We start from the raw sequence: 72,089 nt of genomic DNA on the forward strand, positions 1-72,089 counted from the left end.
AGTGTTGCCAATCAAAGGCAGAGTTGGGCGATCTTGCAAAGCAGCAAGCTGAATAAACTGAAGGGTCATCTACATGCCTCGGCGTGGCGCTGGTCTCAGTCATGTTACAAATCCTCAGTTTTATTTTCCTTACTTTCATCCAGTCCTCCTCAGAAAAAAGCCACCGCACTTTTGAGAGCTTTTCCCGGGAAGAAGAGCTTGTAACTTTCGTAGATGCTACCACGACACTCAGTCAATGCGTTAAGTTTACTATTGAAAAGACTCAGCTACGGCCCAACACTGCATATGAACAGGACATAGTGAGTTCGTAGGCACTTATTTCGAGCCACACCATGATGTTTTTTTCTAAACTTGACCAGGGGGTTTTGTTGCCTAGACCTGTGGAAATAAATCTAAAATCTAAATCCACTGAGAAAGTGGTGGTATTTGATGAGTTGGGATGAGAACGTGTTGGAGCGCACACACTGTCGTTTATTTCGACTCAACACCAAGATTTACATCTTCAGTAGGGACCATGGGGTTGGAGTTGAGAGACACAAAATCAGACAGTATTAAGAGACGAACTCATATGTGGTTGGTTTACAACTTTTTCTAAAGGAATTAGTTTGATGGATAACTGGAGAACAACAACATTTGACATGTCTCAGACATGTGGAAACCATCCTGAAAGAACAACGTCATGCAGAGGCGTCTTGGGGGCCGTGCACATGCCGCATCTTTAACCGCCTGTAAAACGCAAGGTCGTGTGCTACTCTTGTGCCTACTGAGTGCTGAGCTGATCTTCTTCCAGGTGCTGTTTATAAGTGTGTATTTGGCCGAAAATATTGTCCGTGGGACGCAGCCCTGCACTAAAATGATCAACTTACAGACTGATATTTATGGAAGAAGGGAAAGATATCTGCCAGCTGTTGTGACATACGGTGCGTGCTGCTGCATTCCAGAAGTTGAACTCTGTTTATCTTAGGGCGCAGCCGTCGCGCCGTGAAAAATGGGTGCACGGGAATGTGTGTGTGCTGCTCCGGCATTTGAGTGCACCTGCTGTGTGTGTACATTTAAAACAATGAATTTGAGGGTGCAAAGAACGTGGCATGTGTACGGCCCCAAAAGATTAAGTACAACTAGAGGCCTGTAGATATTGGCAACATAATGCTTTCTACAGCGCAAAAAAAGTGCCAATGTCAAAAGACAATATCTTTCTCATAAGTTAATTTCATGTCATTTTTTTCCATGGAAGCTCAAAAGAAGTGCAGACAGAAACACCCGGCCATGATAGCTTTAAATTCTGTGTCTTCAACAGGGGGGGTCGGGACTGTGGAGAAGTCAGAGGTTGCTGAAGGCCCAAGAGTAGCATCTCTGCTAACGGATCAACAGGACCAAGGTGAGGGAGTCACACCCAAGCAGGAAGACTACCAGGAGCTGCTGGAAACCATCTGTCCACATTGTGATGCAAAACTCTGATTCCCAGGTTCGTCATCTGACAAGGGCGTCAGTGGCAGGACCTCATTAGCAAAAGACTGACGCCCCAAAGATCGACTTTGTCAAGAAAACAGAGGGGCTGCCAAAGACATCCCGAAAATGCGTGAAAAGAAAGTGGAGAGATGGTGTTTGGAGTGAGAAGCTGTCGAGCTGAAATCACTCTGACCTCTCTGCAGACTACGCAGAGAGACAAAAGAGGTTTCGGCTGCTGGAGAGATACGGAGAGATTTATTACAGGAGGAACGACCCTGATGATTAAGGACGAACATGCACACTGGACTCGGATTAGAAATCTACTGTAATGTCTCATGGCCTTGCATGACCTGACAATGAACAAACAGCTTCTCGTATAGTCTGACTGCAGCGGCCAGGCAAACACTCGGCTCAGGCCAACTGTGGGACTGTTGCTGACAGTTCATGTGATGATAGTAGGCTGTTTGTGTTGTCATGCTGCTCCTGGGTAATGAAAAGATAGTTATATGTCCATGCTGGGCTGAGTTTGCCACAGTGGAGGCACTACAGTTCAGCCAGAGATGGGAAAATAGAGTTTATGTTGCTCAATTTAAAGCACTGCTTGTCTGCTTGTTATGTGATTCAGTGCAGTGATTTTGACAAAAGTATGAAGGTATTTATTTTCTACTTAACGGTTAAGCTGCACTTATCAACAAAGTAAATAAGGGACGGCTGTGGCTCAGGACGTAGAGCAGATCATCCACTAACGCAGAAGATCAGCCATTTGATATCCAGTTCCTCCAGTCTGCATGAGGAAGTATCCTTGTGGCTTTTGAGGCATGAAAGTCCCAGGTGAGTGGAGTTGTCTTGATGAGGGGGGCATGGCTGACGTAAGCCCTATTTGGACGGGATTAGTTTAACATGGAGATGTGGGGTAAAGTAATTATTACCAGGGATTTTAGTCCTGTCCGAACGCGTCATGTCTGTAATCATTACGGATAATGTCAGTAAAAATTCCGGCGACTTTTACCTTCCGTAAAACGGTCCAGAGAAAATACCTCGGGTAATATTAATCCCGTGCAAACGCAATCCTCTGCAAAAACGTATGTAAATATTTCATCACCATTTTTCGTTTTTTCGATGATGGAGGCGCTTGAAGAAGCATTCAATCCTGATAGTGGACATTCTTCTAATGATCGCATCGCCCTACGTGGGAGACCAATCAAACAGGTCCAGAATGAAGCACTTTTGCGAGCCGTGAGACTTGTGGTTGTGTTAGGTAGGCCTAATACAAATCCATATTGCTAATCGTTGTGTACACATACAAGAAACAATGTAGCACGCACATGCTGACAGGGAGGTGACGCCAGGGCACAAACCGAGTTACCGCTCCCATCTCTGGTAGAATTATGGAGATTTCTTGTCCCACGCGAATCGGACATTTACATTACAGACATCCTGTGGTAAACTGACATTAGTCTACCCTGGAAATCCAGAGTTCTTGCAAGAGCACAGTTTGAATTTGCTCAGCGAGTCACTCTGGCAATCAGTAACGATGCTCATTACCTACGCCCATGAAACTGAGCTGCACCAAGCTAAACAGATGACGACAGCGCTGCGATGACGAAGTCTGGAATCAGTCAGTAAACATTGCAAGATGGCTACGGATGAACACCAGTTGTTTGAAACGGCTTTGGCCGCTACAGTGAACAAGTTAGACTTGGCTTTTTCTCTAAAAGAGGAACAGAAGACGGCGCTCGAGTCTTTCCTTTGCAAGAAGGACGTTTTTGCTGTTTTGCCGACCGCATACGGCAAGAGTCTAATCTACCAGTTAGCTCCGCTGGTAGCTAAGCTCTGGATACGTCACCCTGTGTATTGTTCTGATTAGTCGTAGTGTTATCCAATTGCGTGCGGTGATATTTATAAATGCATGCTTGGTGCCGTCCCTCGAGTTGGGCCATTTGCATTACTCATGGCCAGACCCTAAATCTTTCTAGACTTGGGTCTGGATTAGCACTAAAGACTGTGATAAATTCTACTTGAGCCACAATGCCACAACCGAGTGGTAGATTCTGGGGCGGCTGTGGGCCGTACCTGGCACAGACAGTTAACTCTTGAAAAGATGTTCAGGGGTAATCTGAAAGACGCTTATTTTAGTCAATTGATGTCCGTTAGTGACTCTGTGCCTGTTGGGAATTATAGACTCTGATTGTTGATGACGTTGAAAGGCCTAAAACGTGACGCAAGAATTTTAAAAAACTTTAATCACTACCACTTTAAAATAAAAACTGTGGAATAATCCTTGTTTCAAACCCTCTAATTACAGCAGAGACATTGCTGCCTTTCTTGCTGGGATTGGGCCCCCTATATGTGGTGGGTGATTCATGCACATGATTCATTAACCAAGTGCCTAAAAAAGTCTGCGTTCAGTTGTAAGACCCTCTGTGGAGATACTGAGCTTGGTCTCCTTCTGCACCTGCACTCGCACTCAGCCGAGAGAAACTGACTAGAAAAGATGAACCAACTCTTCACTCAATAATCATTTCACGCTCTACAAATTGAGACGGACAACACAAGTCCAGACAACACAAGTCTCTTCCTCCTCTCAGGTAAAACACAAAAAATTACAGAGGACACAAAAATCGATCCAGGTAGTGCATCATAAAAAATATGGCATGCTCAGCGGGAGGCAGATGGGACAGCAGGTCTCTGAGTGTTGGGAGTTAAGCGGATGCATCTTTGAAACAGAAACACATGGATGCCTTGTGAGCAGTGCAGCAGAGAAGTCTGGGTGAGCATATGCAGAGGCGATCACAGGGACCAACGCCAGACAGACACATGGAGAGCAAAAGGAACAGGAAGAAGAGAAACACACCCCAACAACTCAGTAACACCTGCTTCAGGAAGGAAACTCCACACATACAGTTATGTCATAATTATGTAGCACATAACATGGTATTGCAATCACAAAGGAGTGATGGCATAGTTGTGTACTACTTTTGAAATGTTTCAAAATGTTAAAATTCAGGGCAAATAAATTACAGCTACCTGGCAAAATTAAACTTAGGTTACAGTTAGCACTGTGGCTGCCTAGCTAGCTGTAACTTAGCTACACTGCATTGATCTGGTGTTGGATGCTTTGTAATGTCAGCTGATAAAATAGGCTAATTTGCAACTAGCCCCAGGGGTCTGGGTGAATTAGTGCAGTGGTTCGCAACTGGTTGGGCTAGCAAGTTGGATTCCAGTACTTGTTAGCATCTGTCTCGAGGCTAGCAAATTGGATTCTTGTACTTGTTAGTATCTGTCTTGGGGCTAGCAAGTTGGACTCTAGTACTTGTTAGCATCTGTCTTGGGGCTAGCATGTTGGATTCTGGTACTTGTTAGCATCTATCTTGAGGCTAGCAAGTTGGATTCTGGTACTTGTTAGCATTTGTCTTGAGGCTAGCAAGTTGGATTCTGGTACTTGTTAGCATCTGTCTTGGGGCTAGCAAGTTGGATTCTAGTACTTGTTAGCATCTGTCTTGAGGCTAGTAAGTTGGATTCTAGTTCTTGTTAGCATCTGTCTTGAGGCTAGTAAGTTGGATTCTAGTTCTTGTTAGCATCTGTCTTGGGGATAGCAAGTTGGATTCTGGTACTTGTTAGCATCTGTCTTGAGGCTAGCAAGTTGGATTCTGGTACTTGTTAGCATCTGTCTTGGGGCTAGCAAGTTGGATTCTAGTTCTTATTAGCATCTGTTTTAGGGCTACAAAGTTGGATTCCAGTACTTGTTAGCATCTGTCTTGGGGCTAGCAAGTTGGATTCTGGTACTTGTTAGCATCTGTTTTGGGGCTAGCAAGTTGGATTCTAGTTCTTATTAGCATCTGTTTTAGGGCTACAAAGTTGGATTCCAGTACTTGTTAGCATCTGTCTTGGGGCTAGCAAGTTGGATTCTAGTACTTGTTAGCATCTGTTTTAGGGCTACAAAGTTGGATTCTAGTTCTTGTTAGCATCTGTCTTGAGGCTAGTAAGTTGGATTCTAGTTCTTGTTAGCATCTGTCTTGGGGATAGCAAGTTGGATTCTGGTACTTGTTAGCATCTGTTTTAGGGCTACAAAGTTGGATTCTGGTACTTGTTAGCATCTGTTTTGGGGCTAGCAAGTTGGATTCTGGTACTTGTTAGCATCTGTCTTGGGGCTAGCAAGTTGGATTCTGGTACTTGTTAGCATCTGTCTTGGGGCTAGCAAGTTGGATTCTAGTAGGCCTCAATGCAGACTGGTGTAAGCAGGCCAGGGTGCAGCCTGGGTGCAACTGAGCTGCAGGCTAGCTGATTGGGAAGTAGGCTGAAAACAGGGGTATTGTCCAGGGGCTGAAAGGCTGGGAAATAGGCTGGAGGCTAGCTGACTGGGAAGCAGGCTGGGTATCAGGGGAGACAGGAGTAGCAGGCCCAGGAGAAACAGGCAGAGAAGTTAAACACACACAAACAAATTGCAGTAATGTCTGGTGGTGAGGGGAGAGCAGATTAGATCACTGTGCATCTCTGTACAGCACACCGCAGAGTCTGAGGTAACCAGATTTCCATGATAACATGTTAGCAATGTGTCTGGACACTTTCTATGAGTTATTCATGATTCATAAAGGAAAAGAGGGGGATTGGCGGGGACATGAATTTCTTTCCCCGGACCAGTAAATATAAAAACGCACTCCCTAGCAGTGTGGTAGCTTGTCTCTGTGACATGCCTGCTGAATTAAGCCAGCTGATACTCTGCACACTATCTAACAGGGCCACAGATATGCAGTTTTGTAAAGAAGACACATTATCCGTCAGGAATTAGAATGATTCATTGACTTGTGGCGGGCCAACTGAGCTAGGCAGCAGTGTTTGGATGTGTTTCTGGCTAGCGGGATGATGAATCTCTGAATTTCTCTCTCTCTCGCTTGTCTTACAGCCATCAGCCTGTGTTTAATGTTTTCTTACCCCTGTGCCAAGAAGACGTCTCCAACAGCGCTGAATCCCACATTGTGCTCGACAGCAAAGTGTCCGCTGAGCACCAGGGCACCCGCACAACACTTGGTATGCGTGTCAAGGGGTAACGAGGTTAAGTGGGCTTAATGTGCAAACAAGCATGGCCGAACAGCTAAGTTGCATCTGGGGGGGGGGGGGGGGGCTAAAATGAAAATCCATCAGTGAAGTGATTTCCAGGGATAACAGAGCTGGGAAAGAAATGCCAGGCGCACATTCAAAACACATGGGAGGTATTTGAGGGAAGCCTGAATGATTGAGCTCCTACTGGTGCCTTGAAAATGGGCTTTCTCCAGAGGTTTGGTTTGATGTGAGAGAGAAAGTTGGGAGGAGAGAGACAGTGAGACTAGACTGTCTGTGAAATGGAGTGTGTGTGTGTATGTGTGTGTGTGTGTGTGTGTGTGCGCCCTCGTCTCCAGAGGACTTAAGGACGGGGAAGAGAAACGCTCAATCACATCCAGCTGTTGTGCTGATGGATGGGAAGCACCGGGCATGTGAGTCCGTTTACTGAGAGAGGAGTTCCAGTGTGATGTGCACACAAAGAGACAAGCAGCACATAAACACAAGCTCGCCCTCCTATTTTTTTTTTTTTTTTTTTTTACAATTTGGCAAAACCCAACCTGTCATATTAAAAATACTGAGTGGAAATGGAAAAATACAAAATCCAAGCCTTTGAAAAAGTTTCTGCGTTCACTCAAACAAAAAAAGTTTTGTCAGTTCAGATGATACGCCAAATGTAGGGGTGTTGAGTCATGCTTACCAAGATTTGATAAAGTAATGCCTCTCAGACATTTGATTTAAAGACCCATAAAGCAAAAGTGTTGACGTTAACCTTTTAATGTCAACTTTTATTTCCTTGTGGAATTTTTTTTCTAAATGACCCCTTGCATTTCTAAATGTGGGCCAAATTTGTCGAAGTTCCATCAAGGCGTTTGTGAGATATCGCTTTCAAGAGAATAAGACAGGTGCAGGTCACATTGCCCTTGACCTCTGACCTATGACCACCAAAATCTAATCAGTTCAAGGAGAGTCCAAGGGCATGTCTGTGCCAAATTTGAAAAAAATCCTCTAAAGCTGTTCTTTGGATATCTTGTTCGTAAGAATGGGACGAAGTGATGGACAACCCGAAAACATAATACGAAAAATACCAAGGCACAACGCTTTGCTAAAAAAAAGCATTTCATAAATGGGCCTAGTGTTTACGTGTATCCAAGGGCATAGCTTTCACTCACCTGTTTCTCTCCACCACACCTACCTGCCAGCCTATCACCTGTCCACACAGCTCCCACTCCTGCTAATCCACTATGCCCACCTCATCTAGGCAACTCAGTTCACCTGTTTCTGATTATACATGGCACATACACACCTTTCTGTGTGCGCTATGGAGTTTACTCACCTTCATCGCTGGTTCCTCGACTCCTCTGCTCGCTCAACGTCATCCCCTGCCTCCTCCCTCGTGGTACAGCTGCACACAGTTGAATCTGGTATCTGGTGTGAGCGCATCCAGCAGACGCCAGAGATCCTCCTGTTCCCGGCTTTGGTGTGGCTCAACGAAGCTGCTGGACTGGACCTGTGCCTCGGTTCTGCCACCTGTTGCATACCGTCAGGGACTGGTTCTTACTGTCCATATGCAAACCTACACCCTTGTGATTATCAACATTGATCTCTATTTATTTTTTTACTGTTTAAAATGGGTACATCAGATCATAAAGGTGTGGGCAGCACATTCAGTCACAATGATTGACCACAGGGTGTCAGAGACCATGGCCAGGCAGGTGCAATGAACTCCTCTCAGATCAAAGTGAACAGCTTTGTTCCAACACCTACTACCCTCTAATTACAGCAGATGAAGATAGATCCAGTATCCCCCCACACTGACAACCTCCTCACAGCAAACCCATCAACATCTCTACAACCTACTCAGCAACACCAGCCTCCTGGAAACTGACTTTAAACTTCCTGATTAATGTTTGACAAACTCAACACAGGTTGCAGCTGAAATTTAGTTGAAAATTGTGTATCTAAGACAACAGTTAGAAAATACAAACAAAATTCTGACTTAATTCTGAGTCCTCTTTTTCACTCAACAATATTGTTTTGACTTGGCCTTAATGTTCTTACATAGAAGAGAGTTTGTCTGTGGTTGGTGATAAATGTGCCTGCAGAGCTCCAGTCTTGCGACCCCTCAGCAGGACAGATACAAAGGTGAGCCTGAGTCCAGGTTGGTGGGTGGCACCCAGTTGGGTGCGGTGCATTCACAGCCTGCGCTGATGACAGGAGTTCCAGGCGACTGCTGCTGACATGACCTGAGTGCTGACTTGTTATTAGAGCAATATCACAAGGCACGTAAACAAGCACACCCTGTTGTTTGGCCGGACGGTGCTTCACAGGGCTGGTGACACTAAAAAGACCTTACAAGACAGGCTCACGTGATTTACAGTGTATATATTGCTCTAAATTCCAGCCAATTTTCCCCTCCTATGATGAACCCTCCTCCTGAGCAGAGCCAATCAATACACGTTATCGGATGTCTGGGTGGAGAAATAACTTCAGTGTGGTGAGACAGGGCATCGTAAAGAGCTGCTAACTCATCTCCAGGACTTTCATTAGTCTGCCTCTCAACACTTTTAGTCCTGTCATGCTTGAAATGGTTCCAGGGGAAGCCAGTGCTGGTTGCCACAGAAAATAAAAGCTATTTGTAGACAAAAACCGAGTGCCTGCGCTTCCCAGTGAGCACCATTTATCACACACTCGAAGGGTTGGTGAAAAATATAAAGCAGCTTTTCTCAGACTTTACTGGTCTCTGATCCCGTTGAACCCTTGGCAGGACCCTGGTGAGTCCATCACACTGTTGTACTTTTTAAACTCAAATATGAAACCAAATACGTGAGACTGATTTTAAGGATCTACCTTTGTATTGTTCCATTTGACTGAATAATGCAGCCGTAAAAATAATTTTAAGTGTGAATTTTCAGCCAGTGTAATCATGTAGTTTCTATAAGCAAAAAAGGAACAGTTACATAATTAAATGATGGAGTTTAGGTTTAGGCAAGTAAAGTTACTGTGGTTAGATTTAGGAAAAGAAACATGGTGAGGACGGACTTTAAAATGTCTCAGAATTCTGTCAAAGTGCACACCTTTATTAACACGTCTCCAGGGTAAAGTCCCGGGGAAAAGTATGCGTTTTTGTGACTCATACACTAGTGATGTCCAAATGAAGCTTCATGAACCACCAGTTGTATTTGCTGAACCCACTAGATGGCGCTCTTGGTGTAATGAAAAAGGCTCAAGGGATGGCAATGCAGTTTGGTTTCAACCCTTTGTTGAACAAAGAGTGCCAGAGTGGACCCAAAACATAAAGAAAATGGTTCATGAAGCTTCATTTGGACATCACTAGTTGAAACCAAACTGCATTGCCATCCCTTGAGCCTATTTCATTACACCAAGAGCGCCATCTAGTGGGTTCGGCAAATACAACTGGTGCTTCATGAAGCTTCATTTGGCCGTCACTACCATCCACCATCCCAACCTGCCTCCTTACAAGAACACTCTAGGTGCTTCCTTGATTACTCCAGTCAGCGCATTGGTCATATGATCTTTCAAAACATGTGGGATATGTACGAATTAACACTTTTTGAGAACAGCCTGGTTTAGTTGTCATGTCATGTCCCGCCTAATGTAAGAGTCAAACGAACCACAGTCATATTGCTCAGTGTTTTTTCTCCTCTGTGAGGCAACAGTAAGCATATAGCATATGTTTGCTCTCTACACTATATCCAAGATTATGAGGGCTAAAATATAAATATCTCTCCCAACTGTCTCGAATCTTAAAAGCCAATGTGAGATCAGTGCTGCTGCCAGACAGATAATAGCACACTGGAAATGTATTTGATTTCTATGATTGGCTCAGAGTGTTCCTTTTTCATTTGGCTTGAGTTTATCTCCACTTTATTTTAATGTCATCGCTGGATTAAAATCAGACATGGACTCATGAGGACTGTTGCATCATAGTCAGTTTTTTATGTGATTGTCTTCACTTTGGCCTCCTGGGAGTCTGTATTAACCTTTAAAACCCAATATAAGTCGATGTCCCAGACATGAGATGTGGTTTGAGAGTTTGAAACAATATATTTTTTTGATATTCAGATTTTGATTTCAAAAGGGAACGCTCCAAATGGAGTTTATTGCCTTCATTAAGCGTGTCACCTCTCCAGCCAGAGCGAGTCAATGAGAACTGAGAATGTGGGCCTTAATTTCTCTCTGGCCTGTGGCCTCATTGCGAAAGCACTAATTATGTGTGCCCCATTCACAGCTTCAGTTTACACGCCGAGTTTGGGAAGAGTTCATTTGGTGTGGCAGGACCTCATCTGTGTGGACGCTGCTTATTATTATGTTGTTGCTGTTTCAGTGAAATGTGAGATTATGGGAAGCACGTTATTCATCTAAGAAACTACTACAGAATAATAATTAAAACACCATCGACAGTAACTCCAGCTTATTGGCTTTAATTCTGTACCAACTCAAATAAGACTTGTGTTTGTCGACAGGTTAATGTGCTCTCTGCAAGTTGGAAAGTAATATCAAGATAATTAGATCCGCTCAGGAATTCAAAAAGATTCACATCTTATAAATGCTTTTCTCTGCTCCTCTAGTCAAAGTAGACTTTTGCCAGGATGTGCTGATAGAAGAGAGTGAGAAATAAATTACAGCTTGTCTGGAAAGCTGACACATGTTGATGTTTGGAAATAGGACAGTGGCGTATCTTGATGCATTGACGCGTGTCATCCTGGGCTCGACATAGAAAACAATGGGCGTGGGTGTTTTGACACATGTCAGACATCTAAAAAAAATAAAGCTGCATTAACATCTTTTGGAACAACAGAATAAGCCAGTATCTTGCATCGTGACCGTAAAGATGTATTGCTAAACAGTTTGCTGCTGTCTGGCACAAGGTGATGAGAGCAGAGTTTGTGGGCCACAAGCCAAAACAAGGAGCTCAAAGAGGCTAAAACTTTGCAGACGAAGTACCCCCCCCTCATGGCAGCAGTACTCCCCAATGTCAAGGTGTCGACCTGGCGTCTAAATTTCCCAGGTCCCAATCTGCTCGAGGATTCTTGTGATGTGCTGGTACCCCAGATGTACCCCTAATCCAAGGTGGGGCCTCCTTGGATCGGACTTGACCCTTGACACAGGATCTCTGGGAGTGTTCTGCTGTGTCCGGCACCAGTGCATTGGCGGCAGATCCATTTAGTCCAGTGGGTTGTGAGGTGGGTTAATGGCATGTGCCACAGATGCTCATTCAGATTGGGATCTGGGGAATCTGGAGGCCAGGTTGACACTTTGAGGTCTTTGTCACATTTCTTGGGCCATTCCTGAGCCATGTTTGCAGTGTGGCATGGTGCATTATCCTGCTGGAGGGGAGTACTGTTGCCATGAGGGGGTACTTGGTCTGTAGAAAATCCACATACTATACAGCTGGGACAAACAATATACTCAATTTTTATGTCATACTTAGTATCAGCAGTGTGTAGTATGTGATTTTGAGCAGAGCCTGAGACTTTTTCTTACCTCCTGATTGTGCGCATTTCCTGTCACAGAGGCCTTCTGGGCAGTATCCCCCCGTATTACCACTGTCTCTGCCGCCACTCCTGCAAATCCACCTTGAAAGCACTTCATGAGGCATTCATTAGCTGACTATTGGAGCCGTGCAGCTCCACAGTCCTAACTGTCATCACTCAGAGCCAGACTAGCAGGGACTCCAGACAAAACATGACTCACTTCTCCACTGTAAACACAATAACTCGCCATGAAACACAACGCTCAGCACATTCACACCAGTCCCACCTCTGGATTCCGGAAATTGATGGAGGAAATAAAAGCTCATAGGGTTTACCAAAATCCATGCGAATTACTGCATTAAATTGTGATTAGACTTAAAGAGATACAGATGAAAACAGCCACACCTCTGTTGGAAAATAACTGGGAAGTGCCACGTCAGGGGTTTCCAAATGAGATGGTTAACCAAAGAGAAACCACCAACACCTTGCTGTTGTTGAAGAGCTTAATTATTACCAAGCATTGTTAATATCAACCATCTGAGCATTTTTTTTAAATCAGCAGAAAGACAATGTCACACTTTGGCAGCCCCACAAGGCAATGAGAGGAACTGCAGCACACTGGAGGATGGCTGTCATGTCTCAGTCTTTTCAAATATGAACAGCTCATGGTGACCTCCCCATCGACCACATGCAGAGGCGTTCTGCGGTGGACGCCATTCCTGAGGAACTTATTCAGTAATGAAGTGTCTCCTTATTCATGCAAGAGGAAAAACAGTGACCTCCTGGAGTCCTCGGTGAGTCACGCCCACTCACAAGTTCTGGGAACTGAATACTTTCTTTAAAGGTCAAATGTGCAGGATTTAGGGGGATATATAATAAGTAGTGATGGCCAAATGAAGCTTCATGAAGCACCAGTTGTATTTGCTGAACCCACTAGATGGCGCTTTTGGTGTAATGCAAAAGGGTCAAGGGATGGCAATGCAGTTTGGTTTCAACTAGCAATGGCCAAATGAAGCTTCATGAACCATTTACTTTATGTTCTGGGTCCACTCTGGCACTCTTTGTTCAACAAAGGGTTGAAACCAAACTGCATTGCCATCCCTTGAGCCTTTTTCATTACACCAAGAGCACCATCTAGTGGGTTCAGCAAATACAACTGGTGGTTCATGAAGCTTCATTTGGCCATCACTAATAATAAGTATAAAAATAATCATTGTTTTGGATAAGAAGAGGCCTCTGTGGATAATGCAGCTCCCGGTAAAAATCTCCTCAACAATGAACACTGAAGGAATTCTAACCAGGAGCAGTTTCAGCTGGTTGCAATTTCCAATTCTCACCACTAGATGCCACTAAATTCCCCAAAATCTTACACTGAATTTTACTTTTTTACCTCTTCCACAGAACCGACCGAAGTTTATATGAATTCTCAACTTGAGACATCATATATTTTCATGGAAACAGAAACACTACATAACCTGTCAATCAGCACGACTAATTAATCACGGCAGAATATTTTATTTCTGTGGCTGGCAACGAAGATCCTGTGTTAACTGCAGTTTGTCACATACAGTTACATTCACAGTGACTGGGCCTGTGTCTTGGCCCTGTGACTCGCCTACTCTGCCTCTTGCCCAGTGCATGCTGGGATACTTTCCAGTCACCTCTGACCCTGAACAGGAAAGGCTTGATTACCAAGTGGGTGGACCCCTGGCCAGTAAAGCTTTATTTTATGGCTCTGTAATGTCCAAATTATTTTCAACAAGTTTCCTGGAAAGAAGTCTGTAATTTGGTATGAAATATATACGGGCAATAAGAAACTGTTCATTAACTCCATGAATCTGTCGTCTAGCCATAGTAGTGCAGTGAGCACAGCAGGTCAGCTGAACGTGCAACATGACGTACGAGTCAACAAATATAAAGAATCAAGTGTCCAATAACACTTAAGACTCATTACTAGGCTTCAAATCTTTCAAAACTCTGCTGCCCGGATCATCACCTGCAACAAATCATCCCACCACATTGCCACCACTCTCATCTAGCTACACTGGCTCCCTGTTGATTACAAAAACCATCAAAGCCCTCCACAACCAAGCCCCCAGCTATCTCTCTGACCTCCTCCAGGACCATTCCCACCTCACGCCTCAGCACCATGGGCGCCAGGGATCTCAGCTGCACTGCCCTCAGGCTCTGGAACTCCCCACCTTGACACATTCGACAGTCCAACAGACATCCTTCAAATCCCATCCCAAAACCCACCTTTAACATGTACCCTCTGGTTTGAATACTTCAGCACTGTAACATGATGTTTGCTGCTCCAATAAAAAATGTTGTTGTGATCATTCCACGGTCACTTCGTATCAGTAGAGATCAAAAGGACTGTGCAGCCACACAAAGTTGTGAGCAGAGAGAACCAGTGCATGTTGTCATGAAAACCTGAACTAGCTTTAAACATCCCAGAAATTAAGAGTTCATTTCCTAAATGTCAGATTTCCATTTTTATAAATATGACAGCTTCGCGTGACCACACAGGCCCGCAGCTGGCCTTCAGAGTGACACCTGCCAGCAGCTGTTGAGTGATGGGAGGATGCAGAAAGTGTGAGGAGGACAGGAAGGACCAAGCAGGACAAGAGAAGAGAAAAGAGAATTTTTATCACTTTCAGACATTTCCAAAGACTCTTCGGTCTTGGCATCAACATGTGCCATTGCCTAAAGTTTCGTGACTAAGGATATACACCGATCAGGCAAAACATGAAAACCACTGACAGGTGAAGTGAACAACATTGATTATCTTGTTACAATGCAATGTTCTGTTGGGAAACCTTTGGGTTCTGAAACGCTTCACCCACCTGAACACCAGTGCAAATCTGTCTGTCTGTGGACAGATTTTGTCACCGTGATAGTATCACAACTGTGCAAGATGCAGTCATGAAATCTCACAGGTGTATACTTAAGATCAAAATAAAGGGTTCGAAGACGGGTGTGGTCTGAGGAAGGGGGACAGAAGTATGGGGGTAGGAAGTCAGACTATCACAGGGCTGACACATAGAGACAGACAACCATTCACACTCACATTCACACCTACGGACAATTTAGAGTCACCAATTAACCTGCATGTCTTTGGACTGTGGGAGGAAGCTGGAGCACCTGGAGGAATCCCACACTGACACAGGGAGAACATGCAAACTCCACACAGAAGAACTCACCCACAATAAGATGAACCAGGAATACCAATTGAATTGCCAGTAAGATCCAAAGTTTGTGTTTGTGTTGTTCTGGACAAGTTTATTTCAGCTGTAAAGTATCCCACTTGGCGCATATCTTTGTACAACCCAATTTACAGGATCCTACTTCAAACATCATGTCATGGGTGTCTGTGTTACAAGATACTGGTCAATGTGTCACATAATGACACTGCCCTGAAAAATGCAGTGTTGACCCTGCTGTTCAGAGGGATTCACTCCTCCTCTAGAACACTTTGTCTGCCACGTGAACGCAAATGCATCTGTAGGAGAGCCTCTGTTTTTCACTTGGTGGTGATGAATGAGGTTAAACATGGTGTGATGGGGGTAGAGTTTACTTCTGTACAGTCAGACAACACACAAAGGACAGATAAGACAGCGAACTGCGAGTTGCGCTGATGTGAGCTGTGTATCGAAACAGTACTCAGGCTGAAACCAGTGAGAGACTCGCAGTTACAAGATGTCCTCAAACCTTGCTGAAAATAACAGTAGTGATCTGTTCAGCGACAAAATGCAGCTTCCTCATTATTAAGTGTGAAGGCAAAGGGGGGGTCGTGACGCAGGGTTGTCTGGCAAGAAAGCTGGAACGAGATCAAATTGTTTTGCCATTGTTAACCAAGGTGATGCCTTGGCCAGTCGTTACCTGCAGGGAGTCCATACCTGGGGCCTGTTTCACCAACTTTCAAAAATGAGATCATCTCCCTCTCACACATCTTAAAGTTGTACCAAAACTGCCTTGTGGCTGTATGCCTCGGCAAACCAGTCAAGACGCAGCTCCTTGTCTGTGCAAACATGAAAGCTTTACACACACCTTAACCTGACCGTTGACCACCAAACTCTCACCAGTTCATCCTTGAGTCAAAATGGAAATGTGTGCCAAATTTAATGCAAATCCCTCCAGATGTTCTTGAGATACTGTGTTAATGAGAAAGCAATGGACAAGGTCACAGTGACCATGACCTTTGACCACTGAAATCTACTCAGTTCATCCTTGAGTCCAACAACATTGGTGCCATTTTTTTTTTTTTAAAATTCCCCTCGAGGCATTTTTAACATATGGTATTCATGAGTATGAGACAGACAAGTGACCTTGACCTTTGATCACCAAAATCCAAGCAGTTCATTTTTGAGTGCAAGTAAACATTTGTGCCAAATTTAAAATATAAATACATATTCTCATAAGACTTTTTGAGATAGTGTTCATGAGAAGCAACAGAAGAGGTCACAGTGACATTGACCTTTGACCACCAAAATCCGATCAGTAATTCACTGAGTCCAAGTGAACATTAGTGCCAAATTTTAAGAAATTCCTTTAAGGTTCACAGAAAGCATTGGACGAAGTCACACTGACCTTGATCTTTGACCAACAAAATCTACTCAGTTCATCCTTCAATCCAAGTAGATGTTGGGCCAAATTTTTCAAAAATTCCCTCAAGGCATTCTTAAGATATCTTGTAAATGCAAATGAGACCAACAAGATCACAGTGACCTTGACCTTTGGCCATGAAAATCTAGGCAGTTCATCCTTAAGTCCAAGTGGACCTTTCTGCCATTTTCAAACATTCCCTCGAGGGATTCTTGAGATATCATGCTTATGAGAATGAGACAGACAAGGTCACAGTGACCTTGACCTTTGACCTATGTACACCAAAATCCAATCACAATTGTGCCAAATTTGAAGAAATTCCTTCAAGGTGTTCTTGAGATATTGAATTCACGGAAAGCAGTGGACAAGGTCACACTGACCACCAAAATCTACTCAGTTCATCCTTGAGTCCAAATACACGTTGTGCCAATTTTTAAAAAAATTTCCTCAAGGCATTCTTAAGATATCTTGTACATGAGAATGAGACCAACAAGGTCACAGTGACCTTGACCCTTGACCAACAAAATCTGTGCAGTTCATCCTTAAGTCCAAGTGGACCTGTTTATGCCCAATTTTCCAAACATTCCCTCAAGGGATTCTTGAGAAATTGGGTTTATGAGATTGAGAAAGACAAGGTTACAGTGGCCTTGACCTTTAACCTATGACCACTAATTTATCTACAATCTGAGCATTTGTAAACATGACAAAGAGCAACAAAAGATGTATTCTTGTAAACCCTAATTTTATTCTCTGCCTTGTATTTCATTGCCTAGCATTCTGTATACACAGGATCAAGCAAACAGCTAACGGTAATGACGACCTCGAAGCATCTTGTCATGCTTTAAAGGTATGTCTTCGTTGCATGTTACTACAGTGTATTATTCTCTGATCGCTGCCAGTAATACTGGGCCTGTGTAGACAGTGATGAGGACAGAAGCTGCTGCGGTGCTGACACGGGGCGACCAGCACCTGCAGCTAGTGACGGCCAAATGAAGCTTCATGAACCACCAGTTGTATTTGCTGAACCCACTAGATGGCGCTCTTGGTGTAATGAAAAAGGCTCAAGGGATGGCAATGCAGTTTGGTTTCAACTAGCAATGGCCAAATGAAGCTTCATGAACCATTTACTTAATTTGTTGGGTCCACTCTGGCACTCTTTGTTCAATAAAGGGTTGAAACCAAACTGCATTGCCATCCCTTGAGCCTTTTTCATTACACCAAGAGCGCCATCTAGGGGGTTCAGCAAATACAACTGCTGGTTCATGAAGCTTCATTTGGGACAATCCTACCGGCAGCAACACAGCTCCTTTAGCTTTTTGACCCACAGAACATGAAGGGTGAGGCACACAGACCACATCATCACTTGGATTTTAATGGTAGCGAACAAAATCACATGGAGTTCATTTTAAAGGCCAGTGTTGTCCCAAAATACCAACTAAAGCCTTGTGCACATTAAACTGAGCCACTGATGAATACTGACCGGGTCAACTTAGATGTAGCTCTACAGAGTGACAGGTTAAACATTGATACCTCACAACCCAGCACCTTTTTACCGCACATGACTCGGTTTTAAAAGCATGACAACAATGATAATGATAATAATGATAAGTGTAGTGAATGAGCACAAAGTGCCATGGGAAAGTCCGTGACTGTTGGGTAATAACAAAGTCCTTTGGCTGTGAATATACCATCAACAGGGAGCTGGGAGAAGGAAACTTTACAGTGGGACACATGGCAGCACATTCTCACATGTACTGAGAGTACTGCACGGAGCGCTGACGGCTGACACAAGCATTATTTCAAGTTACCTTTCTGTAATTATGAGACATCATGCCCATCAAACTATGATGTAAGGCACCTTTTTACAAGTGCTACGCATTTTGAAATAAAGTGGCTGACTCATGATTACATACGATATAATAAGTTTAAAACCGCACAGTAATGACTACTGGCCAGCTGACAGTTACAGCACCAGTCTGGAGTCACATTAAGTATAACTGCATGAACATTTTTAAAAAGAGGTAAAATATAAAACATGATAATATAAAAAAAGACCTGATTATTTTTTTCTTTTAAAACCTAGAAAGTAACAGTCTTTCGGTTTCAAATGAACCACTTTTTTTTTTGCATATGAGCAGGCTCAGAGAAAAAACTGTGATAAAAAAAATGAAAACAGCAAAAAGGTTTGACTTTAGTCAGATAAATAAAAATATAAAAAGCAACTCATCTCTGTGGTGTGATACAGGTCACAGCATCGTTCATTTGGAGGTTGTCTTCATGGAGGCCATTTTGACAGATACAATGACACTCCTGGCTTTGATAAATAAGCTTTTTCTCCATGATCGTACCTGTGACAGGAACTTTACAATATGTTGTGTCAAATCTCAAGATATTCCATCAATAAATAAGCCGGGCTCAGTGATCAGAAGTTCTTGAAGATCTCTAAGTCCTTCTGAGGCACAGGAGGGTCTTTCTTCCAGTCATCCTCTGGATAAACATCAAAGTTAGAGGTGTCGCCTTCATGGGAAACTTTAGGAAGTATGGGAGGCTGTGGAGACAATGGGACATTCAGTACAAGTTCAAGTGCAGGTCTGAAACAATCAAGCTAACTGAGCTATGGCGTAAGCTCCACGTTGACGTAGAGCTTAGAAGTACAGATGTTTTGAATGGACGATGTAACTGGTGTTTGACATGAACCGTGGTGTTCATTTCCAATCTCAAACTACGGCAAGAGAAACAGGGCGAGTCAAATGGAAGCAGCTCTCACCTTGAGTTTCCTCAGAGGAACCGCCTCCCAGTCGACTGTCTTAAACCATCGATGCTTCTTCACATCGTCTGCTCCGTTCTGAAACACGAAACATGGCTGTAAGCAGTTACACTGTACAACACAGCTGGACATCCTCTGAAACCATTGCTTTTATTTTAAATTCTTACATGTACTGTGACTTCTGAAGGATGGTAGTGATCATCCATAATGATACACGTTAATTGAATCTTAAAATCAACCACTTCTAAAGACAATTAAGTCCAACCCAGCAGCAGGAGCAGCAGGGGCTCTGATAGGCCAGACCCTGCTACTACTTAACAGCTGGCCAATCAGAGCCCCTGCTGCTGCTCAGTGGGCTGAACTTAATTAATGTCATTTGATGTAAGTGAAGGAAGCTGTGGGTTTGTTGAACAAAGAGTGGCAGAGTGGACCCAAAAAATAAAGAAAATGGTTCATGAAACTTCATTTGGCCATTGATAGTTGAAACCAAACTGCACTGCCATCCCTTGAGCCTTTTTCATTACACCAAGAGCGCCATCTAGTGGGTTCAGCAAATACAACTGGTGCTTCATGAAGCTTCATTTGGCCATCACTATGAGCAAGCTCATGCTAAAGCTGAGTACACGCTACACAATATCAGCCCGATCATAGCCCAAGACAGCGACGTACAGTGTCAGCTCAGAATGTGAGCGACAATGAGTGTCGTACGTGATAATCGATTGTTTCATCTCGCGTAGCGTGTCATAAGCTATGTTTCCATCCAAAAGTTATTCGAATCATTGGGAAATGCGCATTAAAAGAAATATGAATCCTGTGCATTTCCATTAAATGTACGGACTTTGGTGAAAACTACGAACTCGTGTGAATTTCCGCAGACCTGGAAACAAAACAAGTCTCGCATTCTTCTTCTTCTACATTTTCTGGCGGTTGGCAAGCAGCTTGAAAATACATTACTGCCTTCCCGACCCGAAGTGTGGATATCACCATGGAGAGAGGTGCGCTACGTCAGACGTAATTAGAACATAATTGTTTCCATCCCCTGTTTTGCGAATCAACATTTTTTCGAATCAACCAAAACCTGGCTAAAGTGAGCGTATTTTAGTTTGTGCGAATCAGGGGACTTTAATTTGAATTTTGGCGTTTCCATCATAATTTTCCGATGCAATACTTCTAGATGCGCATGGCTATAGTCGACGACAACCGACATTTCAACGGAAAGTCTAACATGTTTGATTTTCTTTTTGTCGTTCGCAACTGCTCCTGTCACAGTTGTCACTTTAACCAATAGGAACACAGAGCGATCTGCTGCCATGGACAACTGTACGACAAAAACACCCCAGGGTTTTTGTTATTTCCTCTTGGGATGTTACCACACAGAGTAAAAAAGGAAAATGATGGCATGAAACAGGAGAAGCACTTTAGTAACATGCTGAGTACTGCCGTTAGCATCAAGCTAGCAAACAATGTTATTTCTTCATAATGGAGACGGACATAAAGTAAGAAACATTTGAAAGAGACTACATTATAAACGGGCCGTTATTTATTATTCCCTCTGTATTTTTATATTTTTACTTTTTATCCGCTCCTGTTTGCCTTAACAACGTTAATGCATCCTGCCGTCATTTCAAATTCAACACTCCTGTATCTGTTCAAATTAAAAGCCTTCATCATCCCTTCATTTTCTAAACAGGCTTTTATTGTGAAACATTTGCAGGAACTTCAGTGACTTCAGGAGGCTTCAGTGACTTGCATGTTTGCGTACGGTACTTCAAATGTAGCTCCTGCCATCTGGTGGCAATTTTTACGTTACTACAACATTCCAGCTGGCACATGAACCAGAGATGACTTGAAAATATTGAATGCAGAATTTAAAGATCTTTTTTGAATCCAGTGTATTAATGTGTCAATTTAAATGCCAAACAGATTAAAACATTTATAATAGCATTTCAGAAGGTCTATCGTAATTATATTGGCACAGTTGGGCCTCCGTACACGAGGACAGACAGCCTGTGACTTACAGCAGCATCAGTGTTGTGTTAATGAGCGATGATGTGACTGCTCTGCAGAGGAATATTGGCAGACACAAATCAATATCATCTTGTCTGGGATTATGCGAGTTAATCACTGGGCTTAGAGAAGTATTTGTTTTATTGAGAGCAGCTCTCAGTCTCTGCTCCTTTCACTAATGTTAATTGAAACGCTCCAGTCCTCCGGTCTTTTTCACTGGGAATCTTCACAGCTCCCACTGATGAGTGGTGACGCGGCAGGCTTCCAGTAAAATGTACACACTATTTGTCCTGTGGAGCTGTTCGGGAGGTAAGAGATCTTTAATCCCTCTGTTATAATCAGGGGACAAACTCAATATGAGAATGTCAGGGAGATTCATTCACTCCAGACACACAACATGTAACTTTGCTGAAGGACGATCAGTGCGCATGAAGCAGCAGCTGGGGCTCCAACAGCTGGGGGAGACATGATTTATGGGACATGTATTCTGACACCCTGAGACCTTCTTACCCAGTCCTGTTTGAGGTCAACTCTAAAGAAGTTCTTCAATAACTCAACTATGAACCGCACTGTGCCTTTTTATTGTTGCCAGGCAGCCACCCCATCAACGGCAGGCTCCTGAGTCAAAGTCCAGTGTTTGTTTGACCAGTTTATCTCCACCCCCACCGTCCCTCTACAGACTTTCTCGCTCTTTATACAATGACAGCTGCCCCCGGTGTGTATCATACCACCACAAAAGGTGCCTCTGCGCATCGGTATATGGTACTTTTGTATGATGGGCAGGACCACTTCTTCTTTACTTTACTTTATGTATTGAATGAAAAAAACTTAGAGACTTCATATTGGGCGGAACGACTTTGCACAAGTCTGAAAACGTACATCCCGATTAAATACTCCAGGGCAACTGAATGTTTATCTTGAAGTAAGGTATTTCCCTAACAGTCAGTTAAAGTTTAAGTCTTTAGAGGACAGATTTTAAATTTGTATTCCTGAGAGGAGTGACGCTGTAGCTTTCATTAGCATCTAACAATATTTAGATTACAAGTGAGATATTACAAACAGAGCCACCCCCAGACGGGCATCACTCCTGCTGGATGTGAAAACCCTGGGACAGTCCAAACACACCTTCTGTACGTTTCTCTCCATGCAGAGTAAGTGAAAGCATGTGGAGCTCCAGTCACACTGCGGCCACTTCCCTGCCATGTCCTGCTCCTCACACTGCTGACGTCAAACTACCTACTGAAGGTATGAAATGTGGTCGAGCTGCCATGTGGTTCAGGGAGCCTGGAAGTCTAACCAACTCACCTTCATGTTGCCTAGCCGTCTGGCTCGGTCAATGACCAGAAATTTCTTGATGAGGTCTCTGGGGGAAAAAGAAACAGTGAGTGAATCCAATGCTGTACAGTTGTCCTCTCTCTCTCTCTCTCTCTCACACACACACACAAGGAAAAACTGTCTGCTTCTCCCAGCACTGTCAAAATGACAAATGCATCCTAAGCAAAGGCAGCCTGACAGCCTGAGAGAGGTGGCGAGGGCTGCTGAACAGAGCTGTGTCCCTTTGACAATCTTTTAATTGAAGAAGGTAAGCACTTTTTTCGCAGACAGGAACTTTCCGAGTGTCTATATACTTGTGCACGGGATGTAGACATCCATGTGAGGGGAATGATGATGATTCACACGGGTCTTAAAATGGCAGAGTGTAGGCTTTCTGATGAAATGTGATAGCTGCTGACGAACAGAGATAAAGGTGCCGTATCTCACAGCCGACGAGCTCCTGACAGCCTCATAAATACAGTGGCTGGATGTTGACAAGTCAGCGATTCTTCAGTTTTTGTCTAAATCCTTCCTATGCTTAAAGACAGGCCTTTGGAGCGATATGTCACAGAGAAATATTTTAATCAGCTCCCGGGGAAAATATTTGTATTTATGCCTTTTTTCATGGATTTCATGACGGAGAATTCATTTGGAAACAAGACGTGAAGACGTGAGAGAGGCTACTAAACAACACAATAAGGCAACCCTTGATTTGTGGATCATTTCTCCACGTCAGGATGTTTGGTTTTCCTTTTCCCCTCAAAGCAACACTGATTAGTTTGTCATAAGACCAAGGGGTTCAATGGCTTTGGGTAATATAAAAGGAATTGCTCGTAATGATGAACCCACAGAGAACAATCCCCCGTCTTTAAGCTCATTGTTTTGGTTTCACGGCACATTTCCTGTAAGATCAAGTCTTGGCGCTCTCATCAGAAGCTACAGCAGCAAACAGCAGTGCACACAGAAAACTGAACAAGCACAACAGGCCACAATTTGCACTAAACAAACTAGCCTCTTTGCTAAAGCAAAATGATGATTAGAATTTCCACCCTGCGGTTGTAGGCCTCCACACAAGAGTCATATTTCTCTTGCAGTTTACATCCATGTCTGTGAAAACATGGATGCTTCACACACTTCTTCCCCCCGGCAGCACAGATGATCTTTACAATCAGCACGGTTTCAAGATGGACACCAAAGATGAGTGTCTGTTCCTGAGATATGACGTTGAGTAATGGACTGAAAAGTGTTTTTTATGCAGAACATAATGATGTCACGGTGAAGTTGAGCTTTGACCTATTGGATATAAAATGTCATCACTTCATTGTTCCATCCTGTTAGATATTTGTGTGAGATTTTATTATAGTAGTATAAATGTGAGAATTCCAAAACCAAAAACATGTTTTCTGAGGTCACACTGACCTTGACCTTTAATTACATCACGTTTATTCTTAGGTCCAAGTGGACGTTTGTGACAAATCTGCAGAAATTCCCTCAAGGTGTTTTTGAGATATCACATTTATGAGAGAGACTGATGCGAGGTTGCATTGACCTTGACCTTTGACCTTTAATTACAAAGTTCTCATCACGTTTATTCTTTAGTCCAAGTGGATGTTTGTGTCAAATCTGCAGAAATTCCCTCAAGGTGTTTTTGAGATATCACGTTTACGAGAATGAGACGGATGCAAGGTCACATTTACCTTGGCCTTTGACCTTTAATTACAAAATTCCTCATCATGTTTATTTTTTAGTCCAAGTGGACGTTTGTGTCAAATCTGCAGAAATTCCCTCAAGGTATCGCGTTTATGAGAATGAGAGGGATGCAAGGTCACATCTACCGTGACCTTTGACCACAAAAATCGAATCAGTTCATCACTGAGTCCAAGTGAACGTTTGTGCCAAATTTGAAGAAATACTCTCAAGATATTATTTTCACAAGAATGTGACAGACAAGGTCACAATGACCTTTACATTTGACCATCGAAATCTAATCAGTTCATCACTGAGTCTGAGTGAATGTTTGTGCCAAATTTGAAGAAATACCCTCAAGATATTATTTCATAATGACCTTTACATTTGACCAACCAAATCTAATCAGTTCATTGTTTCGTGTCAGAACTGAAGATATTCCCTCAAGGTGTTCAGAGATACCGCGTTCATGAGAAAGGGACAGATGGACGGACAGCTCGAAAACATACATGCCTCCGATTTGACACCATAGATCAAGTTCATGGATCAAATTAAGCTTACAGTTTTGCTGTAATACCAGATCGTTTTGTTACGGCTGCCATTGTGTCAAACAGATTCACCAGCCGGAGCATTTAGTGGTCCGATGTGGTGCAGTGCATTCTGGTAGTTTCTACCTCTTGGGCAAAATCCAATTCCACATCCCTTTTTCTCTGTTTTCTGTGGTCATGTAAAACCAATTTCGAAAGTAGTTGCATCTTTCTACTGCAGAGACGGCCCAGTTTTAGAAAATCTTTCCTGCAGTGAAATACTTGTGTGTAGGGAAAGTGGAGCATTTACAGTAGCAGTTATCAGAGAGCAAAGCGGAGTCCAAAGGAGAGTAAAGACTGGACTCTAGTGGAATGATGATGCTACTTTAGAAAAAGATAAATGTCACATGGCATGTTTTTTTTTTTGTTGCACTGTCCCGGAGTGGACAAAAAAATCAATTATTTCTGCTTTAACTTCACACAGAGCGGTTCCATTTTGATAACAGGAAGACATGGCGGAGGTGCAGAGGGTGTAAGGTCAGGTGAACACAATGTCAACATGTCCATAGCACCTAACTATTTTAGTGACTAATGACCAGACTTTTCCTTCTGGGGTCACCCTAGGACAGCTCTATAGTCTTTCTGCTGGTTTCTGCTCGACAGCAGCTGCTCCTGGAGTCACAGCAGTCTGCTTGCAGTCCTCTGCAAGGCCTTTCACTCCTTGATGGATGGGAGCGTGTGACACGGAACTGTGTAAGAGTGATATAAATGGTGGAAATATTAAAAATCCTGCTGTCTGCCGGCCGCAAGATAGATGGCTTAACAGTGGGAAGCTGCGGGTTCTCTGAATTATCAGGGGAAGCAGTGTGTGTCTGGCCTCTCCGGGGCCACTGTGTCAGGACTGATTGAGTGAATGTACACGCACTCACACACACACACACACACACTGATGTACACACCCAGAGTGCACTGAGCCTGTAATCTTGCACATTCCAGCACCCTCCAGCTGGTCTAATAGCTAGTGTGAGCTGCGGAGGGATCGGTCCAAATCAGCTGGGTGTGTCATTAGTGACTGCAGGTCCACCTGAAGCCCCTCTTTAGCTCCAGAAAGCTCGTTGACCTTCGTGTTAAAGGGGCGCTGCAGCACTTAGAGACCCCGTCTACAGCCAATATGGCCCCCACGTTCATTTGAAGTATTATGCTGAAATGGTCATTTGAATGGTGGGGGTCGGGTGGGGTGACCCTGGGTGGGAAGAGGATCACTTCCTGTCTGTCACAGCTCATGAACGTGTCCTGCTACAGGCCAGGTTTTAGTTACAGGTGTGACTAAAGAACTGGTCCCAGGTCCTCGGACATTCTTGAGTGCAAATATAATGATATATTATAAAAAAATCGATATACTGCCCACCCAGACACCACATAAAATGAACATCGCACAACATCTCGTGGCACGGTGCAGCGGTATGACGCCATACAGGGACTAAACTAAATGTTAAGTTCCAGTACATACAAAGACATTCAGGACACACACACATTCCTGGCTTGTGTAATCTTACTTGACGTAGAAATCCAGATGGCGTGGGAATTCCAGTTTTCCGGCCAGAATCTTCTGATAGATTCCAAATGGATTGTCATCAAAGAACGGCGGGTACCTGCGGAGAGAGGTACATGTCATCTGCAGCCTGCCCCTCTGAAGCCGCGCACACACTGTCACAGCGTGCTAACTCAATTTGTACTCGGCAAAAAACAGCATGATGCAAGGAGCAGGTAAGCTAGGTAAGAGCTTACATCGCCTCTCCAGTATCAGTTTGAACTAAATGGTGAGTGAACAGATGGAGAGGTCACCATTTAGAGTGTGTGTGTGTGTGTGTGTGTGTGTGTGTGTGTGTGTGTGTGTGTGTGTGTGATAACTTTGCGCTGTAGACAGAGCAGCCTTTGTTCACAGTTATGATGATGATTCTGTTTGTATTCCTACCACCCACAGGCCTTCTGCTGCTGCTGCACTCCGCTGAACGCTTTCCCAGCTCTCCTGTTCTTCCCTCTGCTCCGGCCTGGACAAGTCATTACCCACAAATTACATAATGGGACCAGCCTCTAAACGCATTACGCACGGAGCAGACAGGCGAATAATCGCACCAGTTTGTCACACGCCGTTTGCCTTCCCAGTGCAAAGCCCCAGAGTCAGGAGACTGTGGGATGGGGGTGTCTGGGAGCCGGCTGTGCACCACAGACTCCACTCATGTTTTTTGTTTTTTTCTTTCCTCTAAACTGGTGCTGTCATAGATGAAGAATTTGGGTCACTGTGGTAAAATGGACGGAGAACAACATGATGTGATCATTTTCTGACCTAAATTTATGGTTTTAAAATGTTATATATGACATGTACATCACACAAAGAATGATCACCTCTGGATTTGTTATTAAATGTATGATAAAAGTTTTACTAATGACATCACAGTCTGTCGAAGAGGAACAACAACACTGTCTCTAGATCCTTTTACATTTCAATCCACAGTTTGAATGAAGTTGTGATAGCGCTGTGTAGATGAGACGAGACCATCAGGTAAAATTGCAAACACATTAATGTAATGAAAAGAGGCATGATGCACGGATTGCCATTCACACCTATGCAACTAGATGAGATGGTGTATCATCGCTATGCAACAACTTTCCGTACTTCTGTTCTGATTTGCAGCTTTTCAGATTTATTTTGTGGCTGAATATAATTTGTAGCTTCTTAAAATATGAATGAGGATAGTGATAGTGACAGTGAGATACTGGCTACAGCTGCATTTGTAGGAGTGATGAAACGCCGAAAACAGAAACAAAACGAGCATCAGACGGACTGTGTTTATAATTAATACGCCGCTATCATCAGTCAGTGAGAAGGTGTGTGTGGGCGGGGCATAAGCACACACAGCAAGCAGCAGCAGTGACCCACTGTCTGACACCGTCACACTGTGAGGATGGAAACAGAGGGCTCGGCAGGCAAACACACAATTTGCGGCCATTTTGACTTGACGAGCGGAATTCACGACAAGCCGACTGGCTGTGAAACAGGTGACGTACCTGTGATTTGACCAGCTGAGTTGCAGGTGACACCATCAGCCAGCTTAAGTCAAGTTCAGACCGGCCAGTTCCCACTGCTGCAACTTTTCTCTGCAACCCTCGAAAACGGTTTCGTCTCGTCATGAATCGTTGGTCTGAACTGGGCTTTATATCACGAGTGTTACGAACACTGCAGGAACTTGCTGCTACTTCCTGTTTCATGGTGCCTATCCAAAACAGACACTTACATGTAGAGATGTACCGATACCACTTTTTCCTTCCCGATACCGATTCCGATCCCTGACCCTTAGGTATCTAATGATACCGAGTACCGATCCGATACCAGCGTGTAAAATAAAAATGGATTGGATATGAACTGTTGTATGTCTCAACTCCTAAAACTCTATGTAAAATATTAAGAAATAAATACATAGTAGCAGAATGAATACCATAAAACTTTTTTATTATTATTATCCAGTGTTATCCAAGACATTATAAAGGCTACAGTAGAATGCTTTTTAAACTCCGTTTCAGTTTCGTTTGCCTGTAGCGTGCGTATGCGTAATGACGTGAGGCATTACGTGGTATCGGATTGGTCATAGGCTGTACTCGCCGATACTCAATACCACATTTTAGGCAGTATCGGAGGCATTTCCGATACTGGTATCGGTACAACTCTACTTCCATATTAACGCTTTTTACCCTTTCAAGATAATTTGAACCACATCTAAAACGGATTTTTAGACAAATCGTCTTTTCTTCTTCAAGCGTTGCAGGGAAGGATAAAGGTTAACATCAGGAATGTGGACGTTTGTGCAGAACAGCTCAGCTCATTTTGACAAAAAGAAATCAAAAGATGGAGAAATCATACTGGATAACATGTCTGTTGCAACAAGGAACGTGTAGTGACTTATTCATGTAGCTGAATTTAACTCATTTTCAGACTTCTTACAAACCAATTCAAGGAGTCTTCTCAGGTGTGATGTATGCTAAAAGGTACTATGGATGTTCGCCGTTAACTGTGTGCCCTCAGTCAAAAGTCTTCCAGCTCCGTGACAATCTGACATTGTGGGTGACGGGCTGGTGTAAGAGGAAAGAGCGTTTCTCCATCTTTAATCACTAGGCTGACGCTCCACTGAACTGAGGTGGACGAGGGCTGACTGGGGAACAAGGAGAACTGAGAGACGGGAAGGGGGTCAATTTAATTTGTATGCAGTCAGTCCTGAAAACTGAGGCTGAGAACAGACATGCTTTGATTAAAGTTCCAAAAATGGGATTCATTTTTGCATGAAAATGCTTTCTGATGCAGCTTATATAATGAAGATGGAAGTGACCCTGAGACAAACTCTCACACCACTGGGACTGAGTCACTTTGCTGCCTTGACTGAAGCAGGCCTTCGTCTGAGGAAGGGCAGATTGCAAGTGTGAGAGAAGTCAGATCTCATATACACAGCCACATGTTGCACTGCATGAACACACAGGATGATTGGTTTCGATTAGGAGCAGAAATCAGGCCCTGGAGGCAGGATTAAGGAGGGAAGAGCCATTCCTTTTTCTTCCACTCTCTTGGCTCCTCTCTTGGGGGCCCTGACCCTTCCCTGAATGTTTTTTCAACTTGCGCTTCACCCCAGAGGAGCATGATCGACCAAGGCCAACTTTTCAGAAGCAGCCGCTACATTCTTGGATCGGGACCTTTGACGAACAGCCGCACAATGCTGCGAGATGAAGAGAGCTCTTTGTGCGAGGGGTCTTAAAGTAGAGACCCTCGGCGGACTCACCTGGTGAGCGTCCGGTCTTCAAAGCCTGCCTTGATGAATGCTGGGAAAAGGTCACATTCTCTCTGCAAATTCAAAGCCACGTAGTTTGTCCTACCAGGGTATACAGAAGATGGATGCAGGGGCGGGGGGTAGGTGACCTTTCAGTAGGGCTGGAGGAAGGTGCTCCATACTTGTAGCACTTGAAAGCAAAATTACAAGCCAGCGCTCGTGTCGTGTTTCTATTAACGAACTGCTGTGTTATCGAATATCACCGGCTGTGTGCCTGAAACACGTCTCAGTCGATGTTAAAGTCAATCTCAACCTTCAGGCCTGTTCTCTTGGAATACCAACGAGGCGCAGACATTATTATTCACGGTGACTGACAGAGAACAAACCCGAGCTCTTTCTAAAGGGGATCAACGTCATTGTTCCCCATCGACGACAATGATTCCCATTCACAGATTAATTTGTCACAGCTTTGCGGTTACCAATAAGCACAAAATGAATGGATTTATGACACTGGGACAATAACGGCGGCGCGACTGATTGAATAATTCCTCTGTTCCGTGTACATGGGCTCCTTCGCCGCGCTGTTCTCTCGCTCTCTTTGTCTTGCGCAGGTGTTATGATGCATTGCATCACTGGTGTACAGGTGTTCGTGTTATTGTGTCCACCCTCTTTGTGTCTATTGAAATGTTTTGAGAGAGGATCTTCAAGTTTATTCCAGGCACGAATTGCTCAAAGCGTTCACTGTCTGGGATTTTTCACCTGAGTGTGTGTGAGTGTGTGTGAGAGGGAGGTTAGAGCAGACGTTTCTCTGATCTCTCACACAGGGCTAACTTCTCAGAGATGTTTTGCACAGCAGCAGATCTCACCCGTTATCCTCCACACAGCCACATTGTTCTACATTAACTGTGTCTTTACTTGTCAAAGTGAAACCCAGCTGCTGTTTTACAGAGGTGTCGACTTCACCTCAGCTGCTCTGGTGGAGGAGAGTGCCCCCTGGTGGTGAGTGTCGAGTATACCGCACACTGCAGCACTTACCCAGCAAGCATCTCAAAGACGAGGATGCCCAGAGCCCACCAGTCCACCGCTCGGCCGTGACCTTTGCTTTGGATGACTTCAGGAGCCAGGTACTCGGGAGTGCCGCACAGAGTCCACGTCCTGATCGCACAGAGAGGGACAGAAGATGTGGAAACACATTTAAAAACAGCCAAAGGTTAAATGTGTTATAGATAATGATCTGTGGGATGAGATCCTGCGGCTGAGGCTGTGACTCTGGACAAAATAGGACATTGTACTGATGAGAGGACACTTCTGCAGAAGTAGAAGAAACCATTGGAATCACTTGGGCTTCAATATAATATGGATTTACATGGATAAAAATTAGATAAATGTCTGTATTGGGGACAGAGGATATGAATCTCACACAATAGTTACTTAACCTCACATTTTTGTGCGTCTTTTTTGGTTTTCTGGACCAGTCTGGTGATGTAATGTTACGTGATGTTACGGTTTGTAAAACTGGAAAAATTTGAATAAAAACAAACAAACAAAAAAAAAAACAAATCTGGGTGTGTACTCACTGGATAAGGGTTGCAGCAATATGGGATTTTCACGGAGCCAAAAAATAGAAACAGAGGGGTTATTGTTGGTTGAATGTTTTGTCACTATAACTGAACCTCGAAACCAATTTTTTAATGCAAGTATGTGTAAAAAGTTTCCTCTCTGAAAACTTTTATACCGCAGTATACCTTAAAGTGGTATATCGCTGCAACACACATCCATGCTCTCTGCTCTCTTTCTCTTTAATCTTTTCTCCACCCTTACTGAAACAAGCACATTAAACAAGTTTCCAACACAAGTAACTTCAATGATCTTGTAAGATTTCGGTTTGGAACTAATCAGGGGCAGTGTAGTGTGGAGAAAAGTGAGGCTGATGACCGGGGGGCTCTTCAGAAGCCTAGAATTAAAAGTGTGGTTTGTTTGCAGTTTCTTGTTTGGAAGTAATTAGTGACTTTTGGGACGCCTCACGACGTTCCAACAGGAAGTCTAGCATATTTGATTTTCTTTTTGTTGTTCAGGATTTCTCCCGTCACAGCCGTCACTTTGACCAACAGAAACACAGAGCGATCTGCTGCCGTGGACAACTGTGCGACAACAACACCCCAGGGTTTTTGATATTTCCTCTAGGGATGTTACATTACAACAACATTTCGGCTGGCGCGTGAACAGACAGTAACTGAAATAATAGGACAAGTATAACCCGATGACATCACACACGTCGTAAAAGACGAACGGGAATAATTGGTGTGGACCATCTTGTAGTGCGTCACGTCTGTTGGCCAAGTCATGGCACAATTTTGTGATTCCACAATCGCGGATCTGCCACCGTTTGCACTTCGTAGATGGACCTGCACTTGTGTAGCACCTTTCTAGTCATTCAAACACTCAAAGAGCTTCTTTTTACACTACAAGTCACATTCACCCATTCATATAGCTACTCAGTTTTTAACACACACTGTTGGAACAGCCATCGGGAGCAATCTGGGGTTCAGTATCTTGATCAAGGATGCCTCAACATGTAGGCTGCAGGAGCCGGGGATCGAAGCACTGATTGGTGGACGACCCGCTCTACCTCTTAGCCATGTCAAGGAAGACCTTTTTTTGGTACCAGCTGAGAACCAGCTTTTCGGGTTCAGAAACAACTTAATTTGGGGTCGAGAATGCTCTGAACAGTTGAAAATTAGGTGCGGGAACTGAAGTGAAACCAGTTCCATGTTGGTGGAGACAACTTCGGACAAAGACAAGCAGGACATTCTCTCATTTGAGAAACTGGAGTCATGAAATGTTTGGCATTTTTTAACGAAACATTACTTGTAACACATTGTAAAACATTTGCTGACTAATGTTCAATCGACTAACCGTTTCAGCAGGCCAACGTGTCATTTTCTTTTCTAGTTCAGTGATATGTCTTTTGCTCTTTTGTTTTTAAGATACTGACAGGAACAAGTCCAGTTATCTCAGAACGACTTGTTAGGACAGGTCATTTGTAGACATGCATCACTACTGATAAAAGTAGGTTGTTCATATTAAGATGTAATGTTAGAACTTCCCTCCTACCTGTGTAAAAAATACTGCACATTGTTAGTTACCGTCAGCGTGTTGAGTGGCCCTCAGTGTGTGACAGGTGAGAAGCGATAGCCTCTGCTCATTACACACAGTGTGTAAACAGAGAGACTCCAGCTGCATGGGAAAGACAACACCCATGGGTAAAGTGATCTCCCGCCGCCACCTGACCCAGCTGTGTCATCTCTTATAGTACAATAAGGATATGTGTGGATACAGGAGTGATAGATGTGGAAGTGTCACTCAGGGTGGGCTGGAAGTGTAATAAGGGCGAGAGTCCAAATATAAGCTGTGGACAATGTGAAGCAGGAACAATAACAGGAAGTGTAAAGCAGATTATTTGCCTCTGGCTCTCCGTCGCGCTGGCTGACAGAGCAGCTGATTGACACTGTGTAACAAACATGCACAGTGTTCCCTGCGAAAGCCACTTGTCCTCTGATGAAGAGCACTTGGCCCGGCGCCAGCCTTTCATCGTCTGTCACCGATATCACCTGGGTAATGACCTCTTTCGGCCAGTTGCCATGGCGACGGTAATTTGTATGGAAATGATGTTGGTCCTGCCGGAGAATGGGGAGGCGAGTGATGTCGGGGGAATAAAGCGTCGGGGCTACGGAGGAGACGTGACCACGGTGGGAAAGGAGATGCGTGTTGTTGCTCGCCGGGGCGTCGTGTGTCATCGTGCGCGGCTTCATGTTTAGATGGGGGTGTCCGCCAGCAGGGGACACTGTGGCAGCACGGGGAGGAGCGGGGCTGTGATGGCGCTCCATCACGTCCTGAACATGGAAAAGTACAAAAGAGCTGGAGGCAATGAGGCAGTTGTCTTCCTATCCCAGGCAATTCTGCTGCCCTCCCTTTATATAAGTGGGTCACTTGCACATCAGAGAGGTATCTACTCCCCATCTGTTTTGCTCTCCCAGTCTGGGGGAAAATGTAATCTTACTCCATTATGTTTACATGTCAGCGGGGGTCAACGCAGCGCCGGGTGAAATGCTCGGGAGAAACACTGCAGTAGTGAGGCTGCAGTGCAGATATAAAGCCGTCTCTTCTCCTCTACGGAGCATCTTTTCAATTCTGCCGAGGTCGCCGGGAGGCCTCACTCACTGTATATCTAATTCAGACTAAATGACATCGGTTGGGGGAAGTTTGTCCTTCGGTGGCGGTGCCATGGGTGTTTTGGAATTGGGAGGATTCCCTCAAATTCCCTGAAGAAAATATGAGCTTTCAAGGACACTGTGCACACACAGGACATGAGCAAGATGGCTTTTCCTCATCCCCCTGCAGCCGAACACTGTATCTCCCTACAGTAGGTGAATGTCGACTCGGGATGTTCCTGGCGACTAATTTCCCTGTCGATAATTTCCACCACATTCACACCACACACACACACACACAAGCTAAATCTAAGTGTAGCTTCCTAAGCACCGCCTGAGAGGGAATGTACAGTACGAGCTCAGACATACAGTGAGGAGTGACAGCTGCTTTGTCATTCTCTTTCGACTGACAATCAATCAAGCATCAAACACCGCGAGCTGAGGGTGGAGTATCCCCGACTGTCATTCAGCAGCTGCCGCACACACTGCAGGGTGAAGTGAAGAAGAAGAAGGGAACTGTACCACAAAAACACGACTAAGTTTCTGTTTCATGTGCGCGAAAGATGCCACTGTGAGCCATCCAAAGCGCACTGGTCTGATTATGTCACCCGGAACACAGTAGCTAACGAAAAGCTTTCGGTCAACCGTTGGCTCTTAGTTCGTCCAGGTCACGGTAGTCATCAGTGCTATATTGTAGGCAACTGGACTTGCTTGAGTTTCTTGAAGACGTTTCGCCTCTCATCCAAGAAGCTTCTTCAGTTTTGACTGCTGCAGAGTCGCAGGCTTTAAACTCTGTGTAGGTGTGAACCCTTGCAGAGTCATTGAGGTCACATGTGAGTTGCTGACCCCGCGGCCATCTTGTGTGCTCTTAGGGTCAGATGGGTCCAGGTGAAAATGTGTGTGAAGTTGTCTGGGAAAGGATGGCAAGACTAGAGCCCATCTTAGATAGGAAGTGTGCAAATTTGCAGGAAAGCCCAATCAGTCTTTTTTCAGCATTGGCAGTATAAAAACAAAATCAAGGAGTGCAGCAAAATGCCGCCTACCTACTTTTGTTTATACAGAATTCGCCTTTTTTGGGGCAATGGGGGGCGTGAGCAAGTAACAAAACGTGTGACGTAAACAGTGACATGGGAGGGAAGCCGCGGCTGGTCAGTCCTTCGTGATTCTCTCGTAAGTCGGCCCGTTGCTCACCGTTCCTGACGGTTAATGGCCTCTTTGTTTGCGAGGACAAGGAGGGCGTGCAATTCCTTGTCTCCTCAGTTGCTCATCTTTACAGTGTCTGTCAGGTTTGTGTGTCCTTCTTGCTACTAGCTGCTCGCTAATTCCTGCTCTCAGCTGTTTCCTGTTTATCCACCGCCAGTGGCTCGCACGTGCGGCGTCATCAACAGCTCCTCCCGTTGGGGAAGGCCGCCTCGGTCTGTTTAAACTAAAAGGGTTCTGCCAATGTGTCTACCCTACGAGGCGGAAAATTGGGCACCACGGATCAACACGCCAATCCGGCTCTGTGTGTTTAAACGCTCGCAGCTTGCCGGCAAAACGGCCCAACATTCGCGGAAAATCTGGCAGTGTAAAAGGGGCTTAAATGGTGCCGTCGGCCACCTCCTGTTTTACAATGGTCATTCCAGCTTGACGTAGATGGCTTCTTTCACGCCTCTTTCAAACCACCTTTCTTTGGCCAAGATGTGAACCTTGTTGTCTTCGAAGGAGTGTCCCTTCTTCTTCAGATGATGTCCTTAGGGTGGACAAGCTTCTGCCTCAGGGTGTTACTGGGTCTGAAGTGCACAGGGATGTGGTGTTTGTTGAAGATCATCCTGAGTTTCTCAGATACTCCTGCGACATAAGGAATGATGATTCGTTTTTGTGTCTCTTCCTTTCCTCTTCTGTTCTGCGTTCACCTCACCTGCTCAGTGGTCTGGGTGGGTCGGGGTGTGTGTTTGTGACAGGTAGAGAGCCATAAGAGAGAGCTAGAGAACCAAACACCAAAGCGAGCCTCATGCCGGGGGGCTTAAAAACTGACTGTGACAATTTATAACCAATGTTCAGGGTTGAGTAATTCTCTCCATCCAAAGTGGAACGAGTTGTAATTTTCCACAAAACTACCTGAAACTAAAACAGTAAAGTTGCATGTAAAAAAGAAACGTCTGATATGAGGTGAATTCAAATGTGTGCAAGAACATTGATTGGCATTGGTAGTAACAGGGTAAAGGTAGGTTTTAAAATACTGTCTTCCCTTTTTGCTGCATTCACTGTCAATTTGATTTGTTTCAGGTTTGTGGTTGCCAGAATGAATACTGATGTCGCTACTGTCACCTGTCAGAGAGCTTCTTAGCGAAGCCGAAGTCGGTCAGGCGGATGTGTCCTTCACTGTCCAGCAGGATGTTCTCGGGCTTCAGGTCGCGGTACACGATTTCTTTGGAGTGGAGGTACTCGATGGCGCAGACGATCTCGGAGGTATAGAAGAGGCCAGTGGCGTTGCTGAAGCGCCCGCGGCTGCGCAGGTAGCTGAACAGCTCGCCGCCTGCCACGTAATCCATCAGCATGTAGAGGAAGCGCTCGTCGTGGTGGGTCCAGAACCTTCGAAGTAAAAAGAACACAGGTCAAAAAACATGACAGTCTTTTAAATAAATGCTGAACACAGAGTAACATCTTCCTCAGCCCACAATTGTCCTGTGCGTCCATCGGAGGGCAGAAGTGTTAAAGTGCCCTCGGACGAGTTGAGGAAATCAGATAAAATAAGAGGCCGTATCAGTCTCAGACTCTTTTATCCCCCAGTGTGGTTTGCAGCAGTGTGCTACAACTATTTCAGCTGGAAGGGCACTTCAGAGGAATAAAAACAAGAGAGCACTGTCACTGATGAAGATGGAGGAGGCTCCAGTGTTTTCCATAAGTGCTGGCTGCTGGCCACAAAGACGATTACTGGCTCTTTCCTCCGCTGCCATTTTATCTCCACACTTCCTTTGGCTTTTTCTGCTTTCTGAGGCTGTAGTTACCTCCGTCTGCAATCACCTTTGATTCCAGATATACAATACTGCAACAGATAAACATGATATTTCTATGCCATACTTCACTTTTCTAAGAAGAAAATGGTGTGTTGATTAGACATTCAAGTGATTAGGGGTTTTCATACATTTGCATAGCTCACAGGTATGCTATTCTTGAATATATGAGGATTTCTATCTAAACTTTTTCAAACATATTTGATGCTATTTTCATGAATATAATGTTAAAATGATCCCTTTCTTGGGAATGTATGTTTTGCCATGAGCAAAGTTTGATTTTAAACACAGGACTGCAGATAATCAATCGTAAAACGGCATTTGATTCAAATTTTGAATGTTGCTGATCATTTTCTAATATTTTTTTGTACAGAAAGAATTCCTCTCAACTATTTATCTACTAACTATTTACCCAGGTAAACAGGGTAAAAATTTTCTTTTTTTTTTCTATAACAGGTTTTCTGAAATTGTAGGTTTAAGCATGCAAGTTTAAAATGGACTACTTTTCATACATATCCAGAACAAAAATCTGAACACTGGATCAAGTCAGGCTCAAAATTCTTGTTTGGTGGTTGTTGTCGTATAAGAGACAAAAGTTTTCACAAAGGGACTTATGGATATCGCTCTCTCTCTCACTCCATTAATCTCAAAATACTGTTAACAGCCATAATACCAATCCATTTTCACCATGTTTTTAGGAATAAAATGTTCTATACATCAGGCCATGAAGGATATATAAAAATAAGATATAAAATCAGCTAGGATGCCATAAGTCAAAGTGTTCCACTATTACTTGTGGTGTCCCACAAGGGTCTATTTTGGGACCTAAATGATTTATATTATAAATTAATGACATCTGTAAGGTTTCTGACTTAATGGAGTTCATTGAAATTGAAAATGTACAAATTCAAAGAGTGTATGAGATCAAGTCTTGGTTTTTTTTTTGGATATATGCTTCATATTATGTTAAATTTGGAATGTGTCTGTTAATTTTTTTTGCAATGAAAGTACAGTAGGATAACGTAAAAAAGGGGCAGGACATGATACGCTCTGCTTCCTCCTGTCCCCACTGTAAAACAAATGTATTTGGTTTTTTTTTTTTAATTTATTTTATTTTTATTGTATTTGTATGAACTATTTCATTTTATTAATGCATTTATTGTATTGTTTTCATTCGAGGAAAATAAAGATCAAATCAAATCATATAGATGACTAAACCCCTGTATATAAAAACTAAAACTACTGCCCCACAGTTGGATGCCTGTGTGCACCATAGAAATAATGGATGTAGTAACTGTGATGTAACCCATTGGCTCGTGGACCGGTGTTTTGAAGCCTCCAGTTTGGCAATTTGACCGTCACCATCTTGGATTTTTTGCAATTAGGCATGCAAATATTTGGACGAGAGGGTGGAGCTGGGGAGGAGCACACCCAACTACACCAGCAGCCTGACTGAACGCTGCACCCAGCTTGCCGTGCTAAATCGCCGCTAATAGGGCTGGGTATCGCCACTGATACTATGCTGTAAAGCCCTGTGAGGCAAACTGTGATTTGTGATATTGGGCTTTATAAATAAAATTGATTGAATTGACTGCGATTTCCCGATTTGATTTCCCGAAAAGTAAGCTAACAGTTACAGATAAAAGAGGAGCTTCTCAATAATACGGCCATTCATAACTAAGAGCCGTGGCTTGTTTACTACCGGCGAGATTAAAAGATCATTCTCCGATTTTACGAATTGATATAGAGTCATTCCAGTGAAGATCGATTTGAATCGAATGGATTTTTGTATTGTATGTTGTATTTTTACGTGTTTTGATTGGCTACCTCGGCCAAGTCTCTCTTGTAAAAGAGATTTTCAATTTCACTAGGACTTCCTGGTTAAATAAAGGTAAAATGAATGAATAAAATAAGCTCCATGATAACCTTATCTTCTGCTGTGTTGATTTGATGAATAACAGAATGATACTGTAGTGCAGACATGTATTTATAATTTTAACCAATGTGTCAGGGTGCACAAGCAGACACAGAACTTTGACCTTTCTTTATCAGAAATGTTCACCCAGTGGGCCGTGAGCCCTGCCTCCGCCTCCACCCGCCGTGTTTGTGGCTAAGACCAGGGAGCAGACTCACAGTCGGATGAGGAAAGGGTGGTTGACCTCTGCCAGCACCTCCTTCTCGTTGTGGACGTGCTGCTCTTGCTTCAGTCGGATCACGTCCGGGATCTTCATCTGCTTCAGGGCGTAGAAGGCCCTGCTCTTCTTGTCCTTGACCAGGAAGACTCGGCCAAAAGTCCCCGTGCCTGAGGTGGGGGGACACACAGGGAGGGGGGGAGGAGGGCTTGAGGATTAACCACCATGACAGGAATTCACAGCACACAGGGGAACTAGACCATGATAAATAACTGCTTATCTAACACTCTACATGTATTGATTGTGTTTGGTGCTGTGTTGCACTGCACTGATGTTCACACCTGTAATTTATCATAAATGCATGCAAGAAACATTCGGCAACGTCAGTCATCGGACAAACTGACGTGATGCTCTAAACACACACACACATACACAGACGTATATGGCTGTTACTACGATGAGTCTTTGAGATCACAGCGACCTTGACCTTTGACCATCAAATTCTAATCAGTGTATTCTTGAGTCCGAGTAGACGTTTGTGTCAAATTTGAGAAGTTCCCATGAAAGTGTTCTTGAGATTTCATTTTCACTAGATTGAGACACACAAGGTCATAGTGACCTTTATTTTGACCTTCTACCAACAAATTCAATCAGTTCAATCTTGAGTCTAAGTGGACATTTGTGCCAAATTTGAGAAAGTTCCCTTGAGATATTGCATTCACAAGAATAAGATAGATACAAGGTCACAGTGACCTTTGACCACCAAAATCTTCAAATTGAAAATTTTCAAAATGAATATCTTCCGGTTTTGGATTGTTGCTTGGATTAGGGATGTTCCTGGCTACTAATTTCCATGTCGATTAAACAGAAATTTTAATTAAGACCAGTCGACTAGTCTAAAAAAGGGAAAACACTCAGAAAACAGTCACAATTTATTGTTAAGTATTCAAAACATCTCAGATTTTAAATGCCGCTGAAGTACAAGACACTTTGCGCCGACATCACCTTGGGCTTGAAAAATTGTGATGGCCGTTTTGTCACTATTTTCTGACAATTTGTTAAGCAAACTACTAATCAATTAACCAAAATTAATAAGTAGAATTGCTACCCCTGAATCTGTTTGTGTTTATAGACAGTCTCATCTCAAGACTTAAATCTGGACTGGTTATAGTGGGACAGAGAGACTGAATGAACTGGTTACGAACTCAGACAATGACGTTGAGAACAACACCCTGTCTTGTTCTTCGTGAGTCAGTGTGCAGATAAGGACGTCAACAACCGCAGCGTTAGCACCACTGTATGCTTGTGTTGTAATACTATTAGACATATTTGTTGTCATATTCTCATCTGATTTTTTTTTAATGCTCAAACACAGATATTGGTATCAGCCTTAAAACTCCAGCATGCGTCAGTGATGAAATGGTGACAGGCTGTTATTATCAGTCTAAACCATGCATGGAAGAGCACTGACTTGCAGTAAACTGTCTGCCTCCGGGGCACAACATGAAAGTTTACTTTCACTTAAGTCTCTCCCTCTGTCTTTGACAAGTTGTGTCGTCGGTTGCATGTCTTTTGTGTACGTGTCAGTAATAGTCAGCGATGGCGAGGCAGTGGAGTGGGCAGTAACTGATGAAAATCCTGCAGGAGCAGGCGGAGTTGAGGCAGAATGACTCCACGTTGTGTGGCCTCGTATTGCCCTGGGTGCTGTGCTGCTGCTGCTGTTGTTGTTCTCTCCCTAAAAACCAGGAGAGGCATTTGGCATTTTATTCCCGCCGTGCTGATGAGCAGTGAGGGAGACAATAAATGGCTGATGACAATATGTGATACAACAGCCACTCTGAGTCAGACACCAAACTGCTGCAACTTCCAGACGAAATGCTGCGTAGTGCTGTCTCGTTCCTCTGCTCCACCAACAGTGAACCTTTGTCTCCCGCCTATTGGGGTTGCCATGGCAACAAAAACACAGGAGCACACCGCTGCTGTCGGGTGAAACCTCGTATCACCACTATGTCAAACTTTTTAAGGGATAAAGAAAAACAATCAGGATATCCTGATGGTTACATTTCAGACTTCTTCAGATCTCCTATATGGATATATTGTAAAAAGCCCCGGCTCAAACTTGGAACCCTCTTGTCCAGAGATGATGAGAATTATGTAAAATATTTGGGTCCAAAAAAAAAACAACAACAGATGAATATGACCTAAAGCTGGAGTTCCCCAACAAGAATGCACAAGTAGAAGAAGTCATGAGATAGGATGAACTGTCAACTCCACTGCCTCTGCATAACAATTGGTTAAACATTTCACCTTCACTGCACAAGGCCTGCATTGTTCCAGTGAACACACACATACCGGGGAGAGGAAAACAAAATGACGCCTGAGTGATGTCGTAAATCAAAGGGCTGCTTCAGAGTTGTCATCAGAAACCAAGCAGGGCCAAAGGCAACCGACAATTAGAACGCATTCACACTGGCACTATTTGGTTCACTTTAAACAAACCCCGGTCCGCTTCCACGGATAGTTCGGTCCGTTTGGAGTGGTGTGAACGCTCAATCGAACCAAACAAGCGAAGCCTGGTCCGCTTGAAAACTGAGGCCAATCGATGAGCTGGGTTTTCTTCTTCCTCATGCTTTTTGTCTTCCTGGTCTGTGATCGTTTCGGGCAATACCGTCTCCAAACGAGCAGCTGTTGTAAATGCGTGACTTTGTCCAGGTGGTTTGGTCCACTTTAAAAAAAGTGCAATGTGAAAGTGAACCAAACCAAATGAAGGTGTCCCCCGGAAACGGCCGGTTGATTTCAGAGAGTAACGTACTGTAACTGATATTTACCACCCTAGAAACTGGGTCATCCCTGACTCAACATCCACCTGCTCTGTTTCTGGGGCACGCAATTCTATGAGTCACAGCCTCACATGAAAAAGATCGACAACTCCCAAAACATCATGTTAAGGATAGGGATACCACTGACGAATTCATGTGCTCCGACTAAACTGCTGTTGGTGCCTTGGAGTGATATTCTCTGGGCCATACCGGTGACCGCAGCATGTGGCAGTAGCAAATAAATCTGGTGGCACTAGAGAGTTTCCTCATGATTTCAATGACAATTAAACAACAGCCTGCAGATAAAAAGCTTTAGTTGATTTGTTTTAGGCAGCAAATCCTTCTCATCAGACAAAATGGCAAATGGCAAATTGGATTTCTGCACGGGGCTCATAAGCTTGAAGCTCGCTCCCAACAGCACAGGATGAATGCCCTTCGCTGCTGCACACCTCCCTGACAGGCATTAAGCCCGGGCTTTGTTGCTCACATGTAGCTTAATGCATATTATTGAGCTCGATGTCTTTCATAAATACGCAGCATGAGATGATAAATCACAATGTATGTTCAATCTGCCTGCAGAATCAAACTATTACTATTAATGAAAAGGGTTTATGGGTGTGGTGTCATCACTCTGTGGTGTTTGCTATCAATTCATTCCCCATCTGGCCCTTTATGATCAGTCTGTACTGCCGTTACACTGTCAACTGTAAAACACAGCAGTGTGGCTGATGCAGGAGACTAAAGACTGCAGAAATGGGTCTGTGTTTTCATGCAGAGAAGTCATTTGGTTTGATTTATTATGGACTGATTTACTGTTTACTGCACCTGACTGACAAAAAATCATGTAACTGAGAGCAGCTGCAAGGTGCAAGAGGGGTTACAGTCATGTCAAGTTTGCACTTCCTGTCAATAAATTGACAAAGAGCATGGGCAAAGAGCATTTTTTTCAACTAGCTTTGGAGGTCTCAGTCAGCAGCATTTGGCAGGAAGTTCGTCAAAACAAAGATGGAAGCACTGGAGAAAGAAATCAGAAATGTGCCATCGATCTGAAAATCAAACGTCTGGACTTATTTGGGATTCTTCAACACGGAAGGAAAGAAAGACTTGGATATGACACGTGCAATTTGTAAGCAGTGTCATGTGAGAATAAAATACTATGGGAATACTACGAACATGAGGCCTCACCTCATACTCCACCATCTAGAGACAGGGTTAGCTGCTGACGGCCAAACTAACAATCAACCAACACTGGACACACTGAGCTCGACAAAACCACCATCCAAATGTGAGAGAGCTAAGAAAGTAACACAGTCCATCGTCTACTTCCTGTGCAAAAATCTGCATTCATACAGCTTTGTTGGAAACAAAGCCTTTTGTTACATGCTAAAAACAGTGGACCCCAGGTATGCGACTCCGTCCAAATGTTTTTTCACAGACGCAGCCGTACTCAAGCTCTACAAAGACGTGAAGCATGAAGTTTAGGGATCTTTGAGTACAGCAGGAAGGGTGGCGTTAACTTGTGACACCTGGACTTCAAGGGCACATCAACTAGAGCAGAACATGAAAGTCACACAAGAGCAAACACTGCTGGCCTGATATCTGATGTTAGCATCGAATTGTTTTTGGTATTCTATTGACTAAAGTATTGATGATTAAGGACGTGGCCTTGTATTGCGTGCAAGGCTTTCTCTTAGGACAAATGACTCTTATTCTTGAAATGAGGAGTCATAAATGGGAGTTCCGTGGGTAACTTCCTGTGCAATTCCATGATGAAGGTGTGACTCAAACATTTATCATTTGGACAAGTCAAACAGCCATGATTAACTCCCTGTAGGGCAGGTTGTAGCCTGAACATCGATGAACCTTGGTATGTGAACTAGCCAGTGTATACACCTCTGACTTCTGGAACATAACTTGAGCCTGTTTCTCAACAGTCATTATTGTTCAGGCTAATAACTAACCCATCAAGCTTTGACAGTAAATCTATGGATTGATAGTACAAATTGTGGCGGACCAACCCGAGCCAGCTTTGTATAAACAAAGTGTACAGAAAAGAGGAAAAGATAAGAGGATAAAGTAGGTCAGCCATGACTGGATGACATATTGATAAAGTGCTGATATCCTGATATGAGACTATCAGCTCAGATTTTTGCTAATGCAGCAGGGGTAGACGAAATCTGTATCATAAGCAGCTGTCACATTATCTCAATATCACCAAGCACAAAACACGATGTGTGAGTTCATCAGAGTATGACCCAGTTTCAGATCCTGTTCTTGACTCGACTGTTGACAAACTGGTTGGTCGAATGTCTGGTCACGTGTCACTGGTTGTTATAGTTTTTAGGATTCACACACTGTTGCCAAAAACTTTGATAAGAGTAGATTTAGGTCAGTAAGCAAGTCACAAAATACTCATGTACAAGGCTGGGAGTTATTAGAGCAGTGCAACACCAGAGTTTTTATACTGATGCCAAACTGACACATGAATATTTTCCATTTGATAGAATATTCCAAAGACTTTTGGGGAATTTCTACTGTGAGAGGTCTCCTCCTCTCCAAAACAAACAGACCTGGTGAAAACCAGTAAAAACACAGAATAAAGCAGTTTCACGTTTAAAATCTGTGTTTTTCCGACACCGCCTGTCGCAGAGGGGCTGCTAGCTACGCAGCCGATGCTAACTGGCGAGATGGGAATACATGAATGGCGTTATTTAGAGCAACACAACGAATCTCTAACACTAAAATACTGTATTGGTGTAAAACAGTTTGGCAGAGTAGTTCAGAATTTTGACCTCCCCTAAGTTTCTATTGGTCATTACACATAATATTCATAGAAGCGCATATTTTAAGACAATGTTACTTCTTCATAATGGAGACATAAAGTAAGAAAATTTAAAAATAGTGGCTTTTACTTCCCACAACTGCAGAGGGTTATATTTTACTTTTAATCCACTCCCGTTTGCAACATTTCAAACTAAACACTTCCGGTATCTGTAAATTAACAGCCCATTATAACTTTGGTTGAGAGAATCCCTTCATTTTCTAAAAAGGCTTTTATTGTGAAACATTTGCAGGAACTTGTTGTGGAGGATTCAGTGACTTGCATGTTTGCGTACGGTACTTCAAATGTAGCTCCTGCCATCTGGTGGTGCTTTTTACGTTGCTACAACAACATTTCGGCTGGCACATGAACGGACACAGCGACTGAATTAATAGTAATAAAAATAAAAATAGGACAAGCATAACCCGATGACATCACACACGTCATGAAAGACGAATGGGGATGATTGGAGTGTACTGTGTCATGTCTGTTGGCCAAGTCACAACACGACTTCATGACTCCACAATCGCCTAATGTGACATATACCCCTTTACACCATGCATTTACATGTGGTTTCTGTGATCGGATTGCAATCGAATTGACCACATAACAGTACAGACACTCGAAACGCATTGAGGATGGAAAGTTATCCGATCTGCCAAACCACTTCTGAAGGTGGTCAGTGCAAGTGTAAATGCAAATATGTGTCTCCAATCCACATGCAACAACTCCGCGGGGGAAAATTCGTAAGCACGGTGCGCCAGCTGGACACAGGAAGAAGGAAGAGGATAACAACAATAAGGATATGACGTTGTAGTCTGCTGCTGGAAATGTTTGCAGAAGCAGAAGAAGAGGAGGATGTGACGTCAGCGGAACGGAGCGTGATCGGAAAGCAAACAGATCTGGATGTGGACACCAGAGACGCATGTTAATACCAGGTATAAATGTAGCTATATGGTCAAGCCCTGTCCGATTGCGATCGCAAAAAACGCATGTTGATTCCAGGTGTAAACGGGGCCGTAGTGTCAGAACGAACAGTAGTGTTGTGTAGTGTGAACCAGGCATTACTGTGAATCCAAATAATCACAGAAATATGCTGGGTTTCATTTTTACAGTAACAGGCTGTGAAAAAACAATATGGATACTGTAAAATTACGGTGCATTCCTGGTGCCTGTGTTGCCAGTGTTGTACTGTATGACGAAATATACTGTATCTGTTTTACAGTAAAAGGTTGTAAAGTCATTTTACAGTATAAATACTGTGAAATTACAGTGTATTGCTGGTGTCTGTATTGCCAGGGTTTTGCTGTATATATATGACGAAATATACAGTGTCTCTGTTTTACAGTAAAAGGTTGTAAAGTCACTTTACAGTAGAACACTGTTAGAATACTGTGAAATGACAGTGTATTGCTCTTTACAGATCTGTACTGTAATTTTACAGTGAAATTACGGTTTCAACAGTCATTGCTGCAGTAACTACTGCCTATCCTGGAGTTTAGGAAGTGTGTGTAACACTGTGGCCATTTCAACAACAGTCCAGTACAGGGCATCAGTGTGTGTGTGTGTGTGTGTGTGTGTGTGACATGTCCTTGCATCTCACCAACTGTAGCAATGGTCTCCAGGTCATCAAGGCAATATATCCGGTTATTTGGTGACGCTTCTCCACCTGAACAGCTAGCGTTACTTCTGCTTTCCTTCAGGGAGTTGGTCTCAGTGTTGACTGGAACCTTTGCTTTGGAGGACGCCATTTTTCAATTTCGGAACGAGATGATTATTTGGGTTTGTAACAATCCAACGGGACGCATGCAGAGTTCATATCATACATCTCTGACCGCAGGGAGTTCAAGTTGGTCCATCTTCTTTGTCTGACGAGCCGTGGCAGCACCGCTTGTTCTCGGTTACAGTCGCCTTCTGGATGAGCAGCTGACGTTTATGTTATGTTGACTAGTTGAGTGGATTGACAGACAATAGGAGGTGAAGCCGCCGACACGATGAGACAAAGAAGCAGGTGACAGGTGCACTGTGCTGGCATGTAGCGTTAGCGACTCTGGTTAGCAGCTAACAGTCCATGGTGAGCTAAACGGGAGGTGCACCGCAGCACCGGGGAGCTGAAGGAGAAGCCCCGGGATAGAGTGTGTTAGTCCGGGATGAAAGCAGGATGTACAGCGGTGCTAACTCGATGAAGACTCTGCTTTTTCTGCCTCAACTTTACTGCTTATCTCCATTATTTACTCCGCTTCAGCGGCAGACCTCACCCAGCGGCAGCTCTTCCCTGTCCACATCAACCAGGAAGGGATACGGTGTCGGTGTCCGGATAATTTCCGGTCACGACTTTCAAAATAAAAGCTACTTTCCAGAGTGGCGACGTTCACTACACTAAGCAAAGCCCCCGAGAGAATGTCGTTGTTTTTCTAGAGTCAAATACCTATAATACTCAACATCATTGCTCTCACAAAGTAACAGAACACCTATTTTTATGTAAGTTACACATACATTTTGTGCTTAACCACACAACTTCCGGTATTCCTCACCTGACTGCTTGTAACTTGACACGGCTGACAGACAGCGACCGCGTGTTGACAAAATGCAGCCAATGAAAACGAAGCTGTGCTGGGACACCAGCCAATCATGTGTGAGGAAGGGTGTGGTGACAGAGACAAGTGTGATTAACTCAACCATCCCGGGTACAAATATACATGTAAATACATTTTTAAAAAACAACAGAAATCAGTGTTTTTATTTTGAATATAGTTGGATTAAAAGTTATGTTACTTCCAAAAGGTGATGTCATATGTGTTTAAGTCAAACAACCTGATCAGTGTATCTTCACAGTTATTAAGCCCCCCAAAAGTGCTGTTGCATGCAGTATGCACACAATCAGGACATACTACTGTCTTAAAATATTAGACCCTGAACTTTGACCCCTATTGGTTTTATATCCATTACTTCTGCTGTCGTTACTTTGGTGCAGTATAAAAACAAAATCAGGGAGTCGCCTACCTACTTTTGTTTACACAGAATGCACCTTTTTCGGGGCAATGGGGGGCGTGAGCAAGTAACAAAACGTGTAGCTCAGCGTGTGACGTAAACAGTGACGTGGGAGGGAAGCCGCGGCTGGTCAGTCCTTCGGCGATCCTCTCGTAAGTCGGCCCGTTCTTCACCGTCCCCGACATCTGACGGTTAATGGCCTCTTTGTTTGCGAGGACAAGGAGGGCGCACAATTCCTTGTCTCCCCAGTTGCTCATCTTTACAGTGTCTGTCAGGTTTGTGTTTCCCTCTTGCTAATTCCTGCTATCAGCTGTTTCCTGTTTATCCACCGCCAGTGGCTCGCACATGCGGCGTCATCAACAGCCCCTCCCGTGGCGCAAGGCCGCCTCAGTCTGTTTAAACTAAAAGGGTTCCGCCAATATGTCTACCCTACGAGGCGGAAAATTGGGCACCTCGGATCAACTCGCCAATCCGGCTCTGTGTGTCTAAACGCTCGCAGCTTGCCGGCAAAACGGCCCAACATTCACTGAAAATCTGGCAGTGTAAAAGGGGCTATACATTTTCTTGGGCAGGTGAGTGCTGTCCATGCAACCTGCAGGCTTTACTGTAAACTGGTGTTTGTGTTGCCAGTGTTTTACTGTATATATATTTGACGAAATATACTGTATCTCTGTTTTACAGTAAAAGGTTGTAAAGTCATTTTACAGTACAAATACTGTAAAATTACAGCTGTCTTCATATGTCATGTTGTCACATCAGCTAACTAATCAACACAGACACATTTGTAATTAAACGACGCCTGAATTTAATGATTTCAATCCAACATTGTTTTGCTAACACCCAAATGGGTGCAAGTCTCCTTTAAATAGCTTCTAGCTGTGTGGGCTGTATCTGGATACAGGGTTCAAGGTGTCACAGGGGTAAAAGAGGAAACTCAAGACATGAGCGCCACAAACACAGACTTAAAATACTCCACACTGAGTCAGCTGCCCTCAGTGTTCTGCTCACTTCGCAGTCATACTTAGCTGAAGAGAAGTGAAGTTGGACGCTGTGACTACTTTGGGTCTTATTCATTTGAATATGTCTTGAGGTGTAGCAGCTCTGCTTGCTTTGAAGTCCTGTCTGTCCTACAAATTTGTATTTGGCACTGACATAACTCTGCTTCAGCATGGCATTTATCCTCCTCTGGACTATATAAATCAGCACAATTTTGCATATCAGAGCTATTTAAAAGCCAGAGAATGTGTAATACGAGCACATTAATTTTAATCAAACATAATTTCAATTTCCTTATTTGCACATTCTGTGATTCCATAGTTTTAAAGTTTTCAGACCACATTAGCAATGCAAAGCAGAGCGGCTGCTACTATTAGTATTCAAGCTGCGGCCTGAGGTTTTCTTTTTTTTTTTTTTTCAGACTGTCTGCTGCATGAATGGAATAAAGATGTGTTTGATTTAGACAGAGGTGGCCTAACATTTGCACTTGCGTCCTCAAGCTGTGAAACTATTTGGCACTCCACTATGATACCGCTGCTCCTCTGAAGCTGCCTGTCAAACACAGAGAAAGGCAGGGAGGCTTTAAATAGGATTTCGGTCTGAAAGATAAGGTTTTGTGGAGTGCTTCTGATTCACCTGATGTGATTGAAAGACTTATCTTGATCAGTGAGACTTTAAGTAATTATGTTAACAAAGAATGTGTTCAATGATATCAGCTGACGATGTGTTATCGTGGACTAAGTTTATTAAAATGACTTCAGTGATCAGGAGAACGAAGGGATTCAGACACTTCATTATGATATGACACTCCAAATTCCAAACTTTTTTGGAATATTAAATATCTGCTACCTCTCTATCTCTTCTTGTTGTTTTTTTGTTTTTGCATCAAATGGCCTCCTTGAGGATTCCTTTCATTTACTTTGTGCAAGTTCCTTCTGATCGTTTCCTGATCTGAATTTAAATCCACCTGAAACACTCTTGGAACTTAATAAAAGACAATGCAGACATTCTCAGATAATCACGTTAAGTCCCCAGAGGCTGCAATTTTTATTACACCCCACAATACATAAAAGATATATGAAATTTTCACCTTGGGGCTTTGCTATTAGCTTTGGCACCCGCACCTCGGCCGGATTGCGCACACCCCGGATCCAGTGGGTTGCCATAAATGGGCCTGTCCCAGAGGCATTCAACTACTAGAGGGCTTTTGAAATCTTCTTTTCGAAGCCGCGTAAAATTAAATGCTCTGATTCAGGGTGCCATATTTGCAAATCGTGACAGAGGAAGGAAAGCAGTAATTTGTGTCTGTTTATGTGTAAATAATTTAAGTCTTACCTTTTGTTTTCTTTTTGTATTGCGTATTTTGTATTGTTTTGCGTATCTGGAACTGTGTTTGTGAGTGAGAGAGTTTTAAAAGAATATTTTGTCTGCACATGATTTAAAATAATAAAATAGCCCTCCATCAGTATGTTAGTCATTTTTCTTTTGATTACTGAAATGTTTAACCACTAATCCTTAGCCGTATTTTAAGTGTGACCCTTCATCATAACATACCACTAGTGTTTTTATCAGTAAAAATAGAACATTTTTCACATATAAAAAGCACAAATATGTTGAAATCTAGACATATTCTGCCATCATAACTTGGCTCTCAGAATTCACCAGACTGATGCCTTTAAATCACATAGATACAAAATTTTCTCCCGGGGGAGCATGCCCCCGGACCCCCCGACAGGGTTGGATGTAGTCTCCAAATATCCTGTGGGAAACACTGATATACATATATATATGTACATACATATCTTATTATTCAGACTTCGATATCTGACCCTACTTGTATGTGCCCCTGTATCAAAAGGACTAGCCCTAGCTTGGCCCCCCCATTGAAACTGGCCTAGAACCGCCACTGAATGAGTTTCGCCTGAATGGTTGGCAGGCTCAGCCTTACAGAGCACAGACAACCAGAGAGAGCTTGGAGTAGAGCCGTTACTCTTTCATGTTAAAAGGGGCCAGTTAAGGTGGTTTGGCCATCTGATCAGGATCCTCCTGGGCGCCTCCTGCTGGAGGTGTTTCGGGCACGTCCCACTGGTAGGAGGCCCCGGGTCAGACCCAGAACACGCTGGAGAGTTTACATATCTCATCTGGCCTGGGAATGCCTCGGGGTCGCCCAGGAGGAGCTGGAAAGTGTTGCTGGGGAGACGGACGTGTGGGGTGCTTTGCTTGGCCTGCTGCCCCCGCGACCTGGCCTCGGATAAGTGGATGAAAATGGATGGATGAATTGAATCAGAAGACTAAAAAGGCACTATACAAGCTGCTCTGAGCAACTGCCATAGTATAAAGAGTAGATAAAGAGAGTCTGAGTGGGCTGGTGTATGGTAAAACAAATACAGGACTTTCACCCAGGAGACCTCTGTTTGCGTTCTGTGTAAAACCAAAGCAAAGGAATATGTTGCACATCTATTTTCAAACAGGTGACAGGAGAGGGATGAAAAGAACTGTTTGCCTGGTGAGGGTCTAGTCACCGAAACATTGCAGCAGCATTAAAATCATGTGGAAGTCTCTTCTACAAGTTTTAATCTTCCTGTGTAAATCAAAAAGTCAACAGTGAGTTATTTTAAGAACGTACTGTATGTCATGTATGTGACATGTTAGACTAAACCATGATCTTTTGTGTAAAGCTAACCTTTACGTCAGAAGTTTATTTTGAAGTGGAAACTGTGCATTCCTTGTGAATGTGCGAGTTCATTTTGAAAAGACCAAGCATGTAATAAATAAGCGATTATTGACACAAAGTCTCGGAGCATCCAAAAGAAACGCTAAAGGGGTACCTAGAGTGTCATGAGCCCCTTTCACGCTGCCTGTTCAAGGCAGGAATGTTATGGCATCATTCCGTGATTGTACCTATTAGACAGAACAGTGAGGCGTCACTGTTCTGTCTAATAGGTACAATGGCGGAAGTTGGGGGGCAGAGTTGTCTAACGTTTAAGCCAGCAGAGGAGGTAGTAACAGCGCAGAATCCTAGTCTGTGTAAAAGGGACAGTCAGCAGGATGGGACGGGTGTGATGTTTTAAAGAAGTCTCATGTGTGTGTCCCACCACTGTGAGATTTAAAAAGTAGCAGTTAGCAGCTAACTCAAAGAAGAGGGACAGTGACCGAAAATGTCCGCAAACTGGGGAGACAGTGAAGTCTGGGAGTTCCTTACCCCCCGAGCAAAGGACGAGATCAGCCACCATATAACAGAGATGGTAAATGATTGCGTGAAGATTATTGCCATGTTATTCCATTGTTATTGTTCGGAGAGTGCTGGCGATGTGGTTCGTGTTGACGAGTCGCGGGCCAAAAGTGGGTCACGGGTCGTTGTTATTTGTAAACTGTAAAGGCGCCGTAAAGAAGGAAAGTCGTAGTGGCCCTATAATGCAATGTCTGTGTAACAAGGGCTACAGTTTGACATGTAGGGCAAGCTGACAAGCTGTGAGTGAGAATGTGTTGGTCATAAGGTCACTAAAATCATCGAAAATGATCTTGCACTGATTATGAACATCATACCACATTTAATGGCAGTTTGGTCCAGCTTCTCAGGACTGATGCCTTTCCCAGACATGACTGTGTGCACTGATATCCGAAGCACGAGCAGCAGTAGATTTAAATGTTAACATTGTGGCCATTAAAGTCACACTGTGCTCTTGACCAAAAAGTACTCCTCTAACATAAGTGATGTAGCGCGCAAATGCGACTCCTCTCGGTGTGCTTCACTGTGCTGCCACCACCATTATCTGTCTCGTAAATGCTTCTCCCATCTGCTGAAGTCAGTCAGACTGTAATATGGTCAGCCAGCTATGTAATTTGCCTTTGCAGACTGACCTCCACACACATTTCCCACCTCATTTCGCATCTGACCCTCCTATTCTCAAAGTTTTCCTCCCGCTCTTGATGTTGCCTCCTGGCTGGTGTTTGAGCAGCTGCAGTGTTATCAGGATGATGACAGGGCCACTGACAAGTGAAGACAGTGTTGGTGGGGATGTGGGCTTAAGCTGCTTGATATTATAATGGTCTGCCTTCTCACAAATCTGCCCAGTGGTAATCATTCCTGCTGTTTTTTTTTTAAAAAAGTATTCTCTTTGTCCCTGTCCTTACATGACCTTTCGCTGTATTCAAAGAGGAATCAAAGAGAGGAAGGGGATATAAGAGGGACTTAAATATTAAATGCTACTGCATGATTTAAAATTTCAGTAGAGTGAGAGTATATCAGTAGGGGTTAGAGATATAATCATAAATGGAGAAGTAAATATGAAGACAGTAGCTGTCTTAAATCTGAAATAATGTAGGTGCTAAGAGACGATGGAGAAAAAGTGGACCATGGATTCATATACAAAGGCACATTTCTGAACAAGACACAGAGGCCTTATTCACGGCAGGGTGTTCGACACTGCAACTTTTCAGTCATCTCCAAGGTAACCATAGCTATCGTCCAGCCAACTTGTTTAGATAGATTGTATCATCCCGTTAAACCGATCTGACCACCATTTGAAACATGTGACATCTAGTATCCAAGGAAGGTTTGTGGCAATCGTGGCTGCATTTAGTCGAATACTTTTGGGTATATAGATGTTAATTAATTTGCATGTTCTTAAAATATAGAGTGACAGACTTCTGGATTGACGATAGGTTGCATCGCGGCAAAGTTTTGTCACTTGAACCCCTAATAATGATGATAAAACAGGACAAAAACAACAGGGTTTCTGACAGGAGTGTGATGATGTAGGGGTTGAGACGGGTCAGATTCATCAGTGTGTGAAATTCAAGTAGCAACCTCCAGGGCTGACAAGAGAAGCCCATGCAAAAGTGCCAAAAACTGCAATACATCGACCGGCCACTAGTGGTTGGTTGCAGAACAGAGCAAATCCCCAAAGGATCCCATGTTAACATGCCCAACTTTACAACTAAAATAAACATGTCTGTTCTGGCTTTCAATGTCCGATCGTCCACCACGAACATTTTCATCACGTCTCGTCTCTTGTTAGTTTTTACTATCAAGATCTGTTTTTAATATGAAGCTCAGAGTAAGTTCAATCAGGTAGACCTTTCTCAGGTTTCTCAGGTTCCCTATTCAACTATGGATTCATCACCCTCCTTAAATCAAACTATCTCTACAGTGTCTAATCGCCAAAGACTTTCCACATTCTTATTCATTCGTTCGCATGCTAATAAATATTCTTTTACCATAAAAATGTGTCTCTCCTGATTGAAATGTCATTGTCTGGTTTTCATCATGGAAAAAAGGTTGTTGACAAAAAATGTTGTCACAGTTTAAATGAACACTGATTTTAAACTTCCTTTTACTGAGAAAACAACGGTAGCTCAAGAAAAAATGGTGGTCAGCGCGTTCATTGAACCCAAACAAGCGAGCTACAGGGTGAATAAATTTTGGTCCTATCCATCCATGACACAAAATTTTACGTTAAGTCTACACAAATACCCCGGATTGTCAAAATGACATAAAAACTTTATGTTCCCTTAACACAAAAACTCAAGCCTTGTGAGCTTGACATACTTGTTTTATGCTAAGTCAACAATGTTTGATTTTTGAATTAATTAGACTAAAATTCATAAAACTAATTTGGCCTAATTAGTTTAAGGCCAATAAACGACACTGTCATTGTGCACTTAACATATTGTGGCGTGTGGGGACTAAATGGCTGCAGCTTCTCAACATGCCATGTGATTATGGCCATAAGCCGAAGAAAACTTGTTTGTTTCTGTCAAACTGATCAAGTGTCGAGTGTCCCACCACATATCAGGCTAAGAGTCTGCAGTCTTACAAATGGAGATTAGAAAGGTATCTATTACCCCAAACAATACTACCATTAATAAAACAGTGATAAATCATGGAGTAATATAGAGTTACTAAACTGTTTGTGAATGATCCCCAGTGACTCGATAGTTCTGTTACAAATAATGTGTTTTCTCTGATTTAATTTCTCATCAACTAAAATGCCAAAGAAGAAATTAGTTCAGGAAACTTGAGAAATTTCTGCCTGACACCATATCACACTACCCAGCGTACCTCCTGCCCTGCCCTGCAAATATTGGGAAATTTGACTTTTTAATATTTAATGACAGCTTATTAGGTTAAAAGCATCATCTAGATCTCTCTGATTCCTCAGTGGTATTCTTGGCTGGACCACAGCAAAGCAGGGGCAGCCCTTTAAACACAAAGGTCTGTCCCTCAGTGAGTGAGTGAGGGATTGAGTGAGGAAGTTACACCGTAGGTTGGTCAAGTGTTGGGCGTCCTCTTTGGCATGTGCCTTTTCAAAAACAAGTTACTGATGTTTTGTGTGAGACAAACTATTTTAGCTTGTACGAACATTGTGGCCACGTTTTGTTCCCCAAACTAATTTCAGCGAGACTGCATTAGTCAAGTTAGTCGACCTGGCTTCTAAATTTCCCAGGTCCCAATCTGCTCAAGGATTCTTCCAAGGTGGGGCCTCCTTGGATCGGACTTGACCCTTGACACAGGATCTCTGGGTGTGTCCTGCGGTGTCTGGCACCAGTGCGTTGGCGGCAGATCCATTTAGTCCAGTAGGTTGTGAGGTGGGTTAATGGCAGGTGCCACAGATGCTCATTCAGATTGGGATCTGGGGACTTTGGAGGCCAGGTTGACACTTTGAGGTCTTTGTCACATTCCTTGGGCCACTCCTGAGCGACATTTGCAGTGTGGCATGGCAAGGCAAGTTTATTTGTAGAGCACAATTCGTACACAAAGTAATTCAAAGTGCTTTACAGAACAAGAAAATGCATTAAAATCACAATACAAAATAAAAACATAAATAATCATTATAAAATGAACTTTAAAAGAGAAGAGTGCAGATAAGATCCTTTCAGTCATATGCACAGTGAAATAGAGCTGTTTTGAGCCTAGATTTGAACATTGTCAGAGTAGAAGCCTGTCTCACATCTTCAGAAAGACTGTTCCAGATTTTAGCTGCATAAAACTGGAATCCTGATTCCCCATGTTTAGTCCTGACTCTGGGCACCAGCAGGAGGCCGGTCCCTGAGGTCCTCAGAGTCCGAGATGGTTCATATGGCACTAACATGTCAGAGATGTACTTTGGTGCTAGGCCGTGGAGAGACTTGTACACAAGCAGAGCTGCTTTAAAGTCTATTCTCTGAGCCACAGGAAGCCAGTGTAGAGACCTGAGCACAGGACTAATGTGCTCGTACTTCCTGGTTCTGGTCAGGACCCGAGCAGCAGCATTCTGGATGTACTGCAACTGTCTTACGACCAGTGAGCAGGCCGTTACAGTAGTCTAACCTACTAGAGACTAGAGACTAGAGGCATGGTGCATTATCCTGCTGGGGGGCCACTGCCATTGGGGAGTGCTGTTGCCATAAGTGGGGGTACTTGGTCTGCAACGGTGTTTGAGTGGGTGGAACATGTCAGGTGGTAGCCACTTGAATGCCAGAACCAAAGGTTTCCCAGCAGAACATGTGTTGGAACAAGACAATCTTTGACCTGGAAGTCAAATAGCATTAAATGCAGAACAGAAGAAGAAGCTGGTAACAACATGGCAAAATCTACATCAGTGTGCCTATATGATAAAACACTAGCGTCCCACTGACTTCCTAAACAGCGCCAGTGGTCTGAACCATGAGGTTAGAGTGAATTAGATTAATAACTGCTTTTTGCAATTACCATCTCATTAGTTAATAACGACTTTATTTGGATCATCATTATAAACTAATGGTAAATTAGTTCCTATGAATACTTACTCACTTGCATGCTTTCATTAGATAATTACTGACTCATTTGGCATCCTTGCATGACTTTTCTTAGGGGGCACAAAACTAGTAATTCAGCATCACTTACTGAGTGCTTAATTATTGTTCACTGAGGCCTGCTCATGTATGCAGAGCGTGAGACAGGATACCATTTGAATGTGTAGCAGCAGCAGCAGTGTATCTAGACGCTGTGCTGCAGAGAGCTGGAGGATATGAAATCAAATAAACCTGAAAGAGCCTTCTGCCTGAGGTGAGTGTAAGCAGAGTGTCCGCTCTCTGGAGGTGCAGAATGAGCATGTGTGGACTTAACTTGAATGTGATTGTATGTTGAGCATAAATTGATGACGTCAGAATGTGGGGGAGGCGTCCGAGCCGTGTTCCCCCCTCACATGTTTAATTGGGTCAACCAGGGTTGTAGAATGTGTTTGGCATTTTCCTTAGTCCAATGCACTGGTTCGGTGCGATTTGTTTGAAATGTTTGTTCGTCAATTTTGGTAAGGGACTCGAATCTGGCTCGGATACTTGTATTTAATTACTCGATTAATGATTGCTGATTGGCTGCTAATTGGTCGGAATAATGTATGAGGGGGACATGGATAGATGCTAAAGGAAACATGGATGCTCCGAACTACCTGAGGTTGGATGTCGGTTTTCTTTCTTTGTCGCTCCTGGAAATCTGTCAATTTGGAGTATGGGATCTGAAAAGGGTGGGATCTGGGCCAGATTCGAGTTCTAAGTCCAATCCTGGGCCTTATGATGTGCGGAGGCAGTGATGGGAAGGAGAATGGATGGAGATGGAGGTCAGTCCCATCAGTCCTGCGTCCAACTCTTGACAAGTATGCTACCATCTGCTGACAGATCGGATGTCAATGAGCGCTGACACTCATTGGTTCATGAGACATGTACAGTATGTCACACTTAGTTTAATGGAGTCATGCATTCATGATGCACTCATTGCTGATGGGTCATGTAACCAAAGTGACACCAACACACACACACACACGCACATTCATACGACCTTTTTCCAATGAAAGATCTAATTACATCTTAACCCAGAGCTAAACCACAACCTGAGCTTTTAGGACCTGCGTGAGGCTTCGGAACGATCTCTCTGTGTTTCCACTGTTTTTTACAAGCAGGATATTACAGCTATCAGTCATGCTATGAATGATAAGTGAACAAAGCCCTCTGTAAAAACCGTCAGGATATAGACAGGAATAAAACTGGAAACAGTCCTTTTGAGAAAACAGCCTTTAAAGACATGTATTTATAGACAAAAAATGAAACACTAGTGATGGCCCCATGAAACTTTTCCAGTTGATTATGACACGACTCACTTCCTGTTTTGTTTTGTTACTCACCTGTGTTTCCTGTCTCCTCAGATTCAGTCAGACCCCAGTGGTGCAGCTTGACGTCCTTCCCTGCTTCCTGTGTCACAGCTGTGTCTTGTTTCCCCTGATTACCTCTGTATATATCCCCAGTCTGTCTTCGCTCTTGTTTTCAGTTCGTCGTGTGCTCCCTCGTGTCACCTTCCTTCCAGCATTATTTGTTCCGTGAGTTTTTCTTGTGATCTTTTACCCCAGCCTGTTTTTGCCTGCTCCCTTTAAGACTGTTCGCCTGTTTTGTTTTGCCGATTCGGACTGTTATAAAGACTTGTTTTACTGATCTGCCCTGGTGAGAGCTTGCATTTTTGAGTCCTTGCCTCTGTGAAACTCACCCCAGTCCTTTGGGGTGGAGGTTGCTGTGCAGGAAAAGGATATCGTCCACAGTCCCTGGTTTAAGTTGAGTTCTCCATTCTTGAATAACAAATCCAACGGAGGAAACTGGCTGCGCTCGATGCCAGGATGGCGAAAACATTCCGCGCAATCTGGCAGGTTAGGAGACATTTTGGCTTGCTCCTTCTACCACCAAAAAAACATCAAAAGGATCTTTCTTAGGTGTCTTGAACTCAATGTATGCTGACACCTCATCTTCTGGCTGCAAATTTTCACCACTGGAGTTCTCCACGTCGGCCAAATCATCAGCTGTTGGTCCCGGACAGGGTCTCTTCGCAGGGGGCTTTCGCGTTTCTCCCGGAGTTCTTGAAAATAATATAAAAGTGACTCACAAAACCAATGTTTGTCTGACATCCTTCTTATATTTTGTGAGTCTGCCGGAGACAATTGTTGGGGCAGGAGCTGCTTAGCGTCCACACAACCAGCTCGCGCCCCAATGTCAATTAAGCCCTGCGCCAGTTCATTAACTCGATCGCCACCCACAGTCTCGAATGATCCAATGTCCTGGGACACAAACTTCACAGCTGACTGTGTTATGGCCTCCTTGTCGTCCCATTTTGGTGGTCAAAAAGTCATGTTTCTGGCAAAGTATCTGTCAAGTGTCGCAGCGCCCATGCTCCTGCAGGTATCAATGTGTTTCCTCAGTGACGATGTGCCAATCTTTCGGCTATCTTGCGGCTTTTTGGCACTTTCTCCAAGCAGCAAAGCCATTGATAATAGCGTTCTCATCGTCTTTTATCACACCAAATGTCTCCTAAATGTCCGACTTAAGCAAGGTTTATGCATCTGCTTACCTACGACGCAGAGGGCTTTGTGGAAGCGTTGTGTCCCTCTGCAACCGACGCAGAGACGCGACGTACACCTCCAAAAAATTGCAACCATGCGTCGAGGCAACCCAGACCCAACGCAGACCGCAAGAGCTATGATTGGTCCTTCAAACAACATCATTTCTGGCATTTTGCAATCGGCCCAGTCGCCTCTCTCTTCGTCATCAGCGTAACATTTGTAATAACAGCATTTGTTGTTCAATGTCGATCATTTCTCGCTCGGTTGCCATCTTCACTGCGACTAGAGCAAAGCCGGAAGATCAACAAACAATGAACGAGCATCGACCATTGACGTCACAGAGTCTAGGTAGGTATATAAAAGAACACAGCGCCCCCAAGGGCTTTGTCGGGGAATTGCGTGGCGACATAGACCAACAGGACGCAGAACTATGATAGGCACACGGCAACTGCGGAGCAACTGCGTGCACGTTGCGTCGAGTGTACGCATGAAGAAACTTTTAGCCCTCGACAATGTGTTATCCACAAGCTCGTATTCTCCACTGGCTAATTTTTCCTTCACGCCGTCCATTTTGCTGTAACGTTAACACTACAAACTAGGATCGCTGTCGCATTGTTAATGACGGTGTCAAAGGTTGGACTTGTGTCATTAACTTTCAAAATAAAAGCCAGTGGTTAAGATGTCAAAATACCACACCAGGACTGCACATATTTACCCACAGTAGCTTGACATGGAGGTAAAGCAATAAGGCAAACATTCACATAAACTCTACAGGTCTGTCAGTGAGGTTAATTAAGCCAAGACTGACTACGTGTTCACGAGATCCAGATGTTGACTTTATAGCCTCTGATGAAATGTGAAGAAATGAGTGCTGGCTTCAGAGGTAAAGGATGAGGCTTTAGCAGGTGTCCACTGGAAGTGTCAGAAACCTCCCATTCACTGTGCATTCACCTGTGCCCACAACCAGCTACTATCTGGATGCTTTTATGATCTCCTCGCTGTATGTGCGTGGGTGGCAAACTGCTCAGCGCTCATTTATACACACAGTTAACCTCATTTACATCGACAAAGTGTAGATCTGTGAGGGCAGCATCACTAATAACTTTCTATCAAGAATATTTAACAGCAAATGATTATAGTGCTATTTTAGCACCCTTAAAAGAACACAGGCATAATACTAAGCCGTACCCTGAGTTGACTTGAATTGGACAGACTTGACTTGATCTCCAGCAAACCGATTAGATCTTTTCTTGCTCTCATCTCCACCAGCAAACACAGCAGGACAGAGTTGTCAGGGTTACAGAAAAATAAAGAGCAGTCCTGACAGCTGAGAGATCCAGACTGACAGAGCCTGAGGCCAGCCAGCAATTCTCATTATCCATCTGCCTCAATTTGACCAAAAAACAACATTTCTGTAACACTTCCCTCTTTTAACAAGCAGAGAAGGAACAAGAGATGTAAGCTAATGGAGGCAACTCCTGAGAAGTGAAATCCCTCCTGTTTCAGATGTAATATGCATCTCTTGAGCATGATGATAATAACTGCATTTATCAGTGTGGACATGAGCAGGGGCTATTTGAACCAAATGACCTCTCAAATATAAATGAGACCAAGGGATGACAGCATAATTGATCAGCAAATCCCCAACATGACATCTGTTCATGTACAAGCAATATTGGAATTCACCGGTCTGGCAGTGATGAGCTTCTGTTGGCAAGGGCAAATATTACAGGAGATCTGGTGTAGCCGTCAGATACCCACGTCGAGACTTCCTCTTCTGTGCGCCACTCATTTCAGCTAATCTCTGTAAACAGATGTCTGCATATGAATGCAGATACATTTTTAAAAAGCAAACATAAAATCATCATCAGACGATAGCTGGGTAACAAAATAATAACAGAGGCTCTAGCAGCAAGTACCAAGAAAGCTGAACAGTCTATGATGGAACAAATATACCCATCTGTAGATGAAGCGCTTGCACAAGGTCAACATTTCTGTAGCTGCTTATCCTCTTGAGGGTCGCGGGGGGGCTGGAGCCAATCCCAGCTGACACTGAGCGAGAGGCGGGGTACGCTCTGGACAGGTTGCCAGACTATCACAGGGCTAACATAGGGACAGACAACCACTCACACCCACAGCCAATTTAGAGTCACCAATTAACTAATCTCTCAAGACAGATTCTGCAGTTTACACTGTAGAATCTGTCGGCAGCCCTGTGTGAATGACGACTAGGGGAGGTTGGGGGAACCTTGAGTTTGAACGATGCTGCGCTTTAGCCAATCACACTGGAGGGGGTGGGGCCGAGACGTGCAGGTGTCCCCAGGAAATGTGTACCTACAGAAACAGCAAGCTCCGCATCCATAGCGACCGCTCCACCCAAAACGCCATCTCGTCAACGTGAAATTTTTTTTTTTCCAGCGGATGTCTGAGTTACAACATGATTGAGCTAACTGGAGTAGTTTCACGTCGTATCTGACAACGGGAGGCTTTTAACAGATGACGTCCTGATGTTAGCTTTGCTAACTGTCCCTGTCAGCTGCAGCCACTGATGCTTTCTAGACATCGTGATTTCCCATAACTGAATAAATACCACACACAGCAACACAAATCATCTCAATCATATTGTAACTAAGATATCCGCTGGAAAAAATATTTTATTCACGGACTGTTTATTAAGTTATTACCTTATTTTTATACAGTCTATGGTTATTACAGACACCGCTAACGGCTAACGTTAACAGCTAATGGTTAGCCCAGCTAATCTACAGTGTTATTATTGTTATTATTTACAAAATGTGCACACAGAAATAGTAACGTTTGTTCAGTCATTGTGTTTATAGACTTTACAAACATCAGATTAGTCTACATGGTGATATAGTGATGTGAAAAATGTGATATATAGCTAAACTCTGCTGGTTTTCTACCCGAAGTATTTGTAAACAACAAGGCGATTCCCTGGGGGCACCGCCGGAAATGAAGGGGGTGATCCCCGAGGCCCCTGCACTTCTGTTAGTCGAAAAACTCCGGGCTGTGCCTCCAGAGGTAAAGGAAGAAAAAAAAAAAATGTTTTTTGTGTTTTTTTTTTTAACAATGGATTTCCAGATTGCCGATTAACCTATCTCCAACCTGCATGTCTTTGGACTGTGGAGTGAAGCCGGAGTACCCGGAGAAAACCAACAATGACTCACTCATGTGCCAAGGAGGTAGCACCACAACTCCACCTAATGGAGGCTGACGGCGCCCCAGATTCAAACGTCCAAAAACACATAATTGAAACCACAAAATATCTCTTTACTTCTCGTCTGTAGTGATCCAAGTGTCCTGAAGCCCCGACGAGCAGTATGGAGATATTTTGTGGTTTCAATTATGTGTTTTTGGACGTTTGAATCTGGGGCGCCGTCAGCCTCCATTAGGTGGAGTTGTGTTGCTACCTCCTCTCCCCTTGGATCTCTGCAAGTGTTGTGAGGACTCTAAAACTTCACCTGAGCCTCCCTCGGCATATGGGTGAGTAGATAATGGCTGAATTTTCATTTTTGGGTGCACTATCCCTTTAAGGCCCATTTTCCAGCTCATGGGCCTCACATACGAATGTTGGTTATATATGATATCATAAGATCACGCAAGAACCTTGGGCTATCAGGATCACATAAAAATGAATCCTCTTCTCAGTCTAATGTAGTGACTCAGCTTGAGTCAGTCGGTCCCTCTCTCAGCAGGCAACCGGATCTTCATCTCTCCATCCCAACTCAACTGGGGTGAAGGAGTGGTGGCAGTTTTTGCCAGATCTTGTCAAATTCAGGGTTTGTTTCCGGGCCCAGAATCCACCTAGGCCAGCCGCATAAGAATCGGGTCATAAGAGCAGCAGGGAAAAAGATTTGAAGAGTCGGCACAAGGAGTGGATAAGAGATCGGTCTTTGCGTTTCTTCTTGTATTAAAGTCCACTGTCCAGGGCGTCTGTTGTCCACCCACCAAGAAAACTTTCCAGTTTGATTTTTTCCTTTAAAGTTTTACAGATTTAATATTTGCTTCCCATATACCTAATTGTTCCAGTTGCAGAACGATACCAAACACTTGATACCACCCACTGAATGAAACCTGACTGGATCAGAAGATTAAAACAAAGTTCCCAGGTCCAGTCTGCTCAAGGATTCTTGTCATGTGCGACCATATTTCCGCAGGTATGTGTCCCGTCGGTGTCAGTGGTGTTGCCAACTTCCACTCAACGTGGGTGAAGCGCAATGCAGAGCGGCCAAGGAAGTTATAGGTCAATGGCTGGTGGCATATCAAAAATCTAAATTAACCAAAATGGACATCCCTAGTATCAGTTTTTGTTCTTCGCGACAGTTGAGGATAAACATTTCAAAGCTTTGAGTATTTCCATTCACACCAGCATACACAGTGGCTCACAAGTGTATTAAGGCTCATTGTTCCAATGGGAAATGATCCTTCTACACTCAACTGAAAGCCAGAGGGGAAAGACAAACCAGTACAACAGCAAGTGTCACTTCTCTTAATATGGACACTGTAAAAGTCACCAAGGCCAGGAACAGTGGGACGTAGTGACACGAGAATGTATCCGCCCACACGTCACTCTGGAGGATTTATGCGCCGTTGTACTAATAATAATCAAAGCTGATCTTTTATGAACCTTTGCACAGTCTGGAAAGTTTTGTTTCAGTCTTAAATCCTGTCTTGTGTATTCCCATTCATATGCTGGGACATTTGTTCTGCTCTCAGGGAAACAGTTTGTCCCCGAACTGCTTTGCTAAACTCTTTTGTTACAAACAACTGACAGAGAAGCAACAACAAGAGGTTTTTTTTATCCATTGTAGACCGAATGCACACACTGTAAGGACAGTTTGTACGTGATGTACAGTGACGAGATGGCTGCAGATTCTTCCTGAAAAAGTTCTCTTATCAAATCTGCAGAGATAACAAGGAGATGTAAATAAAGAGAGGCGCCGATACAGCCGGGGGGGGGGGGGGATCATCCAAAAGAGGCTGCGTCTCAGTTTCAGCAGGATGTCCCTGATACAGGTCTCTCTGAAGCTGATTCATCCTGAACACAATCGGTCTCTAAGGAGAGACCAACCAGAGCCGAAATAGAAACAGAAAATATCGACACTGTAAAACTGTTTGTTCTCTTGTTGTCTGCAGCTGCTCACCGGCTGAAAAATTAAAACCCAACGCACTTAAGAAAGCCAATGCAGGTGAACCTCTCCGGTGTGAAAACAAAAATCTACAAAGGGGCAGGGAGCTTAGTGTATCATGGTGTGATGGAGAAAGTATTATAAGTAGACCAGTGGTCCCAAGTTCGGGGTTAGAGCCCTTCAAAAGTCGCCATTTTTATGCATCTATGGAAAGTAAAGAAGCCCAAAGTCCACACCATGGGGGCTCTCGTTTCCCACAGACAGATTGGAGATTCCTTGTAAACCATTAGTCTTATTGATTATTAATACGATTCCACAAGTATGTAAAAGGACACTTATGGGGTTTTTACACTGTGTCCGCTTGGAAACTATAATTGCTCCTACTGGCACTGTGCAAAGCCACACTCACACCACGCCATCTTCTGGGGCTTATGTGCCTGAAATGTGTGTGTGTGTGTGTGTATTTATGGATAGCATTAAGACTGTTATGCAGAAGGCAGGAGTTTGTTTCCTGTCACAAACCTGCAAAACGTGCAATTAATCTTCCCGATTTTATTAGTATAACCATTGTCTTTCTCTATATTCCACTCCGTTGAAAGGGTTGAATAAAAATGTCCGAGACTGGGGATGCAGCAGCAAAAAATGAAAATAAATGAAGTAATTAAAATATTTCAAAAGCAATAATAATGTTGCAAAGTGCTTCACAAGAGGAAATAAAACCAGACAAGTGAAATAAAATGAGAATAAGGCCAAAGGACATGAGCACAGAGGAAGTAAAGACAACAAAATTAATACAATCAAATGAATAACAGTGGAAACAGTGTAAATAAAAACATATAAACAATAAAAGTTTGAAGACGAGATATGAAACGAGATAAAGATTTAGGCCCTGATCACACAGAAAGCATTTTAGCAGCTGGAGGCAGCTTTCTGTGAACTTCAACTTGGAGGAAAAGCGCCACACGTCATCTCCGCTTTTTTCAGGCGGGCCTTCTGTGGTGGTCATGACAACACGTTTACAGTTGATAAACAATGGAGGAAAAACTGCTCGCTTGGCAGGACCAATTGTTTCCTTGTAGTTAGTGTTCATTTTTATTATGCTTTGGCTCTAAATATCCTGAAATACACCTGGAAACAAACATCATGGATGCAAAGCTCCTGGACCAACTGGTGGTACTCCCCATGACCCACCCTCGTTTTTGGGTCTTATGTACCCACACAGATCTCTGTTTCAACATGTCAGGAACTAGCTACTAAATATTCATTCATTTCTGTAACCTGTTGGGGGTCGTGGGGGGGCTGGAGCCTATCCCAGCTGTCACTGGGCAAGAGGTGGGGTACACCCTGGACAGGTCGCCAGTAGTGATGGGCAAAGCAATTCTTTAGATGTTACTGAGTCAATAGAATCAGTTCATTAAAAAAAGATTCGTTCAAAAGATTCGTTCACCGATGTGGCTTGACTCCTGGCTACATTAGCCGTTAGCTTGGAGAAAAAGGTCTCGATGAAAGTGTATCGCTGAGAAGAAATGATTTGAATCACTCAGGGATCGGGGTTACGTCATTCACCAAGTGATTCATTCACCGAGTGATTCGTCATGCGGTAGGCAGTCCCTCCCTGCACCCTGGCTGCCTCGTAACTCGCAAGTGATTCATCGTTCGCATGGACCGAATTGGCAGTTCCACTCCCGGCCTGCACGCTTGCTGCTGAGCTCAACTGAACTGACAAATGAAAAAATCAGTTCGGTACATTCACTCAACAGATTCGTTCTTTTGAACGATTCGTTCGCGAACAACACAACGCTAGGCGCCGGACTATCGCAGGACTTACATAGAGACAGACAACCATTCACACCTTTGAGCAACTTAGAGTCACCAATTAACCTGCATGTCTTTGGACTGTGGGAGGAAGCCGGAGTACCCGGAGAAAACGCACGCTGACATGGGGAGAACATGCAAACTCCACACAGGAGGGCTCCCCCACCCTGGGTTCGAACCAGGAAATTAAAAGATGTAGATTGATTACTGGGAAAGTTAGGGCAAGAAGGTGATCAGAAGGTTTATTTTCTTACTAGTGACATTCAGTTAGAAAAAAAAAAAGCAGTGTGGTGCACCCCGTGTTTTGTAATCTGTAAAATGCTTTCTGTGTGATCGGAAGTTGAGAAGGCAGAGAGTTCAACGTTTGGGGGCTCTAAAAGCATAAACGAGAAAATAAAAGATCTAACAAACCTGTGTTCAGCATTACAGGTCATTTAGTTCAAAAGAGGTGTTCTTACTGTGGCTACTGTTGCATTTTAGCCACAGCACCCTGGCTTTACACAATGAGAGCTTTCTGTCATTTTAAGGGCAATTTGAGTCGGCCTATTTCCGACGAGCACCACTTGATCGCTCTGTCGCAAAGTGGCCCTTGTTTCAGTAACACAGTGATTGTCTGGCCATCTGTCGCTGCAACAGAGCCAACGTCACCCCTGATGTTTAATGAATAAGTGCGGTTCTCCAGCAGGGACTGAGCCATACTGAATGCATCTCCCCTCACTTGAACAGTCAAACAGCCAGGATGGCTCTGGGGCCAGACGTGCTCTTCAGAGCGTACCCACTATCCGACCACCTCTCGAGACAAGCGTTGCAGATAAGCCCCAAGTGTTTGATGGGAAAAACTGTCTCCCTTCCTTTATCAATCTCAAACAGAGAGCTTTTTTGCACCATTATTCTGCGCTCTAACTGATAAGGTGTGGAGAGCCCAGGGTGGCGTGAAAGACATATTGTGAAGGCCTGTGGTTTGCAAAGATAAAATGAGACTGAAGCACAAAGGTCAAAGGCATCCCAGAACATGCTGAATGAGTCTGTCTTCTGTTCAAGCTGCTCAATGGAACATTCAAGGATCATGTTTAATTTGAAACCTTTATCAGGAAAATGTTCTGTGGAGACACGTTCCTGGGTAATACAGCAATGTTGCTTTTAGTTTCAGTAGTAATGGAGGACATCCAACAATTGTGGAAAAGAGAAAGGTAAGTATTTAAAAAAAAAACTCAGCTACTGAGTTCACAGAATCTGACAGTTTGTAGTGGTAGTGTCACCCACCAGCACGTTCTCATCCCAGCACATTGTGTCTTTTCTAAATACATTTCTTTTTTCACCAGAAATGTACAGCTTCTGCTTATTAGATGCACACGGTCTCTTTCAAAATACACTTACAACTTTGGTAAAACACTTCGTATTTACGTTTATTTCCTTGTTCAACACAAGCATGCTCTTAGGTTAAGACAACAAAAGCACGTTTAGGCAACAAGAACAAGTGGTTGGATTTAGGCAACAAAAGCACGTGGTTAAGTTAAGCCAACAAAAACAAGTGGTTGGGTTTAGGCAACAGAAGCACGTAATTAGGGTTAGGTTAGGTTTAATTAGGATTCACAAGCACATGGCTAAGTTTAGGTAACAAATGCACATGGTTAGGTTAAGGCAACAAAAAAACATGGTTAGGTTTGGGCAACAAAAGCACTAGGTTAGGTTTAGGCAACAAAAACATATGGTTAGGTTTTGGCAAAAAAACACGTGGTAAGGTTTAGGCAACAAAAGCACATGGTTAGGTTAAGGTAAAAAAAAAAAACACGGTTAGAATAAGGCAACAAAAAAAATGGTTGGGTTTAGGCAACAAAAAAACATAGTTGGGTTTCGGCAATAAAAGCATGCTGTTAAGTTTAGGCAACAAAAAACACATGGTTGGGTTTAGGCAACAAAAAAGACATGCTAAGGTTTAGGCAACAAAAGCATGCGGGTAGGTTTAGGCAACAAAAAAAACCCACATGGTTGGGTTTAGGCAACAAAAAACACATGGTTGGGTTTAGGCAACAAAAAAAAAACATGGTTGGGTTTAGGCAACAAAAAAGACATGGTAAGCTTCGGGCAACAAAAGCACGTGGTTAGGCTTAGGCAACAAAAAACACATGGTTGGGTTTAGGCAACAAAAAAAAACATGGTTGGGTTTAGGCAACAAAAAAGACATGCTAAGGTTTAGGCAACAAAAGCATGCGGGTAGGTTTAGGCAACAAAAAAAACACATGGTTGGGTTTAGGCAACAAAAAAAAAACATGGTTGGGTTTAGGCAACAAAAGTATGCGGGTAGGTTTAGGCAACAAAAAAGACATGGTAAGCTTTGGGCAACAAAAGCACGTGGTTAGGCTTAGGCAACAAAAAACACATGGTTGGGTTTAGGCAACAAAAAAAAACATGGTTGGGTTTAGGCAACAAAAAAGACATGCTAAGGTTTAGGCAACAAAAGCATGCGGGTAGGTTTAGGCAACAAAAAAAACACATGGTTGGGTTTAGGCAACAAAAAAAAACATGGTTGGGTTTAGGCAACAAAAAAGACATGCTAAGGTTTAGGCAACAAAAGCATGCGGGTAGGTTTAGGCAACAAAAAAAAAAAAACATGGTTGGGTTTAGGCAACAAAAGCATGCGGGTAGGTTTAGGCAACAAAAAAAAACCACATGGTTGGGTTTAGGCAACAAAAAAAAAACATGGTTGGGTTTAGGCAACAAAAGTATGCGGGTAGATTTAGGCAACAAAAAAGACATGGTAAGCTTCGGGCAACAAAAGCACGTGGTTAGGCTTAGGCAACAAAAAACACATGGTTGGGTTTAGGCAACAAAAAAAAACATGGTTGGGTTTAGGCAACAAAAAAGATGTAGTAAGCTTCGGGCAACAAAAGCACGTGGTTAGGCTTAGGCAACAAAAAAAAACATGGCTGGGTTTAGGCAACAAACAAAAACATGGTGTGAGATATTTAATGTTCGTAACGATATGTTTTATATCACATCTTCAGCCCCAAGGTAACTTCTATAGTATCCAGTTTGTCAGATTTTTCTCATCAGTCCTGTTTTACACTTGGTGGTGAGACGGACTCACTCGAGCAGGTTGATTAGTGTTAAATGTGCACGGTTTATTTTCAGACACTATTATATCAGAGATCACCGCTCAGGGCATTCCACTTGTCTGCATATAGAGTTAACTTGCCCTGGGCAAATGTTAATGTCGATCCCTGTGACAGGAAAAAAACTGCTTTAGTGGACACACGGCACCAGGTTGTGCAACGCAGCAATTAAGTTAATCTGAAGATTTTTTTTCCCCCATTGACCAACTGACTGGTTGTTGAGTAGGTAGTTTCATTCGACCAAGATTTTCTTTGGTTGATTACAGCCCTGTGTAGTATGTATGTCCTTATTAACATACAGGTACATAATGAAGCTACTGTGGTTACTGTTAGGAAACAAAACATGGCAGTAGATGGGTGGTAAACTATGCTGAAGAAATCTGTGGTGGCCCAGCCTGGACCGTTGGGACTTAGCAAAAGAAAACATCGGAGGCTTCAACTATATGGAGTCACCACCCAAAGGAAATGAGTGTTGGAAGGTGGAAGTGGCATCATGTAACTGAGTAAACCTAAAAGCCAAGCTGACAGAGCATCACTATAAATATCAGCTCAGTCACTTGGAAAATATCAGGGGATAGCTACAGTAGCATCAGGTCCTGTCTGTGTGTGAGACCCTGACTGATGTGGATGTTGACATGAGGCAGAGCAGGAGCGCAGAGATTGGTGCGAGTGCTAAACAAGCTTTACTCATTTACAGTGTCTACCCAGGAGAGCGGAGGGGCTGCCTGGCTGCCTGACCTGAATCTGCCGTCTGATGCCCGCAGCTACACTGTAGGGGAAGCGTCAGAAGGTGTTTGTCTTTTTTACTTTAAAGAGCTGTTTTTAAAATCAGCTCTGTGCTTCTGTGTGGCATCTGGGAAGGTGTTACAGTGGAGTTTCTCAGGTCAGAATTCAGTCAGCTCAGACTGACCAAAACTGAAGTGTTGTATTATTTTTTAAACTGAAAAACGGACCATCATTGAATGACAAGCTCCAAAAGGGAACCGGATCGCCTGTAACAGGGATGCACAAAATAAAGAAAACATTAAACACAGTCAACGATTATCACCGCACTTAGCCGAATGTACTTATTACCCATGTCTTAGAGACACACAACTATCACGGCCTTCTGGCCGACTGGCACTGGCACTACTCCTCCCTCATACCCTCACTGATGAAGGAATGATGGAGATGGAGATAAGCTGCATGCTGAAAAAATAGAGAGGGGAAAACACAAAACAAAGGGCGGGCCCAGATCACAGGCACGTAACAATCATAAAAGGTGTTTTGGTGTGTGGAGATGAAACAAATTACACCAATATCAAATTTCAGATCAAATTTATTCATAAAGCCCAATATCACAAATCACAATTTGCCTCAGAGGGCTTTACAGCAGACGACACCTCTTTGTCCTTTGGACCCTCACAGCAGATAAGACAAAATGGTAAAAACCTCAGGAAGAGCAACTGAGGAAGGATCCCTCTTCCAGAACGGACAGATGTACAATAGATTTTGTGTGTAAAATAACAGCAATAGTAGGAGGCATCAGGCAGGACCACAGCAGCAGTGCAACCACGACCCACGATCCAGGCGTAGCCGTGATTCGAGGGAACCTGCGAGACAGTAGAGCACAAGGCTCTGATTAAGAAGAAGCCGAGTTAGTGATAGGCAGTACTAGGACGTCAACGATAGCAAATGAAGAAGAACTACCTTTCCAGAATCTGACAACGAGAGAGGATAGAAGGAGCTCAGTGATAGGAGTTCCCCCAGCAGACTAGGTCTAATCAGCCTTACTAGGGGCTGGTCCAAGGCAGGCCTGAGCCAGCCCTGACTAAAAGCTTTATCAGAAAGGAAAGTCTTACGTCTGGTCAGATCAGCACAACTGTACGGTCTGCTGAGTGTTTTGTTTTAGTTTATTATTTAGTTATTTTTGGTGATATATTTGCCTTTGTTTAATGGTGGACAGAAGCTGCCCAGCTGGAACTGAACCAGGGGTGTAGTGATCACAGTATCCCGCATGCTCTAACAGCTAGACCACCTTGACGCCACTGCTGAGTGTTTTTTCTCTCATTGTTTCTCATCGTTTGGTGTATGCCTACAATGAAACAATGACTAAAAAAAATGAGATCTCCCACTTTAAAAACAGAGCGTTTACAAGTAGAGTTGCCCCCACATCCTGCCCTGATCTGTTTCAGGTTATGCAAGGCCACAGCGCAGATGGAAGCGCCCTCCAGCAACTTTGTACTCCAAGCCTTTCGGCACTTTAACGGCCCAGTGTCTCAACCACCTGTGGACAAATGCCTGCTAATGATGCAAATATTTTGTTCTCACACATTTCCTTGTTGCTTCTGTACAATTGGTCTCAAAGAAAAGAGACACACAAGGAGCACAGACCTGGGCTTCCTGTGGAGAGCAGAGGATAGAGATATCCAAGTGTTCTTTGCGAAAACGAGTTAATCCGCTGCAGTGCGGCTCAATACAGGAAGCTGTCAGAGTCCGCTGCAGATGATTAAGATAGGGAGCTGTTGCTTGGATGTTTTTTATCCACTTTTCTGCTGCTGCTGCTGCTGCTGCTGCTGATACACAATAAGGTGATAAATGTGCGACTGTTTAGGAAGCATGTGTTCCTCAGTGGCTGCATTTTCAAATGAACAGCATTAATTGTAATTTCTTGCAATCACAAGAATCCCACAGTTTCTTTATCACTGCAGTTGAAAATGATTCCTACACTTTTTTGTTTCCATCTTTGCTGCAAAGGAGTCTTTGTCATGGTACTTTGTGAACTTCCTGCAGTGTCTCCTATGCAGGTGAATTTAAGGTTTTGTATGAGGCACCAGGGCCAGCTTTACGTTTCTGAGGCTTAATATGAGATGTTATCCTCAGGGCCCCCCTCAGCATCCTAACTTACCATTATTTCTCCAGTGAATTAATTATTCACTACTTCAATTTTACAATGCTTATACTTTTATGGACTCTATGTCAAAGAAAAAGAAACTGGAGTTACTACCTGACGGTTGTATGC

The 72,089-nt window shown here is 43.6% G+C and overlaps 1 protein-coding gene across 1 annotated transcript; it reads right to left on the minus strand.

The window, feature by feature from the left end:
• Nucleotides 1-17,940: 17,940 nt before the first annotated feature.
• On the minus strand, nucleotides 17,941-46,986 carry prkx (protein kinase X-linked). Its single transcript, XM_049569944.1, has 8 exons — nucleotides 46,287-46,986; nucleotides 39,045-39,213; nucleotides 36,226-36,489; nucleotides 30,740-30,859; nucleotides 26,447-26,542; nucleotides 22,669-22,726; nucleotides 19,357-19,434; nucleotides 17,941-19,137 (listed from the first exon to the last, which is right to left on the minus strand). The coding sequence occupies exons 1-8, from the start codon at nucleotides 46,432-46,434 to the stop codon at nucleotides 19,012-19,014; spliced, it is 1,059 nt and encodes a 352-aa protein (XP_049425901.1). The 5' UTR covers nucleotides 46,435-46,986; the 3' UTR covers nucleotides 17,941-19,011.
• Nucleotides 46,987-72,089: the final 25,103 nt, after the last annotated feature.

Source organism: Epinephelus fuscoguttatus, linkage group LG24, assembly GCF_011397635.1.
Source record: "Epinephelus fuscoguttatus linkage group LG24, E.fuscoguttatus.final_Chr_v1".
NCBI lineage: Eukaryota > Metazoa > Chordata > Actinopteri > Perciformes > Serranidae > Epinephelus > Epinephelus fuscoguttatus.

Bases quoted from the DNA above. Each gene is read 5' to 3' on its own strand.
- prkx (XM_049569944.1), bottom strand. From the start codon at position 46,434: ATGGCGTCCTCCAAAGCAAAGGTTCCAGTCAACACTGAGACCAACTCC. The intron at 26,543-30,739 runs GTAAGTGCTGCA...CTCTCTCCGCAG, and splicing joins GTCTTTGAGATGCTTGCTGG to GTACCCGCCGTTCTTTGATG. The intron at 22,727-26,446 runs GTAAGATTACAC...TTTTTCCCCCAG, and splicing joins CATCTGGATTTCTACGTCAA to AGACCTCATCAAGAAATTTC.